The sequence below is a fragment of the Phodopus roborovskii genome, unplaced genomic scaffold, assembly GCF_943737965.1.
Source record: "Phodopus roborovskii unplaced genomic scaffold, PHOROB, whole genome shotgun sequence".
Lineage (NCBI taxonomy): Eukaryota > Metazoa > Chordata > Mammalia > Rodentia > Cricetidae > Phodopus > Phodopus roborovskii.
The window spans coordinates 767,265-839,353 of NW_026126460.1; positions in this window are offsets into that span (position 1 = coordinate 767,265).

The following is a 72,089-nucleotide window of genomic DNA, read 5'->3' on the forward strand; positions in this document are numbered from 1 at the left end:
CTGTAGAAAGAAAGATAGCCCCAGCAAAGGGATGGAAGAGCAAGAGACTTCCCAGGGGGCTTAGGAAGACACACTCTACAGGATTGGCTGCAGGTGTGTTGCAGGTAGGGGCCAAGACATCCCCTGACCTCTGAATTGAGCAGCCTAGTGCCTGGGTCCCCCTTCATCTTCTACTGGCCCAGGATTTCCCTAAGCTACTTGCCTCAGGTACTGAGGAATTTAGTTACTTTCATTTCTTCTTTATGACCTTCCTATCCATTCTACCCACTTGTGTGAGGCAGGGACCATGCTAAGATGGGTGCACACACACACACACACACACACACACAAACACACACACACACACACCACCTTGCTGTTTCTAAGACAGAATGCTCTGGACACTAACTGTTAAATGGAATCTCACTATGTTACTCAGGCTGGGCTCAAACAATCCTCCTATCTCAGCTTCTCTAGACCAGGCGGCAAGTGGAAAAAGCCGTACTCGTTACAAATGGTACCCACGTGGCTAGTAAGAACTTCCACTTAAAATTTAACAAAAGCTAAAAAAGGGTTTTAGAAACAAAAGAACAGAGACAAGCAAGTTTTCTTGGTAACAGCATTTTTCTTGGTTGAACTCTGTTTTGCGAGAGACAAACAGATATTCGCATGGCTCCTTTAAGGGAAGATTCCTGACTCAGCATAAGCGGCTTTAAAAAAGCACTACTAACAATTTATTGGTGCGTATGAGAGATGGTGATGACAGTGACCACATCTCCAAGCTGGCAGCATGCCTGCTGGACGGCAGCATTGACCAGGGCAGTGACCACAGCTTTCATTGCTGGCGGTAAATGTACCAGCCACCATCTTTGATAACCGCTGCAGAAACAACAAAGACTTTCATTTTAACAATGTTGTTGTTTAACAGATAAAGACTCATGGCCACAAAAAAAATAAAGATTTACAGAAAAGACAGATTCATATGAAGAAAAACCTCTAAAGGTTTATAGTGTGTTTTAAAAAATACATAGGCTTGGAAAAAAAAATGGTTTTAAAAAGACAGAGAACAGCTGGGTGTGTCGGCACACGCCTTTAATCCCAGCACTCAGGAGACAGAGGCAAGCAGATATTGTGATCTCAAAGTAAAGCTGGTATGCAGAGTGAGTTCCAGGACAGATAAGAGTTACACAGAGAAACCCTATCTCAAAAAATAGAAAAGAAACAAAATAATAAAAAAGCCACTTAAAAATGGAGTAAAAATGGAGATAATCTGGATACTGTACAGTATTATATTGTCTTTGTATTGTTTGACGGCTGAGGAAACAACTGTTAAAACAAATGCTGCTGGATTAATTCAATTTATATATTTTAAAAATGCTTTGACTCAAAAATTTAAGTTCAAGGACAAGTTACTGGGGAAAAGGTTTCTATTTTTGTTTCCACAGAAAATGAAAAGCTGTGGATTCCTTCCAGACTAATGTGGTTTGATCAAGCCAGACCCCCTGAAACAGAGTCGCTGGTGATCCATCATCCAAAACAGCTTGAACAAGGCAGCCTTGCAGACCACAGCCAGGATTTCTTCATCTTCTTAGGATCCCCATGACAGCGCCCCCTATCAGCAGGAAGTAGTTTGGAAAGAACGACGCCCAAATTCCCAAATATTGTTTATAAATGTTTGTTTTCATTTATATGTGGTTGGTTATAAATGGTTAATGATCACAACCAATATCTTTTTTAAAGGTAAAAAAGGGATTATGGTATAGATATGAATAATTTGTTTTGGAATGGATTTTCATTTATTGATACAATTTAAGGTCAATTTTGTGATATGTATATTTCTCCTCTTGTTTAGGTATTGTGTTTATATAGCTCATTTAGAAATGTAATGTATAATGTAGTACAGATTATAGATTATAGATAACGATAGTCAAATCTTAGAATTAAGTTAGTTAGGTTTTTCAACATACACATAGATGTATTTGAGATAGATAGGCATTCTTCAAACCTTTCAAAGACCTACAGAATATGGCATTTAAAATGGCTTAGGGTTTTTCTTGGCAGTGAGACATAATTGTTCCTGTCAACACCAGGGACATCAAAGAAACTCGTTATGGAGTTTACTTCCAATATGGCAAGACTAGCCATTTGGACAAGATACTGCTTTTGTCTGGACTTTTTAACTTTGTGCTATATAAACTGGACATGCAGGACCCACAGAAAAGTGATTGCTGATTCAAGATGGACATTGCTATAGAGTCCCTGCTTCATGGAAGAGTCTGCCAGACAGTCTGCAGGACACAGAGGAAAGTGACTGACAAACTGCCAATACAAGAAGACAATTTAAAGTTTCCTGCTTTGCTGAAGAGACTGCCAGACACACTATGGCTTATGGGCTGAAGATGGAAGTATACAAAAGAACTTTGGGTGACAAGGCCATGAGTTGTCTCTGTCATTTCTAGAGTTTATATACTATCCTTCTGTGGTCCTTGAAGGAGTTGAAGACAGATACTTATAGTTATAGTTTTCCTTAGTTAGGATTCAATGATAAGGTACATATAGGACTTTAGACTCAATAGATCAAATAGATGATGGAATATTTTCTTCAAATCTTACTAAATGTTAATGGAGTAAATATTGTTAACTGTGATTCTTGATAACTGTTGTGTTATATATTTTGCTATGTTAAGCTTAAAACCCTTCTTTTTATTTAGACAGAAAAGAGGAGATGATGGGAGATATCATTCTGTATATGTTTCTCATACTGGTTGATGAATAAAACACTGTTGGCCAATAGGAAAGCAAGATAGGAGGGACTAGGAGACAAGGAGACAAGGAGGAAAGAGGAAGTAGTAAGGAAGAGCCAAGATGGAGAGTCTGGAGAAAGCAGAAGGCCGGCCGGCTCCTCGGTAAGAGAAATACATAGATCAACAGAAATGGGTTAATAATTAAGATAGAGCTAGCAGATAAGAAACAAGTAACTGGATCAATAGCATTGTATCAAACACGGAGTCTCTGTGTGTTATTTGGGGCTGGTGTGGCGTCGGGACAAGACTACTTGGCCGGTAGAAAAACCCGTACTTCTTACAAGTGTGACATGGTGGTGCTGGCCTTTAGTCCTAGAACTCTGGAGGCAGAGGCAAGAGGTTATGAGGATATATGTGAATTTGAGGCCAGCCTGGTCTACAGACTGATTCCAAGATAGTCAAAGCTCTACATATTGAGAGTGCATCAACACACACACACACACACACACACACACACACACACACACACACACACAGAGAGAGACACACACAGAGAGAGAGAGAGAGAGAGAGAGAGAGAGGACAAAAAGACACAAAGAGACAGAGACAGAAAGGGAGGCAAGAAGAAATTCAGTATGTCTTAAATGTACGGTTGCTGAAAAATTTGTTACATAAATTGCTTCACAACCACTTGTTCTCAATGACCCCATCTATACTCTTAAGAGCAGACTCCTTTGGTCATATGGATGACATACAATGCAATTCATTAAAAATATAGAATAAATATTCAAAATGATTGAGCCTTTCGATTCTTTTACTAGACATGTATAAGAAAGTCATTTTGTTGTATATCAAAAAAAAATGTGTTTCTCATACAGAGAAACTGTAATTCACTATAACTTAATTTCAATTTCATTGGAGATCTTTTTATGTGGTTACTATCTGTGTACAGTCCTTTGTATAACATTCACTATTTGTGCATTTAAAAAAAAAGATGTTCCTATCTTATTTATGTATGTTTGGTATTAAAATAGTGTGTGTGTGTGTGTGTGTGTGTGTGTGTGCTTGCACGTGCGTGCGCGCACACACGAGTATGTCACAGAGGACAAAATTTGGTGTCAGCCCCAGAAATTTCTCCATCCCCTTTGTCACAAAGTCTGTCACTGCTGTGGAGTTAATTGATTAAGATAGGCTAGGTGGCCAAGGAGCCCATTGGATTCTCCTGTCTCTGCTCAGCATTGGGAATATGAGTGTACCAGCAAACCCAAAGTTTTTACATGAGTTGTGAACTCAGATCCTCAAGATTATAAGGCAAATGCTTTTCTGCCTGAACTACCTTCTCACTTGCATGTCTGTCTTTTTTACTGCCAAGTCATGGGAGAACTTGACCAATTCCAGATTCAAACACTTTATCTCACAAATATGTTGAAGTCTCCCTCAGTAGGTTTATATCTTCATTTTATTAATTATTTTAGATAAATTCCATTTTACTTATATATAACCTATTAATTTATATTTTATTATTCATATTTCTACTAAGCTTGGTCAAGAAGTCTGCTCTCAGTTCAAAAGAGTAATGCATTATCTTTGGTAGGTCTACAGTTCATCTTAAATTAATATTTGTGTACAGAACAGCAAAGAGGTTTTTATTCTGTTTTTAAGTTAGAGTTCAAGTGTTTTAACATTATTTGTTTACAAGGTGAAAATATTCATAGGTAGGCCATATATAAAATTGCTATCTGTTGTATATGAGCAGAGGAAACTATAATAAAATAAGTAATTCAGGTATTGACTAGGCAAGAGCAAGAAGAAAAGATGCTTCACCAAAGAGGTTTGGAGAAGGAAAACCAGGTATGGACCTTGATCAGATTAACTAGTCACTGCAAATGTAGAAGTCATGAATAATCATATATTACAGAACATCTCACATTTTAAATGGTGACAACAAAGAACTCCATAGAAGATGCGACAACGCTGGCTGATTCTCTCACACTCTTCTCATGAAACAGGGAAGGGAAGCCAGCCTACGCAGGGAAATGTTTTCACAGATCCTTAAAAGTTAAATGTATACTTAATTGTCTTAGTCACTCTTCTGTTGCTGTGAAGAGACTCCAAGGCAACTATTACAAAAGATAATATTTATTGAGAGCTTGCTGACAGTTTCAGATTGTCTCAACGCAGTTTAAAAATAGAATAGTTTATCGCACAAACGTGCATGGGTCAAATGATGTCGGACTCAACAAACTCAGTATGTTGACATGATTTTTAATCTTTCAACATGTCATTTTAAGTATAAGATTTACCTACAGTGGAAACTTGTCTAAGAATATATAAACACATATCTGAACTATCTTTGTAATTTTCAAAATAAATATAGATTTGAATTATTTTATGCCAATAGCCAATATAGTTGCTTGTGTCTTTTTTGAAAATCAATTAACTATACATTTTAGTGTTCATTCCTTGATTCTCTGATATATTCTTTTGGCATATTTATCTACTATTAAGGGTATACCATGTTTAATAAAGGAGTCATTTTATGGTTAATTTGGGATAACTACATTTCTATCTGGGGAAGCTAAGTATTCATTTTGTCACTGTTCTGTGTTCACTAACCAAATAATTGATGATCAGTGAAGTACTAGTTGGTTTCTTAAACTCTGTGATATCATTTAATGACTTTCAAAATAGAAGTGCCTTTTCAATGATAGCTTGACTATGAGAACAGAGAAGTATAACAGAATATTTATATTTCTGTAAACCTGTAATTCACAATATCATGGCTGTTAGTTTCATGTCATCTTTGACACACAATCTTCTGAGTAAAATCTATACTGAGTTGTCTCAAATCCAATATTCATTCCATAAATCTCAGACAAAATACACCTTTGCAAAATCCAGAAAACTTGCCCTGGAAGTGCCCATAGCACAATGCTTACCTTCATTCTCTCTCTATTATATCTTGTTTCACTTATTGTCATTAAATTTTTGATATACTATGATATAATTTATGTGAATTTTATGACAGACTACGAGTCTGTGAGTTCTTCAGATATCCAAAGCTGAGATATCAGAGGTTCTATATTATTGTAGTTTTCCATACTAAAAAGTATTTTTGCTATATTCAGCATCTTAAAGAATTCCCAAAGGTATATAGATACTAGCGTTGTTTTATGTATTTCCTTTCATGTGACCAATATGACCAACAAAGATGACTTAGGGGAGAAAGGGTTCATTGTGGCTCACAATTTTAGTGGTTTAGCCTGTCATTGTGTGGAAGTCACTACAGGTAGGAAAGTTAAAAAAAAAATGCTTAGCCAGGAAACATTCTTCTTTCTTCCCTTCATTATAATGGGGCACTTCCCATACAACAATGACACTTGCATCCAGGACAGGTGTTCCTCTTTAGGTAACCATACAAGTCACCTGCAATAGTGTCACTCAACTCCTCTAAGCATTTTAAATTTTTAATTATTTCTCTTTTTTAGAATTATAACATAATTATATAATTTTCCCCTTCCTTTCCTCTCTGTAAACCCTCATATCTCATATACCTCTCTTTGCTTTTTCTAATTTCGTGGCTTCCTTTTAGATCAACCTTTACTAGATGTGTGTGTGTGTGTGTGTGTGTGTGTGTGTGTGTGTGTGTGTGTGGTTTTTGTGTGAATATGTGGATGTTATATTAAATATGCATTTTTCATACAGCATACACACTTTTCAAAAACCCTTAATATTATTTAACCTGTTCTCCTTCCCTATCACTTTATCATGGCTTCCCTAGCTAAAGAACTGCTCACTTGTTTTGCCATTTCCCACTTAATAGTACCTAGGTTTTTTAACTTTATCATTCAAAAAGCTGTAAATATCTGAATGCAGAGATTGCTAACTCATTTGGATTTTTCCTAATTATTTGATATCCTATCACTACTATTTTATAGCTCAAATAGTTGAAAAATTTTTTATCAGTTGTTCACTGCATACATATTTGTATTTTTTTATAATTTATTTTATAAAACCAAGTCCATTTAAATGAAAACAAACATTTATAAACAATATTTGGGAATTTGGGTGTCATTCTTTCCAAACTACTTCCTGCTGGTAAGGGGCACTGACATGGTGGATTCAAAGAAGATGCAGAAATCCTGGCTGTAGTCTGTAGGGCTGCTTTGTCCAGCTCTTTTGAATGTAGGATAACCTGTTACTCTGTTTCAGGCAGTCTGGCGTGATCAAACCTCATTAGTCTGGAAGGAATCCACATCTTTTCATTTTCTGTGGAAACAAAAATAGAAATCCTTTTCCCCAGTAACTTGTCCTTCAACTTAAATTTTGGAGTCAAAGCATTTTTTTTTTTATTTAATTTACTATTTTACATGTAGATTCCAGTTCCCTCTTCCACCCTTCCTCCCTCCCTCCCTCACTCTCATCCTCCCTCTCTCTTTCCTTCCCTGCTTTTTACCCTCCCTGTCCTCTCACATGCACTCTAACCACCCTTCTCTCCCATTCTCCCACCCCAATTCCATATGTAGGGGAATGCCATCTAGTTGGGGTCATGTAGGTCTGACAGGTCATGTGAAGTAGGGACTAGGGCTTTTCTCCTGTCTCTAGATTAAGGCAGTTATCCCTCCATGGGGGATGTGTTCACAAAGTCCTTTTGTACACCAGAGATACATCCTGGCTCCACTGTCTGAGGTCCCTTAGAATGCTCAGTCCTTCTGGCTGAGATCCATAATCAGGGAGGCCTGAGTCAGTCCCATGCTGGCATCTCAGCTATCAGTCTAGTGGCCGTTAGCTCCTCCTTGTTCAGGTAAGCTGTCTGTATGTGTTTCTGCCACCGGGTCTATCTGCAGTCTTCTACACACCCTCATCCAATTGTGCCAGCACCATTTGTTGAAGATGCTGTCCTTGCCCCATTGTATAATTTTAGCTGTTTTGTCAAAAATCAGGTGTTTATAGGTGTGTGGGTTAATATCAGAATTTTCAATTTGATTCCATTGGTCTACCTGTCTATTTTTATGCCAATACCAGGCTGTTTACAGAACTATAGCTCTATAGTAGAGCTTAAAATCAGGAATGGTGATGCCTCCTGAAGTTCTTTTATTGTTTAGGGTTGTTTTGGCTATCCTGGGTCTTTTGGTTTTCCATATAAGTTGATTATTATCCTTTCAAGGTCGGTGAAGAATTGTGGTGGGATTTTAATGGGGATTGCATGAATCTGTAGATTGCTTTTGGCAAGATTGCCATTTTTACTATGTTTATCCTACCTATCCAAGAGCATGGGAGATCTTTCCATTTTCTGGTATCTTCTTTAATTTCTTTCTTTAGAGTCACAAAGTTCTTATTATATAGAATATATTTATATTCTTATTATTATTATATAAACAAGTAATTATATATTTACTTGTTTGGTAAGCATTACACCAAGATACTTTATGTTGCTTATGGCTATTGTAAAGGGTGATGTTTTTCTGATTTCTTTCTCTGTCTTTTGTTGTCTGAAAAAAGTAGGGCTACTGATTTTTTTGAGTTTATCTTGTATCCTGCTAGTTTGCTGAAGGTGTTTATCAGCTGTAGGAGTTCCCTGGTAGAGTTTATTGGGTCACTTATGTAAACTATCATATCATCTGCAAATAGAGACAGTTTGACTTCTTCCTTTCCAATTTGGATCCCCTTGATCTCCTTTTGTTGTCTTATAGCATTAGCTAGAACTTCTAGTATGATATTGAAGAGATATGGATAGAGAGGGCATCCTTGTCTTGTTCCTGATTTTAGAGGAATTGGCTTAAGTTTCTCTCCATTCAGTTTGATGTTGGCAGTTGGTTTGCTGTATATTGCTCTTATTTTTATGTATGTTCCTGTTATCCCTGACCTCTCCAAGACCTTTATCATAAAAGGGTGTTGAATTTTGTCAAAGGCTTTTTCAGCACCTAGGGAGATAATCACATGGTTTTTCTTTTTCTGTTTGTTTATATGGTGGACCATGTTGATAGATTTTCTTATGTTAAACCATCTCTGCATTCCAGGGATGAAGCCTACTTGGTCATGGTGGATGATTTCTCTGATGTATTCTTGAATTCGGTTTGCCAGTATTTTATTGAGTATTTTTGCATCGATGTTCATAAGGGATATTGGTCTGTAGTTTTCCTTGATAAAGGGAGCAGTTATGGGTTTAATGAGAAACCTTGTAGTAGGGGAAATAGCCAGGAATCCACAACGATGATCCTAACTAAGAATCTACACAATGGTAGAGAGGTTACCAAAATTGCTTTCCCCTATAATGAGAAAACTGCACTTTTATCTTCAACTATCCTTTGTTTTATCATAGCTATGAGATGTATCATATAATATTGTACTATTACTCAAGTTCCTCAGTTACCATTTTAACTAGCTTTATCCTAACCATGATAGAGAATATACTATATTTTATTCTCACCTTTTGTTTTAAAGTTTCATTCCATTTATGTAATGTGTGAATGTTTTGCCAGATTATATTTCTGTGTAGACATGTTACCTACTGGGGTTAGGAGAGGGAATGTCATGATTCTAATAAGGCACCAGATCCCCTGGAGATACAGATGATTTTGAACCACTGTGTGGATGCTGGGAATCGAACCTGGTTCTCTGCAAGATCAACAAGGGTACTTAAAAGCTGAGAAATCTCTCCATCCCTCGAATTGTCTTTGTAACTCCTGTCCAGATCTAGGTTTCTAGTATTTTCTTGGCTTCTGCTTTTACAGTTTTAGACTCCCATTTGTTACGTTTTTATTTGTTTCGTGATTGGTTGTTCAAAGTGCTAAATGTGACTCTATATGCATTTTTATATATGTCTTCAACATAACCAACTCAAATTTGTATTTAAGAAGTACCAGTACCTCCAATACAGAATGTAAATACCTGTGCTGGGGAATTCATTGATGAGTTTTTTTTTTTTTTTTTTTTTTCATCTATGGAATAGAAAACTTTAACAAAAAAAAAAAAACCCTACATTTTTTTTCAATATGCAACTTAATATGAAGGTCACCTCACTTAGAGGACAAAATATCTATAGGAATTTTCATACAATCTTACTGTTGATATGCACATTTTTATGAATTAAAAAATACAGTATACAAATGTTATTAAAATTATGGTTTGATTAATAAATATATTCAGAGACTTATTTATTCTTTGTGAAGTCTCTAGTGCTATTCTTTATCTCATTTTCTTAGAATTTTTTAATTTGACTATGTGAATATTTGCCTATATGAATGTAAGTCCATCAAATATATGCTTCATGCCTTCAGAGATCCTAAGAACCATTAAAATCAATAATGCCTTAATGATGGGGAATTCCCTTCTGTATATATGTTTATCTTATTGGTTGATGAATAAAATACTGTCTGGCCAAAAGAGGCAAGAAGATAGGTGGGACTAGGGAATGAGGGGATGAAGTGAATTCTAGGAAAGGTAGTCAGAGTGGCACCACAAAAAGATGTCATATAGACAACAAAGGAGAAACAGGTCTAGACATTATCCTGTAAGTCAAGACCATGTAAGAATACATAGATTAATAGAAATTGGTTAGTAGTTAAGACTAGAGAGATTGACAGGCTTTTGAGCTCTCGGCCTTACACTCAGATCAGGGATTTAAGCAATACAGGGGATAGAAAGATCGTAAAAGTCAGAGGTGGTATATTACTCCAAAGTCACAATATCTTTCATATAAAATAGTACTGATGCACATATGAATTCATGGAGTCTGTGACAGCACTCACAAGACATGCTTAGGTTCAAACCAGATGGAATTTGAACACTGAAACATGGGAGTGAATACATGATATTACCCTGACCAATAGAGTATTCTGGGAAAGAAAAAAAATCAATTTTCTCCAACTGAGTGTTACTGGAGACTGGTATATTAACCACACTCTAGGAAATGCCACATGCCCAACACAAAATGGACTTCATTGTGTGGGTGGGGGGTGATTTTAGTTTTGTTTAGGCATATTTTATCTATTTTCTCTTCTTTCTTTTGTCTGTTTTGATCTTCAACCTTGGGTGTTGTATTTCATTTCCTTGAAAGAGATTGTAAAATTAGGTGGGTAGAGTAGGGGGAAGGATCTGTGGACAGGAAAGAATATGATCAAAATATATATCATGAAAATTTTTCAATAAAAATGGTGAAAGTAATTACAGACATCACTAGATGGTGGACTCCACCAAGGTCTAACAACAGACAAATGAATCAAATGAATATATATATATATATATATATATATATATATATATATGTGTGTGTGTGTGTGTGTGTGTGTGTGTCTATGTATTCTTATTTTACATATCAATCCCAATTCCCTCTCCTTCCCTTCCTCCAACTCCCCCCAACTCCTCCTCCTATACCCCCCACTCACACCATAGGGAGGGTGATGCCTTCCAGGAGGGATCATCAAAATCTGTCAAGTCATTTGTAGTAGGGTCTAGGCCCTCCATCCTGCCTCTAATAATCCTTAAGTGGATGGGATGAGCAGCACATGAGCAGTGTGTACTCATAGCCAGTTTAGGTCAAGAGAACATGCGCAATGTGTAGGCCTCCCCTATTTGTTTGGTTTGTGATTTGCTCATGGAATTAACCAATCTCAATGGAAATTGCCTCAATCTTTCTTTGTACATTCTATCATATGTCCTGTGAAAAATTGTTGAGCAAAGAGCTCAGTGACAATCCCTGTCATTTACCTGGGCATCTCATCTTTCTTGCATACCATCCATATGTCTCCCCTTGGGTTTTGCTATGTAAGCAGACATTTCTGTCCCTAATGCCTGCTCCAGACTCAACAGCTGTTTCCAAATTACCACACAGAAGATTGGTATTATTTATAAATGCTCTTATATTTTAAGTTAACCCATATTCCTTATTTGCTCTGCCACATGGTGATACCTTTCTTAGTATGACATGTTTTTCTCCTGTTCCCTTTGTGTCTGGCTGATGACTCGTCTCCATCCTTCTCCTTCCCGCCATCATTAGTTAAGTCACCCCACATATACTTCCTGCCTGGTTGCTGGCCAATCAGCTTATTTTTTAATATAAATATTTTTTTATTTAATACTTCAAATGACCTGTCAGGTCTACATGACCCCTACTGGATGGCATTTCCCTACATATGGAATTGGGGTGGGGGGATGGGAGGGGAGGGTCGTTAGGGTGCATTTGAGAAGGCAGAGAGCGTAAAGGGAGGGAAGGAGGGAAGGAGAGGGAACTGGGATCGACATGGCAATCAGCTTTTTATTAGCAAATGAGAGTAATGCATATCCATAGTAGGTTGCCCCACAGCAATGATTTTTTTTTCCCTTTTAACATTTTACTTAGTGAGAATGTCCATGTTTGCATGCATGTCTCTGTGTTCCAATGTATAACATGTTTCTTGTAGAGGTCAATTTACAACTTACAAACATCAATTCTCTTCCTCCACAGGGTTGGTCTCAGGGATGAAGCTCACTTTCTCAGGGTCTAAATCTAGAACCTTTACCTAAGGGCATCTTGCCAGCCCCAGCCGTGCTTTTTATCTGTAACACTTAAGCACTTTTTCTCTAAGCGTTCTCTCCATAGTTATTTCTTTTCCAGCTCATACTTCTTGTGGTCTACAGATTTCATTATGACTCTTGAGAGGAGTACCTATGAATCCAACTCAGTGAATGTTTTGTGTGTCTGGCCCAGAGCACTCCTTGGTTATTCACAGTTGAGATAAGAACCGGCTTTTCTCTCCAGCATTCTCTTTCCTCACACTCTTTCACTTTTTACAGCACATATAACAATTATATACTGCCTATTTACATTAACCCATGGTCTATGAATTATTTTTTACAGCAATTTGTCATTGAACACCAATGGCTTTAATAAAAAGAAAATGTTTTCTTCATGGTTTTATAGTAATAAATGGCTGGGTGGTAGGACGTAAATGTGTGCATCTGTGCTCATTCTGGGAGACCAGGGACATGCACCACAAAAAATAAAATGCAATTTCCAGCAAGCAGGGTTAGAGTATTTCTGTGCTGACAAAGTGATGGAAAAATAAAATGCCTGTGGTGTTATGACATTTACACAGGAGATAAAGAATAAATATCTTATGTCCAGCTTAGGAAAAGGTGAATCATTCCCTGAAAATGAAGAACCTAACATCATATTTAATATAGCATTCGTCAAGACAAACATATTTCTTTAAGGGAATTTGTTTAGTTGTACATTGGTGGAAACACCTTCTGTCTATTTTGTATATGCAGCCTATGAAATGTAACTAACTGGTAAAATCATATATCTAGGTACATCCCCAGTACATACTTTGGATATTACAAAAGTAGAATATGTTTTCTTGTTCAGATAACATAAATTGTATAGCTCCTTATTTAAAGATTTTTATTTAACAGGTATATTTACTTTGCTTTAATGTCTCAACTGTTACATGCTGCCCAAGCCTACAGCATTTACAAAAATATCTTCTGATATTCCACAAAGGACCACACATACTCTTTACTTATCTGTGATCTTTGTCACATTTTTGCTATCAAAGAAATAGTCTTATTATTATAAAGGTCATCAGTGGCATTTGCAACATGAAAGTAAGTATCTAATCTGGTTTCTTGCCATACCTGCAGTATAACAATGGCATTGACTGATGTAGAGGAAGCAAAGGTCATCTCATTCCATCTTCCTGTTATATTTACCAGCACTGTTATTAGTGTTATAGCTAGTTTGCCATTACTTTATACTGTCAGTCCTCATTACTATACCTCCATGAATTAAAAACTACAATTTACAATTTATATTCTCAAATACAGAAAGCAAAAAAAAATATTTACTTTTATCTCATTGTCCTCATTAGATTCAAAATATTGACATATCAACACCATGCTATCTTTCTATCATCATTTGTGCGTTACATGTATTCTTGTAATCCCCATTTATACTGCATCGACTCTGACCGTATCCAGGTTAAGACTTATTTCTTACCCAAACTTCAATCCTTTGCAATATTTATTACCTGATTCAACATTGGGTTTGTATCTAATGCCCCAGTCACCATGGCAGAAAGAAATATCGATGCAATAATTTGAAAGATTCTATATTTCAGTTCTTTCCAGGAAAGTCGCCAGGCACTTTGATCATTTTTCTTACAGAGCATACAGCAGCAGAATGGGGAAATGCTGATGTCATCAGCTCTTCCCATCGATGGAACCAGTTGATCTCTAATGGGGCTGGCAAGGATGAGAGAGAAATTTGGGGATAGGAGAGTGGGAAAGAATACTGTCATATTCCTAAAAGAGATGCTAGACCTTTGTCCTTGTCACAACCTGATAAAAGTGCAGAGATCAGGAAGGGATACGACCTTATTTTCCAAGATAGTTTTAAAGATAGACGTGAAAAAAAAATGACTTGTAAATGAGGTGTTTTGAGCTCTTCAAATAAAACAGAAATGAAATAATGTTGCATTGCTAGCATAAAGATAAAAAAGCTGGAAAAGTGCCCTATCATGCCATCTTTTTAATGAACACAAAGTCTTTTGGGCACCCAAATATATATCTTCTTCAGTATTAGTTAGCAATACTTACAAAACTGAGTTTCTAAGTTGAATAGTGAATGCTTATATCAAACATTGTTAAGATCATGTTAGAAATGTTAGTGTTTCACATAAAGCACTATAGAATCCACACTTGTTCTTACCAATATATATGATAATATATATTATTACCATAGAGATATATTTTTATTATTTTCTAGGAGATAATATTTTCTTCACAACAAGGATAAAACGCTTGGTAATCTGGAGATTACATACAGGTAATGTTAAACAGGCTGAGCAGGTCATATTTATGTATTTAGAATTTTGTGTGTGTGTGTGAGAGAGAGAGAAACAAAGAAAAGGAGGCCATGTTTGAGAGGATAAAGAGAGTAAATGGGAGAGTTTATAGGGAGGAAAGTTAAGGGAGTAAATGTAAAAATGTTAAAATTTCAAAATTAAAGATATTAATAATAATATACTTCATCTCTTTGTATAAGATGGTGTTGATGAATTTTTGCCACAGATATATAAAACCAATAATGTTTCAAAGTTAAATATGAATGAAATTTATTATTTTGAGAGGAAAATGGTGTTTGTGGGCATATAGGTTTTTTTGTACATTTGTGACGAAGTGTATAGCAGTAAGAGGTTGACATCATGTACCCTTCTATTATTCTCTACCACATTTATGAGATAGGTCATTTGTCAGTGAAACTAGAGCATGGTGTTTTAGTTTGATATTGGCCACTAAATCTGAGGAATAATCATGCTTGTCTGTGCCTGTGCAGCTCCAAGTATGCAATGGGTACTTCAAGAAGCATTTATGTTTATGCAATGGATCAGTACTCAGGTACTCATGTTTGCACAACAAAAGCTTTATTAGTTTTGTTATCTCTTCAGAACTAAATACAATATTATTTTTATCAAAGTAGTGTAGTAACAATTTCAGTGAGTTTTCCAATGTAGAAAGGAAATGCTTTGCACAACAGCAAACACAATTCAATTAGATATTTAAAGGTTTAAGACAATTGTTTTGAGGTAGAATTACTTAATTACTTAATTCACCATGGTTGAGTCATAATTTGCTCCAGAACAGGGTGGATAAAAAGTACATAGTCCAATGTTGAGTATTGAACAATAAGCTGTAATCACAAAAATGACTTTTCATGATTCAGGTGAGATGGAATAGATTCATTTCTTTGTCCTTTTTAGGATAAGAATAAGTATATGTTTTGAAAACAACATGAGATATAACTATATTAGAAACCTCAAATGAAGAAAAAGAGGGTTTGAAAACCCAGAACATTAGACACAAGGTATCTTCAGATGACTCACATTTATCTCTCCAGAGGTCCAAAAGCAGAAGACTGTGATACAGGCCAAGCATTCTATGCCATATATTAACAACAGAAGACAGCCAGACTCGCCTTTCTTTGCTCCATGTCTGGATATGAGTTCTGAAAACATCTCCTGAGTCTAGCACTACCAGTATGTGTGACAACCTGGGAATCCCACCCAGAGATAGCAGCCTAAAGAAATTTACCTCCCACACTAAAGGTAGTAGAGTTCCCAACTATCAAGTTAAGTATAGAAAGACCATATACCAGAAAAATCTCTTTGACCCAGTGGGCATAAGTTTCACAGAAATACAGTGGGTTAGCTGAATCTGGGAAACTGTCGTCCTTCTTTATAAGAGCAGATATAAAATTTCTACTGTCACCAAATAGGCCAAGTATACCAAAATAACCCCGTAAGAAATACAGACCAGTTTTCAAGTACAAAACTTAAATGAGTAACAGTTCCTCAAATATTTAACTGAGACCCAGGGTCACAGAACATCATAAGAAAAATGCATGTAGCTACAAAAAAATTGGATTGGACACAATGCAGTTTTATTTATTATTTTCACTGTTTTGTACAAATATAGGTCACTAAAGTTTATTCTCCCTGTCCAATGGAAACACTGTTTGGTGCTGTTACCTAGCCTCTGAAAGTCTATTCTCTACTTCTATTATCCAACATTTTTTATATCACAGATACAAATGAGCTCATCCAGGATTATTATCACATAAATTCCCTGAAGGGGTCTGTGAGATACTACTAGTTCACAGGCTATAATGATACATTCAAGGGAATAGTCCATAAATACACACATACAAACACAATTACTGATTGCTTATTAGTAATTAGACTCACAGTATTCAATAGAGGATGTATGTTTATTTCAATTAGTGTGGTTAATCAACAAATGTCCTCATTGAAAGGCAAACCACTTTAATCCTCATGTTTCATTATGGAAATATGAATTAAAAGTGGATTAATTCCTAATGTTAAAAGTATAGAAATGAACTTAACTTTCTCTACACACTAAAAAATAATGTCTTTAACAGGCACAATTATCACTTGCCATATAGAGAAAAAATAATGAGTGCTATCACAAGTTAAATAATTGTATTGCATCAAAAGTTAGTTTGAAAAAGAAGAGAGAAATGATGATACTCTATCGATAAATGCAATACAATGTATGGAAAATTATTTCTTCCATTATTCTATAAAAAGGATAACTATAATAAAATATCAAATATTAAAACAGTTCAAAAAGCTGAGGTGATAGTCTTTGCTATGTTAAGTCAATTTAAATATAACCAACTACATCAATAATCACAGAACCATTTATTAAAACAAACTGAAATGTGTATAGGTATATTATTTACCCAGTGACAGACATTGTTAAATGTTGGAGAAGACAGACATCAAGCAGAATGTTCTTGCATTATTGATAGAGCTATAAATTGAGACAAACTGTGTTAAAAGAACTGATAAGTATTACTTAGAGTTAAACAGATATTCTTTGTCAGAGCAATTTGTTTATGGATTTCTATTTAAGAAACTAAGTACATATGTCCACTAAAAGTCATAAGCAAAAAATGTTTAAAGCAGATTTATAATAATGCAAAGCTCTAATAGCTCATCATAGTAGAATAGGGGGATAACATTACTATATTTATAATATCTAAAATTTGTAGTTAAACAATATACTAAAACAATGAAAAAGATAAAATTTTGCAGAAATGTAATTGAATAAAAGAATATGTATACACAAAAGAACAAATTGACTACTCTATTTTGAAGAAACTTAAGCAGGCTGAAAATGGCACTGGAAGTCAAATAAGGGTTATCTATGGGGAATCATTGACTTGAGGTAAGACCCACGGGCTAGTAAAAAAATAAGTAAATGTGAGTACTACTGAACATGTACCATTTCTCATTCAAGGTAGTGGTTACAGAGACATGCAACTGCAAAACCTCTTCAAATATTCACATCAATTTGGTAGCAAAATTTTACTGAACAACATTCTTTAAGAGAGAGGGAACTGTGATCGATAAGTAAAATAAACAAAAATAATAATAAAAATGAAAAATAGAAAACAATAAAGAAGGTGGTTACTCAGTGTCTGACTTAATCAAAATCTGATAAAGCCTACCAAAAAAAGTTACACATTGGAAGGGTGCTGACGAATACATGAAAGAAAATGGTTCAAAGCCTCAGTTCACTAGCCTTGCCCCCCCCCACGAAGAGGAAAGCAATAAAATCAATTTCTGTAATGGTCATGAGAAAAGTTAATATAAGATGAATCATTAGTGAGAAGCACAATCAGAAGAAATATGCAAATTCGTCTCAAGTAGGCAAGTTGTTTTTGTGGTTAAAAAAAGTAAGAATGCCCAGAGAGTCAACCCTGTGTAGTGTTTCAGGTAGCCTGATCTTTTACACTATTTTATAAAAGATTAAATTGTTCTCTTAGTCTTAAGATTTGTAGAATTTGTGCTACCTTTTCAGCTGCTTTTTGGGTAACTTTTGGCTAGGGATTTTTTAATGTTTCTAAAAATAAAGAAGTACAATTATAGCAGGAACAAGTGAAAATTTTGCTTGCATGATCAAGCAACTAGAAAGAACCAAAATGGAAATCAAAAGGAAATTTATTTAACAAGCTTTGAAAGGCACAAATCTTCATTTAAAAGCAGATAGAGCCTTAGGAGGTGAACTCTAGTTTAGAAATAATACATTTACAAAATAAGATAAGCTACATATTAGATAGAACACGCTATAAAAGAAAGTCCAGTTCATATTTTGTTATTGCTGTTTGTTTTTGAAAAGTGTGATTTAGTTACCACATGTATGCCTTCAAACCATATATTATACCCTTTCCCACTCCTCTTCAGATCCAAGGCCTCCCAAAAAATACTCTAGCACCTGAAGCTTAGGAGACATGGCTGCAGAGATGCTAGGACGAGCGTAAGACCCAAAGAATCAGGGACTTTGCTGTGACACTCGATCTTATTCACCTTCCTTCTATATTCTCCTGGATTTTCTAACAAAGTGTTCGTGATTTCCTTAAACTTATATTATCTGATAAATAAACAATACATTTTCTATTTAAATGGTACCATATGTTTTGGTTTTGGTTTTGTCTTTGTATTGTTTTGTTTTTGAGACATTGACTTACTGTGATGTACAGTAATTTCTGGCCTTTACATTCCTGTGTACTCTAACAATGGGGCCCTTCTTCTTGATCACACGTCTGTAGAAAGATACTATTTTGAATGCTAAACCAAACACCCTGTCACAACTCCCACCACAAACAGAGGACTGCTCTCTGGAACAGAGACTACCTCCTCTGGAAGCCATCAGTCATGTCTACATTGAGAACCCTATCCCTTGTGCACAAAAGGACTTTGAGAGCACATCCCCCATGGAGGGATACTCCATTAACATAGAGAGAGGAGAGAAGGCCTAGTCCCTACACCAAATGACTTGACAGATTTAGATGACCCTGTCTGGAAAGCATCATTCTACATGTGGAGTCGGGGTGGGGGTGGGAGGGGAGGGTGGTCGGGGGCATGAGAAAGTGGGAGAGAGGGAAAGAGGGAGGGAGGGAGAGGAAACTGGTATCTATATGTAAAATAAAAATAAAAAAAGAAATATTCTCTTTTAAAATAAAAAAATAAAAGAAAGAAAGAAAAAAAAAAAGAAAGAAAGAAAGAAAGAAAGAAAGAAAAGGAAATAGAACCCTAGTGCTTCCTGACAACCACTCCATATGAAACAAACAAACTCATTTAGGTTTTCTCTTAATGCATGCATCTCTTCATATAGCCCATGGGGGAAATAAGACTCCAAACATGTTGGCCAAAGCATGGTGACATAGTTCCAAGCTTACATCCTCACATTTTAATGGATAAAGAAGCAAAGAACGGAAATGCTGATGTTCAATTAGATTATTCTTTATTTTTATTCAGTCATTGATCCCAGATAATAGGATAATGCTCTAAACATATAGGATAGGTACTTGCACTCAATTCACAGAGAATTAAGTGCACAAATACACTGAGGTTTGCCTCAATACTGGATGTTTCTTAATTCAACCATGAACCAACAACAACAAAATAAAGATAATGCAATTAACAACTTAAATTTTGTCTCCTATGTAAAATATCAATCCCCAGGGTTCACTCAGCATTTAAAAAACATGTGCTACCCCTCCAGGGTAGCTTACATGGCAGCTTACAACCTTCTGTAACTGTTGTCTCATGTTACCTAACACTCTCTTCTGGCCTGTGCAGGTACTATACATATATGGTACACAGACACACATGCAAGCAAAATACCCGTATACATAAAATTAAAGTCTGATATTTAAATTACTAGTCCTCTTTGCATATTTATTCTCTTGATCATTTATGGTTTTCATAACATGTACAATTGCTATTTATTTTCATGTAATTTTCTTCACCCTCTTCTTTCTCATTTTCTTTCCCCCTCCTCTCCTCTTTCCCTTTCCTTTTTTCTTCCTTCCTTCCTTGTTTCCTTTCTTTCAGATTAATGTTAGCATCCAGAGAAAACCATCAAAGCAAAATCTTTAGGATGAAAGAAACTATAACACTGTAATTTCTTTTTTTCTATGAGTTCTCAGCATGTCAGAGTGGTCTTAAACAATAGAGGAGAGAAGAAAAAAGAGAGAGAGATACTATAATAAAGGGAGACATTATAGGTTTTAAGAGAAATCTGGCACTAAGGAAATGTCCAGAGATCTACAAGGATGACTCCAACTAGCAATCTAAGCAATAGCTACCTTAAATGCCCTTCCCTGAGATTGATGACTACTATATATGCCATCCTAGAGCCTTTATCTAGTAGCTGATGGAAGCAGAAGCAGACACCCACAGCTAAACACTGAGCCAAACTCCTGGAATCCAGTTGCAGACAGGGAGGAGTGATGAGCAAAGGGGTCAAGACCAGGCTGGAGAAACCACAGAAACAGCTGACCTAAACAGGGGGAGCTCAGCAATTGCAGTCTGATAGATGGGAAACCAGCATAGGACCGACAAAGACCCCCTGAATGTGGGTGTTAGGACTGGGCCATCTATGTGGCCTCAGGTAGTGGTTCAATATTTATCCCTAGTATACAAAAGGACTTAGGGAGACCATTCCACATGGAGGGATACTCCCTCAGCCTATACACATGGGGGAGAGCCTGGGCCTTGCTCCAAAGGATATGACAGACTTTGCAGACTTCCCAGGGAAGGCCTCACCTTCCCTGGGGAGCAGATAGGGGATTGAATGGGGGTTGGTTGGGGAAACAGAGAAGGATGGGAGGGTGCAGAACTGAGATTGATATGTAAAACAAGATTGTTTCAAATTTAAATAAAAATTTATGTATAAAATATATAAATGTATGTTATCAGTTTTCCAAGATTTGAGAGGGCTAAGTCATTTTTAAGGTACATTGCAGAATTGTAAGGAAGAATAAAGTGTAGAAATTTCTAATTCCATTTGAGATCAAAGCTTTATAGTGATGCATGGAGTAATGGAATGAAACAATGTAAACAGAGTGTGCATATACTCAAATGTGGTAAATGGCAGGAATAATAATAGATATTGGAAGTCTGAAAGTATAGCTTCATATTTAAATAAATTCTTTAGTAGTTATAAAAATAAGATCACATTGGTTTACATAGAATAATTTTTATTATGTTTCTGCTCTTTTAGAATAATTATTTTATGATACATGCAACCAACATCCTAAATATGATTTTCCTTCTATATTCTGTTATCTATTCACTTCATAGCTTATGAATAACTATTAAATGCACACTGTTATCCAGCAATTCTTCAAGATTTTAGTATCCATTTCCTTACACAAATGAATGTTAAAAACCAGAAAAGCAAAACTTATATTTTCCTCTGCAAAAGCATATCTATCTATGTAGAACACAATTATTTAAAAGCAAATTTAACCAAATGTTCTGTTTGCATGTAGCATCAAATTTCAAATTCCAAGTAGAAGATTCTAAGTGGAAACTCACTTTGTGAAATTTTAGTTAAAATTACAACATTATTGAAACAAACATGTTATGTTTCATTGTTGTGTATCATGTGTAAAAAATTTTAATTGGTTCAAATGATAGAATCAGAACATTATATTTAATATGTTAAGCTAGCCTATTTAGCACCATTCTTTTAATGTGCTTAGTTTTAATACTCACATAATTATAAAGAAAATAAAACACATTAAAAAATTAAAAAATAAAATTTTCTACTTTATATTGTATTTCCTTTATCATTCAGCTGACACTATTACAGTATTAGCTTTCTCTATGAGTAGTCATGATATGATACACATTTGTAAGAACACTGGTAGAAAGGGATATTGTTTGGAAAGAAAAACGTTATACTATAAGGAAAACTGATTTTTCAGTCTCTTGGCTCCTCTATAAATTATGTGAGGGAAATTATTGATTCAACAAAAACAAAATAGATATTTTATAAATATTTTATTAGTAATATAAAAATGATGTATCATCTGTTTTCATTTTAAAGCATGAATTGTTTAAAATCACGAAATAGTTTCATAGTTAATAAGAATCTGTACATCTTCTGCCAGGAATTTACTGCAATGTCCTTTGACCATGTTTGTTGAATAACAGTAAACGCTAATTCAAAGTAACTTTTGAGGGCTAGGAGTAAAGCTTTTTAGCATTCAACTATTTCTATTTCATTCTTTCAGTATTTTGACTGATTGACATGCATGTATTAATGTTTCCTAATTAATTCAATCAACTGTTTTTCCTACCTTGGATCTGTCACCAGGCAAGAATTGTATTTTAATAATCTTCAATAATTGCTTCATTTAGATTTTGAAGGTGATACTGTTCAAACACTATGTGAATAAATTACAAACCAAACAAAATCTTACCTCAGAGGGTAGCATTTCATGGGACATTATCTTTAGTCTCTTTGGCCCAGGGTCCAATGTTTCTTGATCAGAGATAAGAGGGCATCTCTAGGCTGTTATAATTTCCCAAAAAAGTGTCACTTTTAGAATCTATGTCATATTTCTCTGAGAATTCTTCATGGAATACAGTCATAAAATTTGCTGCTGTTTTTGCACAGGTATTTCTATATAGTTTGTCTTCTGTGGCTATAGTGAAGATATAACTTACTGGTTAATATTTTTACAAACAAAGACATCATTAAAACTCACACTAAAATCATCACTAAATTAGCATTTCTTTGAAAAAGGAACTTCAATTTCTCTAAGCATTGATGCTATGAAAAGTTAAATGGTGTATTACAATGAATAAACAGAGTTTTTCAACAATGAGACAATGTAAGCATTAAGATAAATGTCTAAGAATTCATTTTTTCATCCTCACAAGAAATTAGGTCTTTTTGAGAAGATAGAGAAAAGATAACTTGAAATAAAGGTCATGTGTTATGAGTTATAGGAGGCCTGGGCACATGCAAGGTCCATTATGGAGTCAACAAGAAAGGAGACTAACAAAGACTTTATTTTATGGAAAGGCATGGCTCACCTTTTATGATGCATGCTGTTTATTTCTTTCTTTTTACATTTTCTCACATCAGAAATATGGTCCTCCCTTCATCACTAACTGATACAGATTCTAATAATAATTAGACTAATGTTAGCTAATCTAGGACTAATGGGTACAAAAACATGTGCTTGACTGTCTCTCTCAATTCTGATCTTCTGAGAAGCTGAGTGTAGCTGCACAGATAGTGATCTATGTCACCCATATATAGCACATATACCTCATTGGCATCATTGTGCGATTTAATTCATGGCTCAATATTTTGTTCTAGTTGAAAATGTATATTGTTTTTAAAGTTAATTTTTATTTTTAGAATAATGTTTAAAATACATTCAAATTAGCCCTAATTTTATATATTGAAAACCTTAAAATCTCTTTTGTGTGTGTCTGTATCTGTGTGTAGAACTCTATAATTTTCATTGCAACTGCCTGGAGTCCATAAAGGAGTGATAGGTAGTTGTGAGAACAAAAAAATGCTCTTAACTGTTAAACTTGTCTCCTGCCTTAAAAATATATATCTTTACTGGAAGCTATCTCATCAATTCTAAAACAAACAAGGCAACTTAGTGTTCATAAGTGTGAATAAAGATACGCTTATATTCTGTACCTTTGATTTTTAGACAAAAAACAAAGAAATGACTCCTCCCTTCCTCTCCTCCTCCCTTCCTCTCCTCCTCCTTTTCTCCCTACCTCCTTATCCTTCCTTCCTACCTTCTCTTCCTTCCTTCCTCCCTGCTTGCTTCGCCCTTCTCATTATACATGTTAGTTTACTTTTGTTTTTTTTTTTTTGTATTGTTCCTTAGTTTAACATGATTTTTGCCCATAAGTATTCACTTCTGAAAATTTTAAATGCCATGTTCCCTTCACACACACACACACACACACACACACACACACACACACACACACATACACACACACACACGCACATGTACACACCAAGATACCATGTGTTTATAGTTATTTTCTATTTTCTTGGAATCTGCTCCAGAGGAAGGGCATAATCTAGTTAATAATCTTGTTAATCTAGTTCTTAGTTATTTGGTAGTAAGGCACCAAGACAATAAAAATTTATAAAACCTCATAATATCAATTCTCAAATGTCAAGCAGCACTTTGTAAAATAGTTTAATTTAGTTTGTATCTTTTAAAGATTTTTATGTGTATGCTTGTTCTGCAGGTGTGCCTATAAGTCTGTCTGTGTACCATTTATGTGCTGGAACCCCAGTAAAGCAGGCACTAAGAAGGGGTATCAGAGGTTCAAGATCAGCTACATAGTGAGTTAGAAGAAATTTTGGGATTCATAAGATTCTATATGAAAACAGTAATGTTCTCCTGGATGGATTATCAGACATTGCTTTTCCCACAAAGACACTGGAGAGTCCATTTACAATAGTCCTGAAGAACAACCCCTAGGACAGAAATTTCTGTTTCTCTAAGGTATCCATTCTCTTTGCTGTGGTAGCCTAAAGCTTCTTGAAATACTGACATCTGCACTAAAGTTAAGCAATAAAGAGCACTGGCTGTTCTTCCAGAAGACCTCTGTCCAGTTCATAGCACCCACATAATGGTTCATAGTTTTCTGTAACTCTAGACCTGGGTAGGCAACACCCTCTTCAGGAATTTGTGAAGCAATGGAGGAATCTCTTGAAAAGTATTGGTCCTTCTCAGATTTCATGAGGACATGTAAAAGGAAAATGCAAGATCTAATGGTGTGATTATTTTCTGCAACCCACTCCAGTCTTCTCTCTTTCCACAGCTAAACCTTGATTTCTGAACTGGAAGACAAAACTCACTTGTATCATATTCTAGAACCACTGTTAGTCCAATTCCTTTGTAACTTTGTTACACAAGGGACACTATTCTTAGTGATGCTTTATAGAAAACAAGAGGAAGTCTTATCTCTGAGTTTCTGCCTCAAGTGAGGACATGAGGCATGTTCCTTACTTGCCTCATCTCTCCAGAAAAAAATTTGACTCTGTCATGTACCAAGAAGCCTCTATGTTAACTATTACTTCTCAACTCCCTCTATCCAGCTTTGTTTCCTCCATTAATCTTTGTAATGACCTCTGGGCTTACAAATTCTACCAGCATTTTTACCTTAGTTCTTTCTCAATTATATTATTCTTTTCTTTATTCATATCTCAGCCTCTAATATTCTCTCCTATAATCTTTTGTAAATGTTGAATGAGCCTTTCAGTTCTCAATCCACACAGTGTACTTAGTCTGAATCAATCTTTACATAATACGATACCAGAGGCTACTCTTGACTATTTTAAAAATCTAAAGATTTTCTGACCTATTTTTTTAAAACTCTCATATTGGGGCCTAGAGAAATGGATCAACAGTTAAGAACACTGGCTTAAAGGGGGTCTAGATTCAATTCCTAATGCACAAATGGTAACTCAAAATATTTGTAACTCCAATTTTGGAGAATCCTAAAATCACCTGATGCCTGTGGGGACTAATATTGCAGTTTAATAAGCATCAGGATAAACAAACAGGCCAAACAGATGTTTATTCTGGGAAAAATAACTTACAACCTGACAGATGAACACCAGCAAGTTCCACTGGATGCCCTCCTCTCCAAGTCCCACCAGCAAGAGAGCATTGCAGGGTTCCTCCTCAGACCTAGTTCCACAGGTAACTTTTGCCCCTGACTCCACCCCCAATGGGTGTGGTCAGTGCCACTGAAGTAAACAAAGTGAGTATCTCACTACAGACTAACATACAAATGATACACAACTGTATATACAGCCAAATTGCCCACATACAAAAAATAAAAATAAAAGTTGTTAATATAACTGGAAAATATTGAAAACAAGATAAATGATCATCATTTTTGTATGAGTTGTATTTCAAAAGAACATTGTACACAAATTTCACAAAAGTTTATTCATATAAATAAGATTATGTTTCTAGCATTTTTTATGGGTAAAAAACATAGTAAACTATATAAAGTAATAAGTGCCATAATAGTTCAAAAACAAACTACTAATATTAATGTATAATAGGGCAGAAGAGATGGCTCAGTAATTAAGAGTACTCCCATCTCTCCTGCAATGCCCAGCACCAACAAGGTGACTTCCAATTGCCTGTATCTCCATTCCCAGAGGATCATATGTCATCCTTTGTGTCTAAGAGCTCTTACACACACCCAGTGTACACATACTAATGCAGGTTCATGGTCATATACATAAATAAAAACCTAGTTAAATCCTTTTTTAACTTAATATATTAAACCCAGGTTTTGAATTTTGCTTAGTCTTTGATAAATTCAAATCATTGGGGGAAAAAGTATGATATACATCCTAATTATCTATTGGGAAAGAACAGATAGGAAATGCAACATAGTTGAATTGAAATTTCAAGTGAACATGAAATACTACTAATTTCTAGTTACAAGAAGAAAGATCATCTCTAACACCAACACATTAGGTTAAAGATATTTCAGGCAGCTTTGTATATGTAGTTTGTTTCTTTGTATGCCTTACTACATTTAGCACTTGAAATGTCTATAGTTGAAACTGGTGAATAATCTAATCTATTGTAAGACAAAACTTGCTTTTGTACTTTCTGATTTGCAGATGTATTTAACTAACATAGCTTTGTCTTAATAACTTTCTTAAAAGCTCTCATAGCTACAAACACGTGGTAAGCACAAATGTCTTCTCTAAATAAGCATGGTACTGAATCTCAGGAGACTGTAATGCTGTTGGATTCTTGAAGAGTTGATTGTGGCTTTTATTTATCAATAGATCAATACTTGGCAGCATTTGGGAGTATCCATTTTCTTAGGAAATCATTACCACTAACTTCTTTACTTCTATTTCTGAACTACATTAAAGATTTAAAAAGTCTTTTCTGAAAGGTCTTAAATGAGATTTTAGTCCTACTAATGCCAATGGAAAGAAATAGTGCTCAGAACTGGTATTCAAGGATTCTTTCTCACTTTTGAAATATTTGGGACTTTTCTCCATTTTGAAGAATCCACATGCTGTGCTCTCTTAAAATTTTGAGGATTACTGGTGCCTGAGTGGTGACACTGCCTGCTCTCTCAGAGAACCTAGAATTTTTTGAAGAACCCATATGAATGTTCATATATATATATATATATATATATATATATTCCAGTTTTGGGGACTTCTAGCACACATGGGCAATGCATGAATGTGATTTTAATGCAGACAGGCTTGCAAAATAATCATATGCATAAAATAAAATAAATTAACTTTTAACAAGTTAAAAAAATTGTTATTCTGATGGTGTGTAGAAGACTGCAGATAGACCCATGGTTATTGCCATGCAAAAAAAAGTCAAGTCCAAATGGATCAAAGACCTCAACATGAATTCAGGCACATTGAAACTCTTAGAAGAGAAAGTGGGTGGTACCCTAGAACAAATTGATACAGGAGACTGCTTCCTGAACATAACCCCCAGTAGCACAGACACTGAGATCAACAATTAATAAATGGGACCTCCTCAAACTTAGACGCTTCTATAAGGCAAAGGACACAGTGGACAATACCAAATGGCAGCACATAGACTGGGAAAAAAAAACTTCACCAATCCTATATCTGACAGAGGGCTGATTTCCAAAATATTCAAATAACTCAAGAAACTAGTTAAAAAAAAAAAACACCAAATAACCCTATTAAAAAATGGGGTACAGAACTTAATAGAGAACTCTCAAAAGAGGAAATAAAAAAAGCTGAAAGACACTTAACAAAGTGCTCAACATCCTCAGCTATCAGGTAAATGCAAATCAAAACAACTTTGAGATACCATCTTCCTCCTGCCAGAATGGCTAAAATTAGAAACACCAATGAAAACTTATGCTGGAGAGGATGTGGGAAAAGGGGACACTCCTCCACTTCTGGTGGGAGTGCAAACTTGTACAACCATTTTGGAGATTAGTATGGTGGTTCCCCAGGAAAATGGAAATCAGTCTACCACAGGACCCGGAAATCCCCCTATTAGGCATGTACCCAAATGATCCACATCAATGCAATAAAGACATGTCCTCAAATATGTTCATAGCAACATTATTTGTAACTGCAGAACCTGGAAGCAACCTAGATGCCCCTCAACTGAAGAATGGATAAAGAAGATGTGGCACATTTACACAATGGAATACTACTCTGCGGGGGGTTGGGGGAGAAATAACAATGGAAACTTGAAATTCGGAGGCTAGTGAATGGAACTTGAAGAAACCATCCTGAATGAGGTAACCCAGTCACAGAAAGAGGAACATGGCATGTACTCGCTCATATATGGATTTTAGACCTAGAGCAAAGGATCACCAGCCTATAATTCACACCACCAGAGAAACTAGGCTACAAGGAGGATTCTAAGAGATTCATATAAGGTCCCTCACAGAAGGGGAAACAGGACAAGGTCTCCTGAGTATATGGGGAGTGTGTGTGTGGTGGGGGGGATTGAGTGGAGAGGGAACTAGGAGAAAGAGAAGGGGAGGAGAGGAAAGCACATGGGACTAGGAAGATTATGTCAGGGAAGGAATAGACGAGAGAAGAGAAAGAGAGAGAAGAGAGTGAGAGAGAGACCATGAATGAGGGAGCCATTGCAGGTTTGAAGAGAAAACTGAACCTGGAGAAATGCCCAGAGACCTACAAAACTGACCCCAATAAATAACTTGAGCAACAGTGGAAAGGCCCTTCCCTGATAATGAGATAAAAGACTAACTTATCTACCGTCATGGAGCCCTCATCTAGTAGCTGATGGAAACAGAAGAAAACACATACAATAAACACTGAGCTGAACTGGAATCCAGATGCAGAAAAGGAAGACAAGAACAGGCTGCAGAAAAACATAGAGACAGCTGACCTGAACAAGGAGGAGCTATTGCACCCCCAGACTGATAACTGGGAATCCAGCATGGGACTAATGTTCAGACCCCCTGAATATTGGTCTCAACTAGAAGGCCTGAGCAGTCTAAGGGACCTTAGACAGTGGGATGAGGATGTATTCCTAGTGCACAAAAGGACGTTGGGGGCACATCTTCCATGGAGGAATACTCCCTTAACCTAGAGACAGGAGAGAAGGCCTAGTCCCTACTCCAAATGACTTGACAGATTTAGATGCTCCCAACTGGAGGGCCTCACCTTACAAGTGAAGTTGGGGGGAATGGGAGGAGAGAATGGTCATGGGGCATGAGAGGGTGGGAGAGATGGGGAAGAGGCAGGGAAGGGGAGGGAACTGGGATCGATATGTAAAATAAAAACAAAATATAAGTTAATTAATTAAAAATTATAAACAAAAAATATTGTCATTTGTGTCTAATAGAGTTGAGAAACTTACACTAACACCTAAATAGTAGTATTTACTAATTGTTTCTGAATATATATAATATAGTAGTTCTTCTGAAGGTTTTATGTATATATTGGAAAACGAGCAAGACCCTAGAATCAACGAGTTTATAATGAGTTTGCACAATAATTTTCATTATAAATATTTCAGATGAATGTGATTTATGTACTCTTCCTGATATTTTTTTAAATAATCCTTTGCTACTTTGTAAATGACTATAACAGATAAATGAATTGCAGTTCATTTGGGTAAATTCAATTGTCTATATGAGATACTTTTGTTGATAGGATTAAGTTCCTTCTATATTTAAAAAATAATCATATTATATGTTCATGTAATGCAGTAAAATTGCCTTGTAATGTTTCACAGTTTTAAAATTATTCCAGTTTATCTTTGTTTTCACTTATTTTTAACTTTTTAAACAATGACCATCACAATCAACATTTAACATTTCACATGTATTTTCTTTCTACTCTGTGGGCAGACAAGAAAGATACTGCTATGGATTATGTTCAGTTGACACTGCTATCAACAGAAGATTTTCAGGATTTTCCTACCACTCAGGACAAAAATAAATTGATAATGAAATGGCAATTTTCTCCCAGATTGCTTTTTGCACAAAGTACAATATTTTTGATGTTTATACTTTACTTCCAATACTACATAATTTTCTCTCTAAATATACCAAATAAAATATTGTTTAACAGTGATTCTTTAAATCCCTCCTACAAAGAGTAAGACATTAATCTGCCAGCATCAAACGTTTGTCTACGACAAATCTATCGATTTATCATTCAGCAACCAGTAATTTTAAAATAAAAATAAGTAACTTAAAGTTAAAAACAATTTTTACTTAGATATATAGATATAACACTAAGAGATCATGCTACATTCACATTGATACCTTTTAAAATAGATTTTGGGCAGGGAGTGGGTGGGGGTGACCAAAATGACCAAGATGATTCAATTGAAACAAAGATGACTACTAGATGTGAGTTAGTTTGAATGAAGCTTTTCACTGGAGATAAAGGAAATTCCAGCATTTATGAATGCTACAAGCACAAAAACACAGGACATAAACACATAACTTTCCCTTACTTTGACACATATGAAGTGTGTTCCCCTCTGAGTACATGTGTGTACTGAGTGCTTAGATATGATTCCTATTTCATAATTTTGCTACGAGGAAAGTCTGTTGATTCTTTATTAGAGATGCTGTGCAGCCAGAGTTATGGCACAGGTGGAAATACTATGATACAAACAGTGAAATCCTATGGATCAGATCAAGATATGTTGATGATTGTGGTGAAATCCTATAATCTCAAGGATAAGGTTTTTCTCTGAGAGGGGGGCTTAGCTAACAGTAACCATAACTCTGAAAATAATCTGGGGGTTAGACAGCCATGAACCTGTCATTCCCAAACACTAAGCAACACAGAAACATTTTAAATTGTGGATTTGTAAAAAAAAAAAAAAAAAAAAAAAAAAATATATATATATATATATATATATATATATATATATATATATATGGCAAATTTATATCTTCCCTTCTTTGGTTACATATGCATGGAGATTGTTGTGACATCAGTATTGTTTAAAATGTTTCACTAACATGTAAATCAGGGCCAAACAAGTATGTCAATTATATGTAAAAAAAAGAAAACTACAAAAAGTGTACATATGAATATTTTATAACTCCATTTAGCATTAAAAAATCTCTAAGTAAAAAGGCTTTGCTTCAATTGCACATCCTTCTTTTCATGACAAATTTATCCTCTCCCTCTTAGAAAGGAATTAGTCCCTTTTTTGAAAATTCCAAAGAATGCTGGATTTGCTTCTTCAGCTGGTGCTGAAGACATGTTCATTAACTCTGAAACAGTGTTAAGGACATCACTGGCATTAGGCAACTGGTTTACAGCGTCAAAATTCAACTTCTCTGCTAACAATTTTAGGCTAGCACCTAGGGGATTCATTGAAATAGAAAGATGAAAAAAATGTCTAATATAAAATTGCCCCCTAGTGGCAGGAAACATGTTTTCAAGGATAATCACCCCACCTTTGAGCATAGAAACCAAATGAAATTTCTTAATTTATTTTAGTTTTCTTGCTTTCTAGGATGTATTGCTTATTTTATTTATTAAAATTATATTATGTTATTAATTAAAGATTGTAGTTTTATGAAATGTACAATCACATTTTACCTTCCAAGTGGGTAGGAAATTCCTGGGTCACTTTGCATGTCTTCTTTTAGTCCTTTAGTCCTCATATATTGCTGTTTTTAAATTTTGAGAAGGACAGTGGATCCGATAGGAAAGTGCCCTGAAAAATTTGAACTTACACTTATAACCTGTATCTAATCTGAACATGGTTCAAAATAAGGTATTTCTAACATAAGTAAAAGAATAGTTAACCTGAGCCATAATTTTACAGTTAAAAGTCACCAGGGCAAAAATAAATAAATAAATAAATAAATAAATAAATAAACAAATAAATAAATAAATAAAACAAAGCAATACCAAAGTGTGCCTTCTCTAGGAAGAATGACTCAATGGGCTTCCTGTGGGCTTCAGCCATGAAAATGGAGAGCATTGAATGCTCTTACTACTGAATTTGAATCAGCAGGGAGTTCTGTTGCCTACATTGCACTCAATGTATTTTGTTCATGCTTATCTATTTCCTCCAGTATATTTGAAACCATATCTGTTTAGAAATTCACTTCATAGACAAGAAATCGAAAGATGAATTTGGTACTGGCTTCATAAAGGGATACTGAAAATCACACTGCTTGTTGTTAGCAAATATCTGAAACCTAAGTTTCTTAGAAATATAGAGAGGGTGTAAGGAGTAAGGTTTTTCCGCCTGCTGCTGGTCTTGTCCCTTCGCTGCGCCAGCCCCAAATAACACACTGAGACTCTGTATTTGATATTATGCTTTTGGCCTGTTACTTGTTTCTTATCAGCTAGCTCTGTCTTAAGTATTAACCCATTTCTGCTGATCTATGTATTTTCAAATGGTCTTCTCTTGCCGGGGAGCCAGCAGGCATTCTGCTTTCTCCAGACTCTCCATCTTGACTCCTTCCTCCTACTTCCTCTTTCCTCCTTATCTCCTAGTCCCTCTTATCTTCCTTTCCTATTGGCCAACAGTGCTTTATTCATTAACCAGTATGAGAAACATTTATACATAATGACATCTCCCATCATCTCCTCTTTTCTGTCTAAATAAAAAGAAGGGTTTTAACCTTAACATAGCAAAATATATAACACAACATTTATCAAGTAAGAGTCACAGTTAACAATATTTAGTCCATTAACATTTAGCAAGATTAAAAGAAACTATTCTATCATCTATCCTATATTTGTGAGTCTAAAGTCCTATATGTAAGTTATCTTTAAGCTTAACTAAGGAAAACTATAACCATAACTATCTGTCTTCAACTCCTTCAAAGACCACAGAAGGATAATATATAAAATATTGAAATGACAGAAACAACTCTCTGCCTGGTCAACTTCTGTAACCTTCCATCTTCAGCCCATGGGCCAAGTGTATATGGCAGACTCTTCAGCAAATTAGGAAACTTTAAACTGTCTTCTTTTATTGGCAGTTTGTCAGTCACTTTTCTCTGTGTCCTGCAGACTGTCTGGCAGACTCTTCCATAAAGCAGGAATTCTGTAGCAATGTCCATTTTGAATCAGCAGTTACTTTTCTTTGAGTCCTGCATGTCCAGTTTATACAGCATAAAGTCAAACAGTCCAGACAAGAGAATTATCTTGTCCAAATGGCTAGTCTTGCCATATTGGAAGTAAACTTCATAACTCATTTCTTCGATGAACATCTTCCTTTCTGATGCAGGTGGTGTTGCCAGGAGTATTTATGTCTCACTGTCAAGAAAAACCCTAAACCATTTTAAATGCCATATTCTGTAGGTCTTTGAAAGGTTTGAAGAATGCCTATCTATCTCAAATACATCTGTGTATCTTGAAAACTTAACTAAATTAACTCTAAGTTTTGATTATCATAGGTAGTTATCTATAATCTGTACTACATTATATATTACTTTTCTAAATGAGCTATATAAACATAATACCTAAACAAAAGGAAAAAATATACATATCACAAAAATGACCTTAATTTGTATCAATAAATGAAAATCCATTCCAAAGCAAAGTATCCATTTCTATACCACAATCCCCTTTTTACCTTTAAAAAGAATTGGCTGTGATCATTAACCATTTAAATAAAAACAAACATTTATAAACAATATTTGGGAATTTGGGCATCATTCTTTCCAAACTACTTCCTGCTGATTGGGGGCACTGTTATGGGGAATCCTAAGAAGACACAGATATCCTGGCTGTAGTCTGCAAGACTGCCTTGTTCAAGCTGTTTTGAATGTTGGATCACCAGGAATGCTGTATCAGGGAGTCTGGCTTGCTCAAACCACATTAGTCTGGAAGGAATCCACAGCTTTTTATTTTCTGTGGAAACAAAAATAGAAATCCTTTTCCTCAGTAACTTGTCCTTGAACTTAAATTTTGGAGTCAAAGCATTTTTTAAATGTATAAATTGGATTGATTCAGCTGCATTTGTTTTAACAGTTGTTATTTCCTCAGCAACTAAACAATACAAAGACAATATAATACTGTACAGTATCCAGATTATCTCCAATTTTATGTGGCTTTTTTATTATTTTGTTTCTTTTCTATTTTTTGAGACAAGGTTTCTCTGTGTAACTCTTATCTCTCCTGGAATTTACTCTGCATACCAGGTTAACTTTGAAATCACAAGATCTGATTGCCTCTGTCTCCCCGGTGCTGGGATTAAAGGTATGTGCCACCACACCCAGCTGTTCTCTGTATTTTTAAAACCATTTTATTTCTTTTCTCTTCCAAGCCTACATATATTTTAGAATACTTTGTAAACCTTTAGAGGATTTCTTAATGTGAATCTGTCTTTACTGTAAATCTTTATGTTTTTGTAGGCATGAGTCTTTTATCTGGTTATCAACCACATTGCTAAAATGAAAGTTTTTGTTGTTTCTGCCATGGTTTATCAAAGATGGCGGCGGCTATTTTACCTCCAGCAATGAGAGCTGTGCTCACTGCCTTGGTCTATGGGCAGCAAGCAGCAGGTTGCCAGCTTGGAGATGTGGTCACTGCCATTGCCAGCTCTGATACACACCAATAAATTGTTAGCAGTGCTTTTTTAAAGCCATGTGGTTTTTTGTCGCTTATGCTGAGTCAGGAACCTCCCTTAAAGGAGCCGCGGAAATTTTTCCTTGTCTCACACAAAACAGAGTGCAACCCAGAAAATGCTGTTACCAAGAAACCTTGCTTGTCTCTGTTCTTTTGTTTCTAGAACCCTTTTTTAAGCTTTTGTTAAATTTTAAGTGGAAGTTCTTATTAGCCATGTGGGTGCCATATGTAAGGAGTAAGTTTTTTTCCTCTAGCCGGTCTTGTTCCGCCACCGTGCCAGCCCCAAATAACACACTGAGACTCTGTATTAGATATAATTCTGTTGGCCTGTTACTTGTTTCTTATTGGCTAGCTCTGTCTTAAGTATTAACCCATTTATGCTGATCTATGTATTATCACGTGATCTTCTCTTACCACCAGGAAGCTGGCAGGCATTCTGCTTTCTCCGGACTCTCCAATCTTGACTCCTCCCTCCTACTTCCTCTTTCCTCCTTATCTCCTAGTCCCTCCTATCTTCCTTTCCTATTGGCCAACAGTGCTTTATTCATTAACCAGTATGAGAAACATATATGCATAATGACATCTCCCATCAGAGAGAGAACATCTATCCAGGTTTTATAAAAAATGTATCTAAAATTTAGACTTTATTGGTAAGTCATAGAACCATAATTCAATGTCAGTGTAATGACATCTATTGGCTCATATATTTCACTCATAAAAAAAAAAAAAAAAAAAAAAAAAAAAAACAGTTTAAAAGTATGGTAATTGATTTCTAGAAATGACTTATGAAAACCCAGCCTAATACTTGTACATATAAAGAGCTTAAAATATTACCAAAGAGAATATCTATAATCCCATCTCTATAGTACTACAAACTGTGAAACAACAAAAAATAATAGCAATTTTTAAAATAAAAGTTAATTAAAATATGAGTAACCATAGCTGATACAAAAAAATCCAATGGAATCTTTCAATTGCATTAGAGTGATTTCTAATGTTTCCCACATAAAGTCGTATATTTGTATATTTAGCAAATGTCACTGTCTTTAGTAAGCAAATTAGACTGCAGTTAGGACAATACAATCTCAGAAAATAGAGCACCTAAGTCTGATTTTGATTCATTGACTTTCTGTGTGGCAGTGAAAAGGCATGGATTTCTTTTCTTTTCTTTCCTTTTTTTTTCTTTTTAGTAATGAAGTCTATCTTTTTATACTTCTTTAGTTTCATAATTTTCAAAGGCAGTTAAATTCTCAAAATGTATACATTGTTCACACAAAGAACAAAGAAGGTAATGCACAGCTTAAAATATTTGCCATCATCTCAACCATAGCAAGTTTTCTATTGCTTTTCCAAAGCTTTGTATATTTAAAATATTCAAAAACATTTAGGAAGAAACCTTGAACATAGTAAATAGCAGTAATAGATTAATATGCTACAAATGGGAGATAATTAGATTAATTTGATCAGTTTGTTTTTAACACAAATTTATTTCAAATAATCCAGAAAGGCACAGTAGCAATGTCGTAATGTATCTTTAGAGAATGTTTCTTTTTTTTTTTTTTTTTTGTATTTGAAATGAAAAGTATTGGTAATTACAAATAGAGATATGGCTTCCATGTTGTATCAGCCAATATGGCAATAGTTAGACAGATTAAATGAAAATTGCCTAAAGGGGCCCATTTTAGACTTGTATCAGTTGCTTGAAACTCATCTTGTCAAGTCTGTCAAAGCAATTGGTCAAAATATCTAATGGGATATTGGCCAGGAACCACCAGTTAACAGAACAACTTATCTATGTGGTCTTTTAGAATTTGAAAAGCTTTATACCAAACATTCCATTTTTCTCTCACCACCACAAAGAGGCACTAATAGATGAATTGCATAGACAGCATATTCAAAAGAAAAATGTTAATGAGAGAATCTGGGAAATTCACCAATGCACATAAAGTTTATGAAACCAAATTTCTAGTTGATAAACAAAAAAAAATTTCTTACATAAAACAATATTACTCCTTAAAGTCCCAAAGGATTTTGTATTTGCTTTATTTGTTCTCTCATGCAATACATCCAAACTGCAGCCTTTTATTCCTCTCCTCTGTCTAGTCAGTCCCTCCCCCCTCCCCTGGACCCACTGTTGCTCTGTTTCCATTCAGAAAACAGTGGGTCTCCCAGTGCGGGAGAAAACCTGATTTGAATCATAGATTTTACTACAGATGCTACTATATTTCATCAACATTTAAAGTACATCTTAACATTATTAACTGTACACACACACACACACACACACACACACACACACACACACACATATATATGATGACTTTAACTAGTTATTGCCCTGGATTCCACAATCAGGTCCTGGAATCATGACTAGGAGCTACAGGACATTAAGAAAGACAGATACATGTAACATAAGGCTGGAAGGGGAGGGCAATATACTCGGATGTAGATGCCTCAGAACCCTGGTTCTCAGAGCTTTTATTTTATATAGCATGTATCAGAAAGAGGATTAGTAAAACCTCTGTACAGAACTGCCATAGGGGAATAGTCTCAGAGGGGCATAATAATGGGGTGATCTGTTGTTAGAAAACCAACACTATACTTTGGTAAACTCGGTAGATTGTACTTTCTTTTTTGGTAGCAAAAATAAACTTAGTTTGTTTTTCTCTGACTTCACATGAATCTTCCTATTAACATTGGTTAACAGAATTAGAACTATTAAGTATGAGCGTGATTTTAGAAAATATTGATACTAACTAAACCTAAGTAGGGATTATAACTAGTAATCCAAGAAGTTGATCATCTTGGTGAGAGCTCTCTACAAATTACAGTGAAGAAGGCTCAGCTGCTATGAGTACATTCAGAATAGAAGTGTCTACATCACGTGAAAACACACAAAATCAAAGTGAACACTGTGGTGAAGCCTTCAGATGGATCTCCTACTGTCGATGATCTCCCTCATGTCTACAAATCTCCCAGTGATGACAGTAACAAGTGACGCTGTAGCTGTTTAATATAAGCCTGCTGTTTAGACCAGGAAGCAGAGACTCTGTGCTCCTTCACCTGACTGTCTCAGGAGGAGCTCTGTTTCCAGAAGACTGCTTCTGAGGGAATAAATTAGTGACACCCATGGTGAATGTACATGATTACCTCTGGAATTTTCCCACACACGCATACAATCTTCCGGCCCCTTCAGAAAATTTGACACTAAATAAACACCCCTTGAGCTTCTTCATTCCTGTCTCATTTTGTTAAAGGCTGGTTGAAATGAAAAGCCAAGAAGTGAGATTGTTTAAAAAAATCACAAAGATTAAATATTCCCTTACAAAGTTCACAATCCATAAAGGTCAAGTGTGCCCACAACAATCTTAATACAAAATAGTAGAAAATTTTGTTTGAAGTTGAATACAAATAGCACATTCTTATAATCTCAACATCACTGTGTAGAGTATCCAATAAAGGAAGAATATCCCTACAATTGTTTAACTTTGTCTTGCTTTTTGCTGCCAAAATAATGGTTATGGCAGAAACACTTGCACCAAATCCATGCTGCACACTATGTGTTGTGTTTATATCGAATGTAAATTTTGCCTGTGATTTCAAGGAAGTACCTAAATTCCAACAACCACTGAAGTTTATTTGCATAGAGTATTGCCTACACAGACTATTCTAAATATGTCTGCCACTCTTTAATATGATTGCTTTCTAATTTTTCACACAGCCTTATTAAAAATTGTATGAGTACATAATATAATTTAAAAGGGCTTTCTTTTCATATGGTTGGCTTCTCCAGTGGATTTAATATTTGTTCTAGGGATCACTGAACACTAGAGATGAAATTAAAGTTAATGCATAGATCTCTTTTTCATCTAAGAAATCCTTTCTAAGCCTCATTGACTGAAGGCCCAGTGTACATGTCAGGATGTGGAGAGCCAGGGCAGGAAAATAAAAATGAAAAGTCTGGTCAAAAAAGGTCTGCCAATTCAATTGCCTGGTGTCTCTAATTTTATTTTATACACAAGTTTAATATCCTCCTTAAATATGAAACATTCTAGCTTTCAGAGAATAACATTTTGAGCTATGCAAAAATATTTGTGTATCCTAAGTACCTTGTATTATCATAAAAAGAATTACAGAAATATCAATAGAGGTGTGACAAAGTCATCCAAATATTACAATAACTTACTAAATACAATTTCTATTTAAAATGAACTCAGCCAGGGTTTGTAGTTTGCTTTCTGTTGCTGTGACAAGCACCATGGTTGTGAGGAATTTGGGAAAGAATGAAAGGTTTAGAGTTTATTTCAAGGATGGGATCGAGAGGGAAAACTGAAGTAGAGATCATGCAAAATCTCTAGTTACTGGCTCATTCCTGGGTTCTTGTTAGTTATGTTTCTTATGCAGCCCATACCCACCTGCCTAAGCATTGTACGCCCACAGTAAATTAATCCCTCCTATTTCAGTTAGCAACCAAGAAATGCCACACAGACAATGCCAGTGTGGTAGAGGCAATTCATCAAATGAGTTTCCCTCTCTCCAGGTGACTTCAAGTTGGTGTCCACATGACAGGTGAAATTAACTTTTCAAATACAGTTGAGTTCACAAAGTTTTGTCTGGTTTTGCATTTCTAACAACAGTTGATATGATAGTCACATTAGATACCATTTGGTAAATGCTATCTTTATTTTTGTTTAGGGTTTGCTGTTCATTCAATGCAATGATGTTATAATGCCAATTTAAATGTTTTCATGAGATTGTTAGAAATGCATTAATGAAGACTTCAAAATTCATGCTGACAGAATCACTTCTATATTAACACACATCTAAAACACAACAATATTACCTTTTTATGGATATTTTCTCTCAATTTCATGAAAACTGAGTTCAGAAAACAAGTATTTTTAACTAACTTAAATAAAAATCTTACTAATACCTTTTCCTTTTTCCTTCCTCTTTTTCTTAAGAAGCTGAATATGATTTTTTTTGTAGTATAACAGACTTTGTCTCTCAGAAATTCAAGAAACATTACTAGAAAACATTTACTTATCAGTACTTCCTGTGATCAATATTTTATCTCTGACACGAAATAGTAAAGTTTCTAAAAGTATATTCAGAGGCTAGTGAGGGTTAATTAGTGAACTGCAAGGTAGAAGGAAAGATCCAGTTACTGTAAGTTGTCCTCTAATATCCACATATGTACAAATGACAACTGTATGCCCATTCACACACACACACACACACACACACACACACACACATAATGTAAGTGTATTTACAGTTCTCAAAACTATAATTATTGGAGGATTTTGTTGTTGTTGTTTACTAAATAGTGTCTATTACCTCTCTCTATTCACCTTCCTGCTGTATATATGTGTTATGTATATTTATAATGTTAAATGGCTTACTGCACACATTGTAAATAAGGAAAATTGCATTAATATGGTATGAGACCTATGTTTAGGAAACTAGTTGAGGTCAGGGTGTGGGGCAGAGAGGGTGTGTAGCTTTCTCCCCAATATTTCTCATGGGTCGGTTAACCTCATACCAAGTTTGCTATTAATACTTGCTGTTTTAAGGTAGATTATTTCAGTTAATGAGTTATGCATATATTCAAATAAGAGGAGGGAAAGGTTACTTTATCAAAAGAAGAACGCACAGCCTCTATCAAGGATTGAAAAGTCTAGCTGCCCTCTTTAAGTATCCACAGTAGACATAGAAGTTACAGTCTTTAAAAAGGAATCAGATGGGGAAAGACAAAGCCAACGTTTTTTTTTTAATTTGTTTTAATTTTTTTTTTATTTTACATATCGATCTCAGTTCCCCCTCTCTCCTTCCCTCTCCCCCCCAACATGCTTTTTCCAATATTCTTGGCATTTTATAAAATATGGGAAGTGTATACATAGAAAAACTTGAATCATTCCTGTGGAATATTATTTGTTTATATACTTTTGAGACTATCAATACACTTCTCACAATAAACAAATATAATGTATTGGATCACAGCATTGTCTAATTTTATTATTACCTCACCACCTCCCTGGTCCATTTGCAATTGTTTCTTTCTTTTTCTTCCCCCAGAAGCTCAGTGTGTTTATTTTATAGAGTTGAACAAAACTGTATATATAGTAACAAAGGTTATTTTACATAGTAATAAAGGTTACAATACATAGCAACAAATGCCAATATACACAGTCACAAATTTTACTATATATAGTAACAAATGTCACAATACATAGGAACCAAGCATAGCAACACATAGTTATTGTGGTTTAATAAGGATCAGGATTATATCAAATACAGAGTCTCTGTGTGTTAATTGGGGCTGGTGCCTCGGTGGGTGCAGGCGGCAGGAAAAAAACCTTATTCCAAGAACTTCCACTAAAAATTAAGAAAAGCTAAAGAAATAGTTTTAGAAACAAATGAACAAAGACAAGCAAGGTTTGCCTATTTTTTTCAGTTGGGCTTAGTTTTGCTAGACACAAGCAGAGACTTGCATGGCTCTTTTAAGGGAGTTTCCTGACTCAGCATTAGCTGCAAAAAACCCACAAGGCTTTTAAAAAAACTCTGCTAACAACTGAATGGTGTGTACAAGAGCTGGAAATGGCAATGACGAAATCTCCAAGCTGGCAGCACACTGCTGGATGGCAGCATAGACCAAGGTAGTGAGCATAGCTCTCAGTTCTGGCAGTAAAAGTACCTGCAGCCATCTTGGTTAGACCATGGCTGAAACAACAACTGTGGATTTTATTTTAGCAATATTGTTGTTTAACAGATAAAAGACTCATGGCAAGAAAAGGTAAAGATTTACAGTCAAGACAGATTCATATTAATATATATAGAGAGGCTTGGGAGAAAAAAAATTGTTTTAAAAAGACAGAGAGGAGCTGGTTGTGGTGGCACACACCTTTAATCACAGCACTCGGGAGACAGAGGCAAGCAGATCTCTGTGACTGCAAAGCAAACCTGGTATGCAGAGTGAATTCCAGGACAGATAAAAGCTACACAGACAAACCCTGTCTCAAAAAAATGAAACAATAAAAAATAAAAGAAACAGAATAATAAAAAAGCTATGTAAAGGTGGTTAGCACAGAAAAACTGTGGATACTATATGCTATTCTGTTGTCATTAAATTGTTTGACTGCTGAGGAAATAACAACAACTGTTAAAACAAATGCTGCTGGATCAATCCAATTTATATATTTTAAAAATTATTTGACTTCAAAATTTAAGTCCAAGGACAGGTTACTGGGGAAAAGGATTTCTAGTTTTGTTTCCACAGAAAATAAAAAGCTGTGGATTCCTTTCAGACTAACATGGTTTGATCAAGCAAGACCCCCTGAAGCAGTGTGCCAGGTGATCCAACATTCAAAACAGTTGGGATAAGGCAGCCTTGCAGACTACAGCCAGGAGTTCTGTGTCTTCATAGGATCCCCATGAGAGCGCCCCTTACCAGCAAGAAGTATTTTGAGAAGATCAACGCCCAAATTCCCAAATATTGTTTATAAATGTTTGTTTTCATTTAAATGGGGTTGGTTAATGATCAAAAACCAATATCTTTAAAGGTAAAAAGGGGATTGTGGTATAGAAATGGATACTTTGCTTTGGAGTGGATTTTCATTTATTGATAAAATTTAAGGTCATATTTGTGATATGTATATTTCTCCTTTTGTTTAGGTATTGTGTTTATATAGCTCATTTACAAATGTAATGTAGTACAAATTATAGATAATTACCTATGATAGTCAAAGCTTAAAGTTAAGTTAGTTAGGTTTTCAAGATACACAGAGATGTATTTGAGATAGATAGGCATTCTTCAAACCTTTCAAAGATCTACAGAATATGGCATTTAAAATGGCTTAGTGTTTTTCTTGACAGTGAGGCACAACTGCTCCTGGCAACACCATTTGTGTCAGAAAGGAAGATGGACATCAAAGAAACTTATATGGAGTTTGCTTTCAATATGGCAAGACTAGCCATTTGGACAAGATACTGCTCTTATCTGGACTGTTTGACTTTATGCTGTATAAACTGGACATGCAGGACCCACAGAAAAATGATAGCTAATACAAGATGGACATTGCTACAGAGTTCTTGCTTCATGGAAGAGTCTGCCAGACAGTCTGCAGGACACAGAGAAAAGGGACTGACAAACTGCCAATACAGGTGGACAGTTTAAAGTTTCCTGCTTTGCTGAGGAGTCTGCCAGACACTCTATGGCCTATTGGCTGAAGATGGAACATTACAGAAGAATTTCAGGTGACTGACCAAGCAAGATGTCTCTGTCATTTCAATATTTTATATATTATCCTTCTGTTGTCTTTGAGGGAGTTGAAGCCAAATATTTATGGTTATAGTTTTCCTTAGTTAGAATTAAAGAGAAATTACATATACGACTTTAGACTCACAAAGATAGGATAGATGATGGAATATTTTCTTTAAATCTTGCTAAGTGATAATGGACTAAATATTGTTAACTGTGATTCTTTTTAATAACTGTTGTGTTGTATATTTTGCTATGCTAAGGTTAGAACCCTTGTTTTTATTTTAGACAGAAAAGAGGAGATGATGGGAGATGTCATTCTGTAAATATGTTTCTCATACTGGTTAATGAATAAAGCATTGTTGGCCAATAGGAAAGCAAAATAGGCAGGACTAGGAGACAAGGAGGATTTGAGGAAGTAGTAAGGAGGAGTCAGCATTTAGAGACTGGAGAGAGCAGAAAGCTGGCCCCAGTCTCCGGTAAGATGAGACCATATGGAAATACTTAGATTAATAGAAATGGGTTAATATTTAGGACAGAGCTAGCTGATAAGAAACTAGTAACTGACCAACAGAATTATATCAAATACAGAGTCTCTGTGTGTTAATTGGGGCTGGTGCAGTGTTGAGTCCAGGCTGGCAGGAAAAACCTTACTCCTAACACAGAGTAACAAGTGTCATGATATAAAGTAACAAACACCACAAAACACAGTAAGGGAATCATGATACAAAATAACAAATGCCACAGTCAATGCTAATTATAGGGCATCATGATACATAGTAACAAGCAGCATGATACATAGTAACAAAATTACTATACCTAGTAACAAATATTACTATATATAACTATATAGGAGACAGAATTGATGCCCCCCTCCTCATTTATTTGATGTTGTAATTGTAATATGGTATGATGTTGGTGACAGTGATGATTATGCAAGGATGAGCATGTGTGCCCTAGAGTGTTTAGAAGTCACACAAGAACTTTGTGGAACCTATGCTCACTGCCTTGGTCTATGCTGCACCCAGCAGCATGTTGCCAGCTTTGAGATGTGGTCACTGCCATTGCCAGCTCTTGTATACACCATTTAGCCTTGCGATTTTTTTCTGCTTATGCTGAGTCAGGAAACCTCCCTTAATGGAGCTGTGCAAATCTCTGCTTGTCTCTACCAAAACAGAGTTCAACTGAGAAACAACTGCTATCAAGAAGCCTTGCTTGTCTCTGTTCTTTTGTTTCTAAAACCATTTCTTTAGCTTTTCTTAATTTGAAGTGGAAGTTCTTATTAGCCACGATGAGGCACTATATGCAAGTTGCCGGTCCCACAACTTCTCTCTTTCCACTTTCATATGAGTTCCTGGGATCAAAGTCAGGTTGATAGGCTTGTATAAGTGTTTTTACACACTAAGCCTTGTTGCCGATCCAACTCTAGAATCTTAAATTCAAATGCATACAGCACATCTCCACTTATGTACATTTGAGACAACTCAAATTTATCATGTTCAAAACTGAACTTCTATGCCAGACATGGTATCACACACCTTTAATCCTAGTACCTGTAAAGCAGAAACATGAGTATTTCTATCCAAGGCCAACCTGTTCTACAAGGCAAGTGCTCATGCAGAATGTAAATATGGAAAATATTTATGCAAGTATTAAACCTTACTTTTCAATGTTTATTATCATTTTGGCTCTCTGAAAAAATATTTACATGCTGAAATATCATTGCTTATTAATGTTGGCCATAGGAAATGTCAACTCACACATTTTACTAATTGTATAGTACACGAGAAAAAGGTAATTCACACATAGCTTTGGCACACTAGATCATTACATAGCTTATTTGCCGTATATGGTATTTCAAAATAAAATTAATTTCCTTTCTAGGATTTCTTTGTTGTTCCATTAAGGAAAGCATTTGTTTCTTCATGTTCCATGGTTTTAGTGTATATTGTTAAACAATGCATGCTTCCCACAGCCACCTCAAACTGCACAGTAAAGAACATCCATCTGGGACATTAATCAGTCTACATTCACTGAAAATATATTCTCTTTTCTATCAATGACAAGAGTTTGGCTGGCATTAAGTCTAGGTAAGACATGGTTTAGTTTATTCATCCATTGGCTCTGGCTTTTGATTGACATGACCACAGTCTTGATCCATGGTTGGGGAAGACAGAGGAACTCCACACACAGGGCAGTGAGTTCTCATTCTGGTGAATATACACTTTTCTAGGCAGGCAATGGCTGATCTTCCTCTTGACTTTCCCATAATCCTCCTCCTGCCCACACATGCTGCTTCACTGCCATCAACTCCTGCTCAGAATTTAACATGGCCCCAGATCATCTGTGCTCAAAGGCCCACACAAGTTCTTGGAAACACTATTTCAGTTCTCACAGGGAATCTGGAGAGATTGAAGTTAGAGACCACAACCAGGCCTCTGCTTAATTTCATAGTCATCCTCAGATCCAAGGCAGATACAAATTGATGGCATGCTCCTGTGTAGGAATGTTTCATTTTTCTAAGGGTTCCCAGGAAATCCAATTTATTAAGCTTGAGATAAGGAAGAAGCAGCCCTCTCCCTTTGATGAAAACAGGGACTCACATAACCAGTATCTCCCCTTTGCAAAATCTGTTCACCATACCAGATATCAATTCACTATCTTCATCCAAATGAGGTTTAGATTTAGATAATCCATTTCCAAAATTTTGTTTTTATAAACAGTATGACTCTGTGGATAATTTCTAACACTTTAGTTTTATATCAGGCAATTTTTAAATTAGTTCTTTGAGAATTTGCTATGACCTATTCTAACCACAATTCCCCCTCCCACAAATCTTTCCAGATCTGTCTTCTACTTCCCTACTTACCCAACTTAGTGGCTTTTCCCATCACTCTGAGTACATGTGTCTTTGGAAAGTCAGACTATGGGCACAGAAGATGATTAAACAAATGAGAATATGTGAAGCACAGCCTGTTGAAAATAGGTGTGTGGGTAAGTTAAAAAAAATCTATCATGAAATACATGTCAGAGAAAAGGGACTATTTTTTTTTATAATTAGTGCACCAGGTATGTTTCAAAAAGAGGAAGAGATTGCTCATAATTTGTTTTTATATTGCCACTATAAACATGAAATGAAAATCAGAGCTAATTAAAGGCATAAATTCAAGTAAGTCAAACTGGACAATATGCATTTGATTTTGGTAATGTCAATGAATGGCCTCCTGAAATAATATTAGAAGCATGAAAAGAAAGGCCTGATTGCTGCGGTGATGAAAATTATCTTAAGGAGACTCAAAATGTAGAACATACAAACTCATTTATCTTTTACTTTCTCTTTCTTTCTTTCTTTTACTCTTCTTTCTACTAGGGAAGCATTTTTTCAAGACAGGGTTTCACTATATAGTTCTGGCTATCCTGGAACTCACCTTGTAGACCTGACCTGGCTGGCCTCAAACTCAGAGATCCTCTAGTGTCTGCCTCCCAGGTACTAAGATTAAAAGCTAAGCCCTCTGTATGTGGGTGACACTGATTTGACTTGGTCTGTTTGTGGGATCTCTGGCAGTGGAACCAGTATCTATCCCAGGTGCATGAGCTGGCTTTTTGCAGCCCATTCCCTATGGTGGGATGCCTCTTCCAGCCTTGATGGAGGGAGGAGGGGCTTCAATTGAATGTCCTGCTTCAATTGGTGCCTGGCTTTGCTGACTCCCCATGGGAAGCCTTGTCTTTTCTGAAGAGTGTATGGGGATGGGATGGTGGAAGCAGAAGGGAGGGGAAAGGGTACTGTGGTTGGTATGTAAAATGAATAGAAAATTTTAAATAAATAAATAAATAATGAGACCCAATGAAAAGGAAAAGAAAAATGGCTTATATCACTGTGTCTGGTTAAATTAACTTATTTAAAATAAATGGCCAATTATTAATTAAGTTTTTTTAAAGAATACAAAAGTTAGGACAAAATTCAAATTATACCCAGGTTTCTACTTGAAATGAACAAGTTAATCAGTGTCTACTTGGACAAGTTCTGTAAACTTCTGCTTCTCAATTTCCTATTTTATCAAATTAATGAGATGAAGATAACATTTTCTAGTTTTTTTATACAAATTCTATTTCTTCCTTGAAGATCATACATACATGGGAATTCAGAATACAGAAGTGTGATGGCTGCTCCTACTCTCATAAAACAGCTTCTTTTCTTCTATTTATGCTTACATACTATTTCATTTTAGGCATTTGTTTTTCAAAATACAGCACTATAAAGAAAAGGGGCAGAATTTCATCTTACCCAACAGTGAAAATATGGCTATGTTCCTAATTAAGAATACAAACATAAAACATGCAGTTTCACCTTCTGATTTGTTTTGTCTCGTGAATCACCTTCTCGAAAATGTCTTCTAGAAACATCAACAAGTAATCAGACTACACATTCTTCAAAGACAGATCAAGAATTTTAATTTGGCAAGGTTTCTAAGTGTTGATTGCTACTAATAGCTCATTGTTTAATACATTATTTTAATTTTTACATTATTTTAACCCCCATGATAATCAGCTTGCATTAGGGAAGAATCATTGCATTTCATGGGTCTTCACATATTATAGCTAGAGGATTACTGAAGGCAACTAATAAAAATGCTGGATTGCAGTAGCACTGTGAAAACCTTTATTGCACCCATGGTATAATTACAGCTCTTTTACATTTAATCCAAAGTAATCACTATAATTAAAAGTTATTGACTAGTTTGTTATTTGCAATCTGAGACAGGTTTTAAAGCTATGACCACTTTACATTTGAGCACTTTTATTTTGTTGTAACAACTTCAGAAAATAAAAACAAGCTATAAATACAATTTACCTGTAGTGTTTATACTTGGGTTGCCTATGTACATTTTTCTTCCACTAAAACAACCCAATTCTGAGTCTGGTGGCTATTTTGGTGTATTGGTAATGATTTCATTTTTCACATATTGAAAAATATCCATGAAAATTTTATGTTTCTCCGGACATGTACACTATTAATTTTTTAAATAAATTAATACCAAAGCAAGACATTAAGAAGTAATACACTCAAACAAAAGTCTACAGTAGAAGGATAGAAGAGAGAGAAGAAGTAAAAACAGAGGGGTTAAGAACAAATGAGTGGAAAGAGCTAGAAACTGCATAATCTTAATTGTCAGCTTGATAGATTAATAAATATATGGGAAATTAGTACAGGGCACTTCTCAGCAAGTCTATGACAGCGTTTGGAGAGATGATTAGAGCACATGCTGTGGTCAAATGCACGGATTTATCAGACAATCAGACATATCCAAAGAGTCATGATATTACTAGTAGGTAATAAAAGCAGGAACTGGGGCCCACTGTGAATTGTAGGACCCTGAGCTATCTCTACTTTGGTCATTGCTTCACTTGATGGTGAGAAAAATGATCAATATGCATTTCCACCTTTGTGATAACACTAGCTTATGGAGCTATGCAGCCATAGACTGAAACCACTGTAAACATGTGTGTGTGTGTGTGTGTGTGTGTGTGTGTGTGTGTACGTACACACATACATACATACATACATACATACATATATTTCTACCTCAAGTTGTTTCTGTTGGACATTTTCCCCAGTAACAATAACACTGATTATAATAGTAAGACAATACAAAATAAAGTGAAAATCATCCAAAGAATGAAAAGTCTGACAAGGTGATGCCGGCCTATAATCCCAGCATTTCAGAAGCAGAATCAGGAGAAAAAAAGGGGGGATAAGGTTTCTGTATCATCCAGTATCTCCTATGTCATTCTATTTAATACTACCAAACCAAACAAATCAACAGTTTCTTATTAAACATTAGATAAACTGAGAAAAAATTAAAAGGTGTTTCAGTGGTTATAAAATCTAAAGGGCTGTGAAGTTGGGATTAGTTCCATTTCAAGAAAAAGTCTAGTAAATACTATTTTATGGTAGTTTGTGTACTGCTAAGAAGTCCCTAAATGCTAAGGCAAACTGTGGATTATCACACACACACACACACACACACACACACACACACACACAAGTCAAGCTGTCATTACAATCTGAATAAGATTGATTAAACCTTTTGACATCTAATCACAGCATATAAAAATTGCATAGCAAAAATATGAATTTATCAGAGAAAAAGGGTCTGCCTAATGTTTGTATATTATATCTTTCTAGTTCTTTCTGAGTGTTTCCAGGCTCTGTTTCTGTCTATGCTCTGATACCACACTGGTGTCATATGTACTGAAACTATAAATTAGCTGGGTTTGGGATTTTTTTTTAAAGAAAGAACAGGGAAGTCTCCAGATTTACTCTACCAAGTATGGAATAATACTATGAGGTCACGTGTGAACTCTCAAGTACCTCCACTCCAATTTCCTTACATGTCAGCTGACCCATTCCCTCCTTTCTTCTTCCTCAGTAGTCTTGTCCTCTTGGTATATGTCCCTTGTCTGGACTCCCTGAGTCCATCTGTTCCCTCATTAACCAGGTGACCAGGATGAGATTCAGGAATGCTTTCTATTGTCAATTTCACAGGATCTGGAATCACATCATAGGAGATGAATCTCTGAGCATGACTTTGTAGCAGACTCTACATTAGGTTAATTAGGTGGGAAGACTCATCCTAATGGTGGATGGCATCATTCTATGGTTTGATGTTAAGGGCTGAATAAAAAGGAGAAAGTGAATTGAGCAGGAATACCCATTACTGTCTATTTCCTGACTGTTGATGCAATGTCCTTGCCTCACCTCCTCCCAACAGATCTTCCTTTGCTACAACAGACCATAAAGCCAACAAACCTCTCCTTAACTTGCTTTGGTATGTATTTTGTTTCAGCAATGAGAAAAGCAAGTAACATAGATGCCCATCTGTACTGTTCACTCACAGCCCCCTTCCACTTATGTCATATGACTCTATCTACTCCATCAACAGATATTGCTAATCTACTATTCACCTATTATCAACACCCAACTCCCTACCATCCAGTGCTTGAAGACCACTGATGTGAGTTCGAGTGCCTGTAGCCCATACAATTAGTGCAGAAGGTGCTTGCATAGATTAACATGAAAAACAAACCAAACAAACAAAAACCACAGTGTGGGCAGCTCCCAGATTCACAATTCCAAGGAAATCTTGATTACTTAAATTTTACCTATACATGGGGAACAAACTTTGTTCATTCAGAACTGCCTCAAATAGTTAAGCTATGCCCAGAGAAGTCTTACTTTTTTCCCACAAGTATTTACATCTGATAAAAGGCCAACAAGTCTATTTAAGTACTTATATTCATACCAACTCAAATTAAAGGTTAGAATATATAACCTGCTATGTAAGAAGTCTGCATGAATAACTTGTATTTATACATGGTGATTTGTAAGGACTAGGGTGACTATCTCACTACAGTGATTTAAAATTTTCAATTGTTATTTAGTTCCAAAGGAAAGAGAAGGAGGAGGAGGAGAGGAGGAGAAGGAGAAGAAGAAGAAGAAGGAGAAGAAGAAGGAGGAGGAGGAGGAGGAGGAGAAGAAGAAGAAGAAGAAGAAGAAACCAAGTTGCCTAAAGGCTGTGATGTAACACCATGTCCAAAAGCAACTTGGGGTAGAAAGGGTGTGTTTGACTTATACTTTCATATCACAGTTCATCATCAAAGAAAGTCAGAGTAGAAATTCAAGCAGGGCAGGAACCTGGAGGCAGGAGCTGCTACAGAAACCATGGAGGGGAGCTGCTGACTGGCTTGCTTATAGAACCCAGGACCACCAGCCCAGGGATGGCACCACCCAAAATGTGCAGGGCCCTGCCACAGCAATCCCTAATTAAGAAAATGCTGTATAGGCTTGGATACAGGCTAATCCTATGGAGGCATTTTCTTTCTTTCTTTCTTTCTTTCTTTCTTTCTTTCTTTCTTTCTTTTTTTTCTCCTTAAACTAGACTTTTATTCAAGTGTGGTGTCACACTCCTGTAACTCCAAAACTCCTCAGATAGAAATGGCTTGGGATTTTCATATCCTTATATGAATTGCTCTGCAGAAGAAGAAAATACTAATGATAGAATAAAAGAGAGAGTGAAAAGGTTAAAGCCATCTAGTTCATATATTTAGAAATGCATTTATAAATCTAAGTGACCACTGAGCTTCTATAGGAAGAAGAACCAAGGCCGTATAGAACCATGCCCAGTAGTTTTCCCTAATCAGTATATATGAAAATCACTCCTATCATGTTTATTTAAAGGTATCCTTGGTGTACAGTGAATTCAAAAGTGATGTTGACTCCTTCACGCTTCAATGAAAAATAAATTAGCATTTTTTAAATCTAAATTGTAAGTAGCAGGAAAAGCACCATATAGAAAAAAGAACATATAACTTAGGGTAATGGGCATGAAATAGAATTCTTGGATATTGCACTGCTGTGCTTTCTTTTGCTGAGAGAAATAAGCAGTAAGGGAGAAAAGGACCCTTTGCCTTTTGTTGGTCATCACCTGCAAGCTAAGAAGTAAACAAGGATGAATGGAGAATGCACAAGAAATATCAAGTAATTTTAAGAAAAGAATGGAATTGTAGCCATTTTATCCAAGCATTTGATAGAAGACGGAGAAGCAAACCTCCACACATAGTTACAAACAAAGGCAAAATATGTTCTATATATCAAAGAAAGGAAATTGCCAGAGAAGTGTTAAAGGGGGCAGTAATAGACTACTGATCTAAATTAACTCCAGCCATGTGTACTTATTCATCACTCTAAAGAAATGGCTTAAACCAGTAAACTATAAAAACAATGAGATTCTGACACAAAATTTGAGATTGAAAAAAAAAATCTCATCTTGGGGGAAAGAAAACAATTAAATCACAAGTATTTAGATCAGTTCCTCCAAAAGGTGCACCACAAAGAATATTTACTAAAAACAGGGGCATAGTCTTTCATAAATATCAGGCATTTATAGTAGCAAATAAATTAAAATTTCCTTTTTTATTTTTAAAACAATCTTATTTTACATATTAATCGCAGGTCCCTCTCTGCCCTTTCTTCTCACCCCTACCTACCCACCCCACTCCCCCCTTATCCACTCATCAGAGAAGGTGAAGCCTCCTATGGGGAATCATAAGAGTCTGTTACATCATTTGGGGTAGGATGAAGGCCCTCCTCCTGTATCTAGGCTGAGAAAGGTATCCCTCCATAGGGAATGGCTTCCAAAGAGCCAGTTCATGAACTGGTTTCACTGTCAGCAGCCCCATGAAACTGCCCTATCATCCACTTTAGGGGGACTAGTTGTGTCTCATGCAGGTTCCCCAGTTGTCAGTCTAGGGCCAATGAGCTTCCACTTGCTTGGGTCTACTGCTTATGTGGGTTTCCCCAAGATGGTCTAGACCCCTTTTTCTCATATTATCAATACTCCCTCTCTACAACTGGGCTAAAGGAATTAGGCCCAGTGTTTACCTGTGGACCTCTACATCTGTTTCCATCAGTTACTAGATGAATATTCTGTGATGGCAATTAATGTAGAATAAAGAAAAAGAGATTGTCATGCTGACATCACCTAACTGACATGTTCTGTAATATACGTGCAAGAAGTCTTAATAGTGTACACATATAGCTCACACATACACACACATGCACACACACAAACACAAACACTTTGACATTCACACCCACATACAAGGTTTTAAAATGTCTTTCCTGAGATCCAATGCTTACTCTTAATTAAGTTTTGAATGACTTTTCAAAATCTATGATATTCCACTGACAAGCCCCAAACCAGGCATTCTACCTGAAAATCAATGAGTCTGAATACACAAAAATTAAGTTTGATCCCAAATATCCTGAAAGGATCACATACACATCAGTAATCCCAGTATATGAATTGACAGCCAAACACTCAATTATATGTCAGCTGCAACCAAGAAACCGTGGAGGAAACAGAAACAAGAGAAGAGCCTTAAATGTTTGTTTGTTTGTTTGTTTTGATTATGGAGATGATAGCAAATCCATGTTGCTCATTGTAATCCCTCAGGAAATAGCATTTTACCTAAAAAACAACCAAGCATTGAATTATCTTAAATTTAGAGATGTGGGCCATCAAGATGTATTAGAACATAAGAGCACTTGCTGGTGAGCTTGATGACGAGGAATTGATTCTCAGAACCCACACTGGCTCTTACAAGTTCTTCTCTGTCCTCCAAATGTGGAACATGGCACAAACTCATTCTCAGGCATGTGCAAACATATACCTAAACACAAAAAGTAAGTAAATATATGTAAAAGTTATTAGTACAAATATCAAATAAATAATACTTCTGAAGACACCACACACTTTGGTTGCAAGGTATAAAGAAATTGGGTTAGAATTTAGCTAAAACTTCCTCCCTGCTGCCTAGCTTTCATGGTTCCAAATGGTGCTATGCAGGCTACTGAGAAGGAAAGGTATCATAGTGCTGTGAATTCTATAAACTACAATGCCCCCCTTCCATGTGAGGGGTACAATACTTGCATGGTTATAGGAGTAACAGACTGCTCCGTGATATGATTTGAGGTCTGCTTCCCAAGAAGAGACCCAAACTAAGTACTTTGAACCGAGTCCTAAAACAACAACTCAGGAATGCTTAAGTTCCAGCGGTTTTGGAGTAAGTCTACCTTTGCTTCTTAGCTAAACTGACACACCATGAAATTGCCTTCTAAATATCTGTTTAAATGCAAAGGCAGGGGTGCTTTCAGGCATAGTAAGAGGAGTCTTAGTTTTCAGTAAAAGTAGGTAAATAGGGGACACGCATGTGCCTGCATAAGATCTTAAAGATCAATAGGGGCTCAATCCTAAACACCCCGCTTAAGGCTTGGGGGAACACTGTGGAAGAGACAGGAAGGAAAAGTGTAAGGGTAAGAAGATTGTGAGAAGGGCTGGCAAATGCCATCTCTAAGCATGGTAAGACCATGCCTTCACAAACTCACAACAGCTGCTCCTACTGGCACTGTGCCCACTGAACTCTGGCCAACTCAACAGTTATCTGTGGGTTGGAACAGTCTCACATTGGCCTTTCACTTACTACTGAACTATTGGCAACCAACAGTTTGTGCCAATGGATGGAACTGCATGCAGCTGTGTACTCAGTGGTGAGCCCACCAGGAGCTAATAAACAGTTCCAAACCCAAGGTCACACAGACAGCCCTAACTAAACTCTGTGAGGCACAATACAAAATAGCAGTCATGAGTATGGCAAAGAAATCTATAGGAATGAAGGAAGGGAAGCCAGCCAGGGTTGCAAGGAAACAAAGAGATGGTATGTGGGCAAAGTAAGTAGAATGTTCAATATAACACACATGTCACTCTCAAAGAACAAAATCATTTATTATAAAAGAAATAAATAAGTTCTTTGTGAAATCAATTAGATTACATCTACAATTATTGCAACCTTTTCACAATCAGATATGTTTCGTGGACCGTGTATAAGTTGTTTCCATCTTACTATATAAATATGAAGACTTAACCAATGATAGAAATAGTAGCACATTATGTTGCACCATGACTCTGGTGTGTTGGAAAAATGACAAAAAAAAAAAAAAAAAAAAAAGTTAGGACAGTAGCTCTGTGGGTAAAGACTTTTGTCACCAAACCCCATGATAAGTTCATTGCTTAGAACCCACATCCTGGGAGGAAGAACCGATTCTTGCAAGTTGTCATTTAACTTTTACATGTGTCCTGGGGGAAGCATAAAATATAACCCAATGTGAGTGCAGGGTTTCAGCACCAAAATAGAAGTGTGACTGTTACAGCTCTGGAGCTGCAGAGTTGTCCTGGCTTATCGGAAAGCCAGAGCCGTAATAGGGCAACTCTGGGTGGGTAGAGGGCAATAGGACAGCTCTGAAATCTGGAGCCACAATAGGACAGTTCAGCCCTGGAGGGAAAGGTGTCCTGAATTTTCCAGGATCCACGCTTCCTGAGCTGGGGTGCGGTGGAGGATGATGTCCCCACAGGATATAACATCCTGCTTTATTCCAAGAGAGAACTATTACAGCTGAGCTCTGCTCTGTTTCCCTAAGGGAATGTCCAAGCAGAGTTAACAGCTTCTTCTTTGGCTCCAGGCTGCTAAAGGGGAAGCCTGTGCAGAAATGTAGCAATCTTTTCCTGCTCCAGTGAAAAGTTGTTACCTTTGTGCTACAGACTTGCTCAGCCCCCTAAGGAAACATCCCAGCAAGTTTTTTTTCTGTACTTCTCAGGCTTGTTCAGTCCTCTTAGGGGACTAGCAAATTCTTCTATTCTGTGCTGGCCAATGAAGATCTTTACCCAAGGCTCTTTTGAGAAAGAGATTTATTTGGGAAGGAGCTGTCCAGGAGACTGGCTGTCTTTGCCAGTGTGGGAAAGGACAGCCAACAACTGAACAGGTATACAGGCTTATATAGGTCTTCTTGTGGGTGAAAATTTCCCAGGGAGTGACTTTTCTGCTCAGGGATTGGTTAGTTTAGTGTGTCAGGGGCAGAGATGGCTCTGATTTCAGGGTAAACTGTGTTTCTTTCCCTGGTCCTTTTTAGCCTTTTGACTGTAATTTTAGAGCCAGGGTTTATTTCTTTCACTGGCTTTGATTCTAAGGACAATGTACGTTTGTTTGGCACTAGTTTCAAAGAAAGGGTGATTTCATTGGTTCTGGGTACAGGGATAAAGTGCTTACTTCACAGGCTCTGGTTTCAAATCCTGACCATATTTCAGATTCAAGGTGATCAGGGATTGGTTTGTTTCCTGCTCAGGATTGGTTGGCTCTGTGTTTCATGTGGTCAGGAGCAGAGTTGACTCTAATGTCAGTTGGTCAAAGTAGATTTCTTTGGCTGACCCTTTTACACTACAATATGTTCATACAAACACATACAAAATTGATTTTAAAAAAATGTTACAAAAACTGCAGCTACCTGTGAACAGCTCCAGTTCTAGGATATGAAGAGGTATGCCTGTTGGATCTAGCTTTGTAGGATAAACTTCATTTGTGACTGAGATGAAGGATATGTTAAGAGTACTGTCAACAAGATTTGAGTAACTGTATTAACTCTACTTTTGGATTAATTAAAATAGAATTTGAAATTAAGCCCAGAGTTAATACCATCATTCACATAACCTAGCCATTGCACAATCCCTCTGTCTTCATTTACAGAATTGTTGTTTGTCTCTGCTCTCTACATGTTCTACATAACTTCTTGGTTAAATGTGCTCTTCAGTGTCTCTTTGCTTTGGTAACATTATGAATAACCAATGAATAATAAATTTTGGTGCTAAAAAACATGTTTAAGTTAATAATGGAAAATTATGACTTTTCTTTTATATAACTGTCTTTTACAGAGTATTCTTCCTCTTGTATTATGTGATATATTAAAAATTGGTTTCATTCACTTGTTTTTCTGAATTCAGAGAGGTACATGTATTCTTCCAGCCTCTGAAACTCATTAAGTGTATTTTGGAAATGAGGTTTAAAGAGACAAAAATTTAATCATATAGCAGTCCTACAGCACCCTGAAAATGACTGGAAATAAAAAATAAACATCTTCCTACAAAGTCATTAAAATGTGGACCAACAATGAGTTCCTTGATCATTTGAAAGAGTTTATCATTAAACAGAGTCTTCCAGAAGGGTTAAAATTAAAGTTTTACAACTTACTGTGTGTGTGGGGGGGTCATTTTCTTTGTTTGTTTCTTTTATTTTTCCTTCTTCAAAATTTAATTCTCATTTTATTTTACATTTTCTCTTTTTCATAAAGTGATTTCTGTTTTAAGAGAATAGGATAGTAAGTCAATTGCAAACTAATGAGGCACTGTGTATTCCTTTTAAAAATAAGATGTGATGAAGAATAGTATAAAGGCTGTTGCAATATGGTCTTTATTTTCTGGGACCTATGTATTTCTCTGGGTGTAAACTCCTTATAATTAAGCAACATTCAAAAAGCCAGTCTTCTTTTCATATTATAAATGCTGACTTGAGAAAACTCTGTATAAATCAACCTAAAAATCAAATTCAGCATTTGATGGATTATAAATTCCTGCCAAAATATTCTCCAAAAATGTTATGAGTAGGAAGTATTCACCTATTAATAATGCAAAGACTCACTGATGTTACCTATTCGCTGAATGAACCAAGGACCCATGAGTCAGCACTGAATACAATGTTCAGTATATTTCTGTGGGCAGAAGTTTCTGCTCTGTGTTGTTCTTTTGGGACTGGTGGCTGGGAAAGAAAATTCCACCTACATAGTTCCTTAAAAAGCAGAGGATATGACTCTTTAAATCTCAAGCCTTCATTGCTTATTCTCAAAAGAAGCTTATATATATATACATATATATATATATATATATATATATATATTCATTAATGTAAACACACTGTACAACTTTCCTTCAGGAAACAAACAAAAAAAATAAAAAAAGGAAAACTATGGCAACCTGCAACCTGTGCTTAGTGCCTACAGTCCTCATACTCAGGAAGCAAAGTCAGGAGGACAGGAGGATTACCACCAGTTTAGGGCCACCCTGTTTCACAGAGTGAGTTCTTGGCCAACCAGGAACACAGGATGAAGCCCACCTCACAACTCTATTTTAAAAAATAGCTCTTAAGTCTTTTGCATATCCCCAGAATATCATCTGGTTTTGGTGGAGGCTGAGTCCTGCTTTAGGAGACATTCCAGTCTCTGTTCTGAACTGTGTTGTCATATACAGAAACATTCAGAAAAAGATGTCCATGGAGTCATTTTTCAGGAGTAGAACAGTAAATTACTTCTATTAAGCTTAAGACAGAGTATAATAGTGAGTTACCTAAGAGATACTAAGAGTGCATTATAATTTCAAGTGTTTTAAGACATCTATATCTAAATATTACAATTTCACAACTTACAAACAAAACCCAAAGAAAAATAAATGAGCCAACAATAAAGATATCTACATTTTGTTCATATTTTGTTTATGTAAGAGTTTCCCAGTAACTACTGAGATTCATTAAGAATTCCTAACATAAATGACAATAAACCATAAGTACTATTTTATTCAAATATTGCATTAGCATAGTGTTCAATTTCATTGCAATTATAATGAGGTATCTCTTTCTTTTATTCATCTTCCTCAAATTCAAATTTGTATACCCAAAGCAGCTCAAAAATTTTGATTAAAGGAAATGTAAACTGTCTTATTTTTTCTAACCTAGGACACAAACATATAGCTTATTATCCATGCATTTCAGCAAATGGCTCAGAGACTCTATGTATCTGATGGCCCTTCATCTTGGCAGTGGTCTTAGTGAACAGCTGAAGGCTAAGCATCATGGACACACCCCCAATCTGTCTGGGAAGCAGATACAGCTGGAATATTGGCACTGGGGTGGTGCTTAAAGTTGTTTTGCTTCAAGCATTGAACACTTTAAAACATCAATTAATAATCTATGGCTGCAGTGAACTGAATGTTTGTGTCATTATTCTTGGTCTCCTGTGACCAACATCATTTTGCATGGTGGGAATGGGAGAATTTCTCAGAATTACTAACATGGTCAACTATTCATCAGAAATGACTTGGTTACCAACAAGTTACCATTAGGCTATTTGACTGCATCCATATTTTTATTTTAACACGTAAACAGTGGTGGAGTTTCTGATGGTTAAGACCTTGTTTCATCGTAAGAAGAGCAGCTTTTGATACCAAGCCATATAAATTGCTCAAAGATAAGGATGTGATTTAACTCTGTAGTTATCATTTAAACTTGACCTCAGGAATTTCCCAATGAGCAAAGGTATGAATTTTAAAAAAGTATATTAAATCCAAATTATGTATTTTTATTTAAAAAATGATTAGTACTTCCTGAAACTATTTCTATGCTGGTTTAAAAGCCTTAACAATTATTTATTATTATTATTTTTTCTTATTTTACAAATCAATCCCTGCTCCCTCTCACTCCCATAGTCCCAGGTCCCCAGACCCCGCTACCATCCCATTCCCCACCACTCCTCAGGAAGGGTGAGTCTTTCCAGGAGGGATCATCAAAATCTGTCTAGTCATTTGGAGTAGGGTCTGGGCCCTCCCTCTTGTCTCTAGGCTAAGGGAGTATTCCTCCATGGGGAATGTGCTGCAAAATTCCTTTTGGGCACCAGGGGTACATTCTGCTTCCAATGTCAGAGGTCCTTAGACTGCCCAGGCCTTCTGATTAAGACCTATGTTCAGGGGGTCTGGCTCGGTCTAATGCTGGTTTTTAGCTATCAGTCTGGGGCCAGATCAGCAGTTTCTGTGGGTTTCTCCAGCCTGGTCTTGACTCCTTTGCTCATCATTTCTCTGCAACTGAATTCCAAGAGTTTGGCCCAGTGATTAGCTGTGGATGTCTGCTTCTATTTCCAACAGCTACTGGATGAAAGTTCTAAGATGGCATAAAAGTTAGTAATCAGTCTCATTATCAGGGAAGGGCATTTAAGGTAGCCTCTCCACTGTTGCTCAAATTGTTAGTTGAGGTCATCCTTGTAGGTCTCTGGACATTACTTTAGAGTCAGTTTTCTCTTCAAACCTATAATAGCTCCCTCTATTATGGTATCTCTTTTCTTGGTCTCATCTACTCATCCCCCGACTCAATCTTCCTGGTTCAACGTGTTCTCCTCTCCTCCCCTTCTTTCTCCTAACTCCCTTTCCACTCACTGCCCCACCCTACTCCCAATATGTTCAGGAGATCTTGTCAATTTCCCATTCTGTGGGGGACATTGCATGAATCTCTTAGGTTCTTTCTTATTTCCTAGTTTCTCTGGACGTGTGAATTGTAGGCTGGTGATTCTTTGCTCTATGTCTAAAATCTACATATGAGTGAGTCTATACAATGTTTCTCTTTTTGTAACTGGGTTACCTCACTCAGGATGGTTTCTTCATGTTATATCCATTTTGCCTGCAAATTTCAAGATTCTATTGGTTGTTTTTTGTTTTCTACTTAGTAGTATTCCATTGTGTTAATATACCACATCTCCTTTGTCCATTGTTCATTTGAGGGGCATCTAGGTTGCTTCTATGTTCTTGCTATTACAAATAATGCTACTATGAACATAGTTGAACAGATTACTTTGTTGCATAGATGTGGATCATTTGGGTGTATGCCTAAGAGTGGAATTGCAGTGTCATGTGGTAGACTGATTCCCATTTTCCTGAGGAACCACCATACTAATCTCCAAAATGGCTGTTCAAGTTTGCACTCCCACTAGCAGTGGAGGAGTGTTCCCCTTTCTCCCCATCCTCTCCAGCATAAGTTGTCATGGGTGTTTCTGATTGTAGCCATTCTGACAGGAGTAAAATAGCATTTTGGAGTTTTGCTCTTTTTTTTTTTTTTTTTTTTTTTTTTGATTTGCATTTCCCTGATAGGGCTAATCTCCAAAATATACAAAGAACCCATTAAACTAGTCACCAAAACACCAAATAACCCATGTAAAAAGTGGAGTACAGAACTGAATAGAGAATTCACAATAGAGGAATCCAAAATGACTGGAAGACACTTAGGAAAGTGCTCATCATCCTTAGCCATCAAGGAAATGTAAATCAAAACAAAATTTTTAACTGAGTTTTTGAAAGTGTCTTTGTTAATGAGATACACTTCTTGATTCGTAGCATCTGAAACCTCAAAGCTCATTCCCAGTGACACACTTCCTCCAACAAGGCCACACCTACTACAACAGGCCACAGCTCTTAACAGTGGAACTCCCTGAGTTTATGATGGCCATTTTTATTCCAACCTCCACATTCTACTCCTTGGCCTCCATAGACTTGTAGCCATATCATAGTGCGGAAATGCACTCAGTCCAACTTTAAAAGACCCATAGTCAATCAGTTTCAGTTTCATTTAAAAGTCTCTTCAGAGACTCATAGAAATCTCTTAACCATAATCCCCATAAAATTCAAACAAAAACATAGGTCCTATACTGCAAACATATAGTTGCACAGGATATACATTTCCAATACAAAAGGGAGAAAGGGGGGCATAGTGAGGATGTTCTGAACCAAAACAAGACCAAAACACAGCTGGGCAAACTCCATACTCTGCATCTCTATGTCTGATGTCAAAGTGATCTTCAGATTTTCAACCACTCTCAGCTTTGTTTACTGCAGTACACTTCTCTCTTGTGCTGGTTCCATTCTCTGTCTGTTAGCAGCTTTCCTCTTTGGGTATCCCATGACAATGGCATCTCCAATCTCTTGGAGTCTCCAAGAACACATAGGCTTCAATTTTATAGCTTCACAAAATGGCATTTCTAGGTTTCCCAACTCTCACATGTGTCTGGCCTCAATGGCATTCCTTAAATGCAGAGAAAAATTCCATAGACCCATAGAACCAAGTGGCTGAAGCTGTCAAGTTCTGCTGCTTGTTGGGGCTGTAACATCAACCCTTCATTCATCAGTTTTCTGGTTTTAATGGTTTCCTTCACTGTCCAAGCTCAGCTGTCCTGGAATTTTCTCTGTTGATTAGGCTGGCCTCAAACTCTGAGATCTACCAGTCTCTGTCTTCTGTTTGGAGTAAAAGTGTGTACCACCACATCAGGCCTTAAATTTGAATTTCTTTTCACTTTTAATTCCTTTTAATAAATTGGAAGATTTGCTGGATAGGGCATTGCTCTGAGGTTACCAGTAACTTTATTCTACTTAGCATTAGGCTTTTCTATAATCTGATTACACTTCCTGGTGCCTCTTTTCCCCTCAGGCTGTACATTCTGTATTTTACCTTGCTCAGCTTGCTCCTTTTCCTTGTAGATCTGCATAAACGTGGCCACTAATAACCAACACAGTCAATAATAGGCGGGAAATCTCCACTGCCAAAGTTGTTAATCTATTACTTTGCAATTTAGCTTCAGGCACATATTTCAACAAATGTAAAAACCACCCATATTCTACAACAAAATATTACAAAAATGATCACTAAGCTACATACTAATATTCTTCTCCTCTGAAACATCTTGAGCTGGGCCCCCAAAGTTCAAATCACTCTCACTATCATTGGTTTTAATGCTTCTACTAGGAGTACCACATTTAAAGTATCCCATCACTTTTCTAGTCTAAAGTCCCAAAGTGCCTTGTATTCCTCCCTATATAAGCATGTTACAGGCAATCACAACAACACCCAGTTCAAGGTAACAACTTATGTCTTAATTGGGATTTCTAATACTATGTAGAGTCATCAAAACACCACATAACCCTATTAAAAAATAGAGTACCGAACTGAAGAGAGAATTCTCAATAGAGGAAATCAAAAAGGCTGAAAGACACTTAAGAAAGTGCTCAACATCCTTAGATATCAAGGAAATGCAAATCAAAACAACTTTGAGATACCATCTTACTCCTGCTAGAATAACTAAAATTAGAAACACCATGACAACTTATGCTGGAGAGTATGTGGAGAAAGGGGAACACTCCTCCACTGTTTGTGGGAGTGCAAACTTGTACAGCCATTTTGGAGATCAGTATGGTGGTTCCTCGGGAAAATGGGAATCAGTTTGCCATAGGACCCGGCAATCTCCCTCTTAGGCATATACCCAAATGATCTACATCCATGCAACAAAGACATCTATTCAACTATGTTTATAGCAGCATTATTTGTAATAGCAAGAACCTGGAAGCAACGTAGATGCCCTCAATTGAAGAATGAATAAAGAAGATGTGGCACATTTACACAATGGAATACTACTCTGTGGGGGGAAAAATGGAAACTTGAAAATCGCAGGCAAATGGATGGAACTTGAAGTAACCATCCTGAATGAGGTAACCCAGTTACAAAAAGAGGAACATGGTATGTACTCACTCATGTATGAATTTTAGACATAGAGCAAAGGATTACATGCCTATAATTCACATCATCAGAGAAACTAGGAAACAAGGAAGAACCTAAGAGATTCCCCCTCACAGAAGGGGAAAGGCACAAGATCTCCTGAGCATATTGGGAGTGGGAGGGCAGTGAATGGAGAGGGATCCAGGAGAAAGAGCAAGGGAGGAGAGCATGTGGGAATAGGAAGATTGAGTTAGGGAAGGAATAGACTTTAGCAAGAGAGGGGGGGGGAATAAAAGAGGGAATCATTACAAGTTTGAAGAGAAACCTGACTCTAGAGAAATATCCAGAGACCTACAAGGATGACACCAACTAACAATTTGATCCACAATGGAAAGGCTACCATAAATGCCCTTCTCTGATAATGAGATTGCTGAATAATTTATTTACCATCATAGAGCCCTCATGTAGTAGCTGATGGAAACAGAAGCAGACCTCCACAGCTAAACACTGAGACAAACTGGAATCCAGATGCAGAGAGGGAGAAGTGATAAGAAAATGGGGACAAGACCATGCTAAAGAAACCCACAGAGACAGCTGACATGAACAAGAGGGAGCTAATGGGTCCCCAGACTGATCACTGGGAAACCTACATGGGACTGACTCAGACCCCCTGAACATGGGTCTCAGTTAGAAGGCCTGGGCAGTCTAGGGGACCTCTGACAGTGGAACCAGGATGTATCCCTGGTGCAGCACATTCCCCATGGAGGGCTATTCTCCTAACCTAGAAGCAGGAGAGTCATCCTTGTCCCTACTCCAAATGACTTTACAGATTTTGTTGATCCTTCCTGGAAGGCATCACCCTCCCTGTGAAGTATGGGTGGAATGGAATGGGAGGGTGGTTGGGGTCATGTGAGGGAGGGAGGGAAGGAGGGAGGGAGGAAATGAGAATTGGGATCAACATGAAAAGTAAGAAAAAATAATTTTAAAAAGTCAAAAAAAAAAAGAAAATATTTAATTGTGGCTTGCTTACAATTTAGAAACTTGGTCCATTATTTTCATGAATGGAAGCATGGTTGCTCACAAATAAACATGATCCTGGGAAAGTAGCTGAAATTTCTACATATGGATCAGCAGGCAATAGGAAGAGAAAGAAATACTGGGCTTGGCTTGAGCATCTGAAACCTCAAAGCCCAACCCCAGTGACATACTTCCTCCAACAAAGCCACACCTATTCCAGCAAGGTCACTCCTCGAATTATTACCACTCCCTATAAGCCTAGGCTGGGGAGGTGAGCATTTTCATCCAAACAATCACAAACCCCATGGGAAAGTTAAATGCACTCCCTTCTTCAGATGAAGTAATGAGTCTCTTACAGTCTGAAAGTTAAGACATAAACATAGAGGCATTAGTAAAGGTAACAACACAACAAGAGCTGGATCCATCCAATCTACACGTTGAATTAAAGGAGGATGAGAAAGAGGAACTTAAGATTAATACACAAGTTCCGAAGCACTCACTGAAGATATGCTGGTAAAAGCAACTAACATCACCAGAAATATATTCTCAGGAAACATAGGATGTCAGTGTTTCATAGAATAACTGCTTCCTTGGTGCATAAGACCTTAACTTGTTTCTAGGAGGACAGACTTCTGATGATATGGTCAATATCTCCATTTTCCCTTTAGCTGGGCATTTGATATCTTTCTGATGATTCTACTGTCTCCTTACCTTCCACAATTGTCCTTGATGCACTAGGGTCAGGGGATTAATCCCCTTATCAGAGGAAATATCAAAGTAGCCTAGTATAGATTCTGTAGAGTGGTTACTGGTGCATATATAATAAAAAGGAACACCAAAATGTAGAATGGAGCTAAATTCTGTGTTCAGAGGGGTAAACTTACTAAGAAATGGAATAAAAAGGATGGTGCAGTGCCCTTGGGGCTAAATTTCTCTAACTTTTAAAGTGGAAATAAAGACAAGTTTAGAGCCGGGGTCTCACTGTAACCCTTATCCCAGCACTTGGAAGGTAGAGGCTGGTAGATATTTGAGTTTGAGCCCAGCCTGCTCTACAGGGCAATTTCAATGAAAACCAAGCATTGGTAGTGAAACAACAGAAAGTTGGTGAAGATATAATTAAATTAGGGAACCATTTAATTATGCAGCCAGCAAGCAGCAGACCTTGTCAGCTTTGACCATTTGGTTCTGGACTTAAGGGTAGAAGAAAGAGGGTATTTAATTTGTATCTGACTCTAATGAAGGCCACTGAGGCCATACATGTGTCAATGGTGATATTGCATAGAGGCCTAGAGAGAACATTCAGTGAAGCTGTAAAGTTGAAGCCTGGGTTGCCTTGGAGACTACAGGACAGTTGAGATACCAGAGCAGTAGGATACCTGCTGAGGAACGCTGATGAAACAGAGTAGAAGCCAGCACAAGAGAGAGAAGTGGACTACAGTCAACAGAGCTGAAAGCTCTGTTGGAGCTCTGAAGAGCAATTTGACATCAGACATGGAGATATGGATTTGGAGATTGTCCAGCTGGTTTTTAGTCTTGCTTTGCTTCAGTGTTTCCTAACTATGCTCCCTTCCCTGTGTTTTGGAATTATAATGCATATCCTGTGGAATCTTATATGTTGAAAGTATGTGATCTGCTTTATGGTTTCGATTTTATAGGGGATTGCAGCTAAGAGATTGTATCAATCTCAGAAAAGATTCTGGAATTTAGACTTTTAAATGAGTTTGAGATTATTGTAGACTATGGGGACTTTTTAAGTTGGACTGAATGTATTTTTGCATTATACTATGTCTACAGTCCTTTGGGTGCCAGGGAATAAAATGTGGTAGTTTGAAAGAAAGTGGCCCCCAAAGGGAGTGACCTATTAGGATATTTGGCCTTGCTGGGGTAAGATAGGTTTTGTTGGAGGAAGTGTGTCATCATGGAGGCAAGTTTGGGGTCTCATATATGCTCAAGCCATTCTCAGTGAGATAGTCTAATAGTCTACTTCCTTTTGCTGGCATATCAACATGTAGCTGCTCCTTCCCCATACATGTACCATTTCTGCCTACAGGACACCACATTCCTTTCATGATGATAATGGACCAAATTTCTAAAATTGTACACTGCCACCTCAATTAAATGTTTTCCTTCATAAGAGTTTCTGTGGTTATGGTGTCTTTTCACTAAAAAATAGAATCATTAAAACAGTAATCAGTATTTTGTGGCCCTCATGGCATAAGTAAATCCATTCCAAATGTTTATCCTCTTGTGCTACAATAACTGCAGGAGACAATCTGGTGGCAAAAAAAAAAAAAAAAAAAAAAAAGTAAGTTTAAAGAAAGTAAATGATCCATAAGATCCACAAATGCTTCCCTTAGTCTGGATTCAAATAGATATTGTTCTTTCCTTGCCTCTCAATATAATATTTGAGACTATCTGAGACCATCTCTTCTTCTAGAGTTTTAGATAGATTGGTTAAGGCATTGATTTTCATGAAATTACACTGGATATATCAAGCTCATCTCATAAGGCCAGGTCAGAATTGGGTATGCGTTCCTTTTTCCTATCATAATCTAACTTGCCTAGGTTGAAAACTTAGCATTTTCAAACACTTTCCTAAGTCCTCATCGGGAAGTGAGGGTAATTTAAGATTACACTGAGTTTTCTTCATGATCATCTTCAGACAATGGAGGATACTTATCGAAAGGGAACTCCAATGAGGAAGCTGAGGTGACCATCACCAGCATAATTATCAGCAGCAAAGTTTTTACTTTTGATTTTGCCTGAATGAGGAAAATATTTTTTCCCCTCTTTCAACTATTTTAATGTTTTTAGCCAGCTGGAAGTCATTCAAAGAATTAGTTGTTTCTTCCTCATGATTATTACCCCCCCTTATTTTCCTAACCACTTAATAACAGTCTGAATTAATGTCCTATTGACCCAAAATTGAATGGTGATCTTTTCCTATTGTTTATATGTCTTGTCTATGTTTTTTTTAATCTTCCGCATTCTTCTTTATCTACATTCCTTACCTTTGAAAAATAGAGATTTTGATCATAAACCATCTGCAAGCAATCTAATAGTTGTAACTTTATTACATGTATTTCCCCTCTGTTTAAAAAATGAAGCACAAGCTCAAAATATGGCAAAGCCTTTGCTTGTTTCTACTGAATTATTCCTACTCACCTTCTCCTATGAGGGTCCTCACTCTCTGAAAACAAAGTTCAGGTCCCTGAATTATGGTCTCTCTTGTTTACTGCACTAGTGGCAGTTGGCTGGGAAGAACTGAGCAGATAAATGAGACAGACTAAAATCTCACACACTAGCCAAGTTTATTCACAGCATCAGACAGTTTATACTCTGAGGTCTCAGAAGAATCATATAAGTGAAGCGTCCAATCACAAGAATAAGCTTCATGTGGTGGATAGTCCACATGATGGACAAGGTGTCCTAGACAGAACATGTCTTGTCTATAGAGGCGTATACACAAATAACAAATGCCAGTTGCGTTGACCTATCTGATGTAAACTCAGTCCTATATACTATACCTGGGAGGTGTAAATGGAGTTCTTCATTGATATAGAGTCAGATATAGAGGGAAATGCTGAAAGATCAAAGAGAAGGAGCAAGGCACAGCATAACTTACATCCTTAGTGTTTCAGCAGACAATAGATTGATTTCTGGTTTCTCCCTGCTTATATCCTGTTCCTGCCCAGCTACCTCCCTTCCTGTCTGTCTGTACATACCTCCAGACTTCTATGGTTAGCTAGTGGCAAACTCCATTCTCTGTCCCCCCAAACAGGCTTTATTTGTACAAGCAAGATATCACAGGGAGAGGCAGGAAAACATATTCCAAGAAAAATTTCATGGTTTTGAAGATTTGGAGCACACAAGACTCTTGTTTTGTTTTATTGGAGTTTTCTCAAAAGCATTCAGACTTCTCCCCAAAGTCATTCTTGGACCATATATATTCCAGCAGTTGCTATTTCCTATATATAGAGATAGAACTTCCAATGAGATCATGGTTTAATAAGGATCAAGAGAAACAAATAGGCCGAATAGATGTTTATTCAGGGAGAAATAACTTACAACATAGACAGATGAACACCAGCAGGTTCCTGGTCCCAAGGATACCTCCAGATGCTCTCCTGTCCATGTGTTGCAAGCAAGAGAGTGCACTCCCAGGTTCCTCCTCAGACGTAGTTCCCCAAGGTCACTCAAAACTGATGCAATTCCAGGGCGACTAAATCAAGCTACAATCTCATTTATCCACAATGGGTGTACTCAGGGCCACAGATGTGGACAAAGTGAATATCTCACTACACAATACAAAATAAGTATTAAAGCTGCCAGAGTAGTTCACTGGTGTTTGTTGATTCAGTCACTAGCTGGTTTTTATGATATAAGGACTAGTTTTTTTTTTGAAAACGTTAATATAATTGTATAATTTCTCTTTTACCTTTCTTCTTTCCAAGCCATGCAATATATTTCTTTTTGCTGCCTTTCACATTGATGACCTCACTTTAATTAATTATTATTCATTATCAATTAATGGTATATGCAAATGCATTATGTATACATATATTCCTGAATACAAACTGCTCGGTGTGTATAATATTATCTATCAATGTTTTCAGGCCTGAGCATTTGTTATTGGATAGCAGATCAGTGAGCTCTTCCCTGGAAAAGACTATTTCTTCCCCTCTCAGCATTACTTGGTTGCCTATAGCTTTTTTGTAGGGTTAATGCCTTCTGGACTTCTCCATATCCACTGTGGCATGTCTATTTGTGTCATCCTTGTTCAATTCAGGTTTGGCAGTCATGATGATGGAAATTTTATGGGTGTAGCTTCTGACATTACACTAAACTTTATCTCACAGAAAACTAATGTTTTGTTTGTTTGTTTTTTGGTTTTGTTTTTGGTTGTTGTTATTGCTTTAGTTTGGTGTTTTGAGACAGGGTTTGTCTGTATGGTTTGGAGCCTGTCCTGGAACTAGCTCTGTAGACCAGGCTGGCCTTGAACTCACAGAGTTCATCCATCTACCTCTACCTCCTGAGTGCTGGGATTAAAGGCACGCACCACCAACGCCCAGCTGAAAAGTGATATCTTAATAGATGGAGCCGTTATTCTTATATTTTTTTGGTTGTGATCCTAGACTCTAATGGCTGAGCCATCACTTTAGTCCAATTATTCTTCTTTGCCATTTTTGGAGGACCTCTTTTCCATTCTCAGAGGGAAAAAAAATCAAACTATGAACACTAACATTAACTTAATGCTTTTCCTACTAGAAGATTAATTAATTTTTAATATAGATTAAAAGATACCTCATACTAACAATTTGGGAAGTTTTAAAAAAAAATTCTTAAAGCCTTTATCTAAATGAGGAGGTAAAGGCCTACATCAGTAGTAAACATTTTCAGGGGCTAAATGAACTCTCAGAAAAAAAGCAAGGCTACTAAGAACTAAAATGTTATGGCTTAATTTCCAAACTTACAAGGTCAGGTAATTTTGCATCATTTCTTTGTATTTGACTGGGCACATAGAAAAGTATTTGTTTGATCCCTGACTCTCTGTTATGCCATGGTCACTGGATAATGTAACTTTTCTGAAAGAGTGATTAAATAGGCATGGTGCATTTTTTATTTAGGAGAAAATATGGAATCACTTAGATAGGAGACATGTCTCAGAATTTTACCTCTTTAGGAGCATAAATGTGAACTAAGCCTTAAAGCAAATACACAGGGAGAGAGAAACAGAAAAGGATGAGAGAAGTCAATCAACTTGCTGGATTTGTGATCCATGTCCTCCTTTACCATTGATGGCTAGAATTTGGTGTTTCAAGATCAAATTAGTATTTTCAATGTCATATCAAAAGTCTAGAAAAAAGACTGTAGTTTCCAAAAGTCAGAAATGCTGCTATATATCATAAAAGGAATGATGTATAGAAGTCTAATAAAAATAAAATTTAGAATGTTTATTTATTTATATAATTGGCTTACAACCAAACTACTTAATTAACTAACAGCTACAATACACTACACAGAGTTTTCAATCTCTCATGACAATTTTCTCATGTCAGGGATAATATTTTGAAGCTTATGGTCTTTAATGACTTGTTTTAAATTTGTAAAGTCCATAAATATCTAAAGAGAATAGTTATATTCACAAAGGTATTAGAATTAAAAATTAAGTTTCTAATTAACATCAAAGGTAGATTTGAAAAGAAGATGCAGTAAAACTTTGATTAAGGGAGCCCATAGCCAAAGCTTCAATTAATCAAGATTTTCCTTAACATCAAAAAGAAAAATACATTATAAGAAAATGAACCAATACTAATGGTTTAGTGAAAGCATAATTTCAGAATAAATTTTGCTTTTTCTATTATGTGTTAAGAATGAGATAGCCCTCTTATAGCATTAGAATCTACAGAGTTCAAGTTGTTAGTGCAACTAAAATGAAGGCAATCTTTAATTCTCAATTCATTTTTAAACAATTATGCTTATTTCACCTTTGTTAATAATGTTGATTAGCTGAACTAAGAAAGGAACACCATCTAGACATAAGTGTCCTCAGAATAACAGTCACAATAAGCCCCTGATTGCTGAAATGCAAAATTAATGTAAAATTATCTGGACACACTTTCATTAATTACACATTCAATTGTAAAATAACATTTTAAGTTCTGAACATCTTTCCATGCAGAGATAAGGAATTCATTGACCTTTGTTAAAGCTATTTATATAGAAGATCTAATTAGGTATAGAACATAAGATAGTGGATTTATTGCTTTATTCAAAAAGTTTGGAAAATCGGCCCACCTGCAACCCTGTACATGTACTGATTTAAAAGAAATAAAAGACTAAGAGTTTTGGTGCCAGACAGTTTAAAAAACAGAAGGTTTTCCTGAAAGTAGGTACCATGGAACAAGAGAATTCTCTAAACAGAAAGCTTTAGAATTGCATTACCAGTTGGTGCTCATATAACATCTTTCCTAAGTTGTTTATGTTGGTAAAGAACAAGAAATTAAGACATATAAGGGAAAAGTATGTCAGATTGAAGAATAGAAATAAAAACAAAGAATCAGCAACAGGATTTACATTGGTGAGAATTCTGATCAAGGAACTGACGAAATGAATATTTAAATGGGCTTTGAAACAATTTTTGATGGAGTCATAAGAAAAGACACTATATTCTATAATGTGAAGAGTGAAGAGTTAAAAAGTATCTCCTTTAGCTATTCCAGAGATATGATGTTTAACAGAGCTCACCATGTTCAACACTGTCTGTAATGCTTTATATGTCTTCCTTATGCAATAGAATTACCATTTTTAAAAAATAGTCTAATTTTTTCACTTATGTGCTAGATTCCATTCCCTCCTGTCTCCTCTATGTTCCACTGTGCATGCATCCTTTGCAAAACACATGGGAAAACAGTACCTTCTTGTTTTGAAAGAGGAAAATACCCCCTGTGAGTTCCTCCTAGTACCTGAAAGTACTGTAAAAGTACTGAAAGTCTGTGAAAATGCACAGATTATTCCTGGTTCCTTAACATCTGATGTGCAAACAATTTTTGACATAGCTTTACTCTGTGGATTCACCAATGGCACTTAGTTTACAAGAAAAAATTACTGACTTGATTGTTTGTTGTCATTTACTTTGTTTTGTTTTCATAGCCCTCATTTCTTTCTTTTTTATTTTCCTTAATATACTACATTTTATTTAGAGACCTTTTCATAAATACACAATATTGTGTCTTTTTATTCATGTGTGTTCAACGTGCATGTCCCTGCATAGACTTGGCTTTCTTTTTCCGTATCCCAGGACTGAGATAGATCTTTAAAACCATAATACTAGAAAGTTCCTGTCATGAATGAACCTAGCTAGAACTTACATACTAAATACAAAAGTTAGTTTTTGTTTTCTTTTGCCCCTTTCAACCAACAAGGAATTTTCAGCTAATTTTATGAACAGGTATTTCATACAATGTTATCAGTATCATGTGAGTAGATAGCAAATATACAGCACTTATTTCTTGTCACACCTTTGGAAAATCTACTGTCTGGTATATAGGAATGACTCCATATATTGATTCATATATGTGAATAATATAGTAATCAACTTAGTTAATTCATAACCACTTGAAAAAGACTGGTGAAAATACTACATGGGGGAATAAAGGGAATGGATCTTGTGTTTCTGTACAGGCTATAGCATCTGCTTATCTCAATACCCTCTGCACTACTCAAAAGATAGTGTCAGCTATCAACAATGTCTATGGAGGAGTACAATCTCATCACTTTACAAAGAATAAGAGAAACTTCCCTAAGGATATGACACCATGATGCCTTAATTGTATTAATTTCTCAACCTCCCTCAGAAATGAAATGTACTTTAGTAGAAATAATTAACAAGACTTACCAAAAGCTTCCTT